This window comes from Pelodiscus sinensis, chromosome 3, assembly GCF_052426305.1.
Source record: "Pelodiscus sinensis isolate ZL-2025 chromosome 3, ASM5242630v1, whole genome shotgun sequence".
In the NCBI taxonomy this organism is placed as follows: domain Eukaryota; kingdom Metazoa; phylum Chordata; order Testudines; family Trionychidae; genus Pelodiscus; species Pelodiscus sinensis.
The window spans coordinates 148,527,501-148,598,705 of record NC_143054.1 but is presented as its reverse complement, the minus strand read 5'-3'; the positions used below and the strand labels follow the sequence as shown (position 1 = coordinate 148,598,705).

Genomic DNA, 71,205 nt, shown 5'->3' with positions numbered 1-71,205 from the left:
CCCGGATGTGCAGACCCCTGATAAGCCTTTTGGATGGCAGTGGTGCACATCTGCTTGAAGACCCTAGCCAGCTGCTCGGCCTCTGTCCCCCACCCTGTCAGGAACATCTCCCCTTTGTTTTCACAAAGGTTGTGCAGGAAACAGCAGGCTGCTACCACTTGGGGGATGTTCCATTCTCTGAGGTCTAGATGGGTGAGGGGACACAAGAACCGCCCCTTCAAATGGCTTAAGGTGCCCTCCACGACAATACGGCACCTGCTCAGGCTGGCATTGAACTTCTACATGCAGAAGTTCTAGAGCCACTGCTAGTGGTCCCACTACTCCATGATGATCCGGTGGTGCATGGTGTGCAGGGGAAGGTGGGAGGGGCTGTCCTGCATGAGAAGCTGCATGAGAAGCGCTAGAAGTGGTGTGAGGATGTGCCCCAGGGTGAGCTGCTAGTCCTGGTCTTGCAGTGCCACGAGGACAGCCTTCATTAACTGCACCAGCAGCTGTAGCAGGAGGTCTAAGAGCCGGTGACTGCTATACAGCAGATCTGACTCCATGGCAGAAGTGCTGTGGTGTCTGCAAGGGCAAGACTTTCCTCTCCCTCAAGGAGGTAGACAATGGAGAGGAGTCAGACACACGGCTGTAGAGGGGAGCCCCTTTAAGCACCAGCCTCAGATAGCCTCAGGCAGCAACTACAGGAAGTGGCTGCTGTCCTGATGCCCTACCTGAAGTGCTTCCAGGTGGCTTTAAATGTGATTCAGGCTCCAGTCAGTGTGGACACACTATTTTGACATAATTCTGCACTATTTCAATGGACATTTGTAGTGTGGAAGCTCTATTTCAAAATAGTTATTTCAGGAGTTATTATTCGAAATAATGGCAAGCTGGAGGACCTCTCACTCCAATTCCTGTAACCCTCATTCAATGAGGAGTAAGGGAAGTCAAAGGAAGAGTGTTCTTCCTTTGACTTCCTACTGTGTAGACAGTGCAAAAAGCTGAATTAAACTATTTCAACTTAAGCTATGCACTTGACGTAGCTCAAGTTGCGTAGCTTAATTCGACTTTTGCCCTGCTGTGTAGACATGCCCTTAGTATCCAATCAGGAGTAAAGGTTCCAGGGATAGGTCCTTTACTCAGCACAGTTTGTCTTATAAAGTATATACATCTGCTGAATCTTTCCAAGAAAAGGGTGGTTTAAGAAGACACTTTGCCTACAATGGGATCTGCAGAGTAACTATGATGCTTTTCGCAGACAAGCAGGGAAGTGACATTCTTTTTGACATATGGCAATAAGAGACACTGGAACACTGAACAGAATTGAAGGAAATAATTTAAGAGGATTGTATTTGTACACTTTGAACAGCTACATCTCTGCTCAGAACAAGAGCATTTTAGAAAGTTGCCAAGCAACACAAAAGCCATACTTATAAGCATTGTATAACAGACGCTTGTGTCTTAAAAAAAAAAAATCCTGGGCAAACCTGGAAAAAATAACTCTTTTGTGAGCCTATGTTATAGGTTCCGCTCTCCCACTTTCCCCATTCCCACTTTCATTTCCTGAGTTAAATATACAGAAAATCATTATTCAAAGAAGAGCGGCAAAGAGAATGGGATGGACAATGTGCAAGCAATACTATTATATAGCAGCTTGATAATAAGGAAATTTCAACAACGTTAGCTGCTGGTAATCTAGTATGGCTACATCTACACTGGCAGCTACTTGTGCAAGAACTATTTTGCGGAAGAGTTCTTGAGCAAAAAGTCTTCCACAAGAGCACATCTACACTGGCATGTGCTTTTGCAAAAGAGATGTGCTTTTGTGCAAGAGCATCTATGACAGTGTGGACGCTCTCTTGTGCAAGAAAGCTCTGATGGCCATTTTAGCCATAGGGGTTTCTTGAGCAAGAAGTTCATGTGGCCTGCCTACACTGGCCTCTTGTGGAAGAGCTCTTATGCAAGAGGGCTTATTCCTCGTGGGGAGAGGAATAACTCTTCCAGAAGAAGCCCTGTTTTCCGATGCTGTTCTGTAAATTTACTTGTGCAAGAACGCACATGCAGTGTAGACACCCAGAAAGTTTTTGCGCAAGAACAGTGTAGATGAAGCCTGTGTTTCTAAATAAGTCTTAATATGTACCCAGTGAATGAATTTCTCCCCTTTTCAGAGGGACTACACAGGGCCCACATGCCATTTATGTCCCCCCGAGCCAAGGAGGAGCTAAGGAGAATTGTAGCTATCAGAGATGGGCATTACTGGAGTTGATGAGGGGAGCACCATACTATGGGGGCATGACAGGAGGATATTGTGGGATGCGGCAAGGAGTATACTGTAGTCTGAGCATGCATGTTACAACTGGATTGCCAGCTGAGGAAATACAGTTCAGGAGCATTTCCCAGAGGTATGGGAACATGACTAGAGGGGAATTAATGGGGAGGGAGGAGTCTAAGGAGGACATTGCTGAAAGTGGGTGTTTAGTGCTGCCTTTGCATCTCCTGCTGCTTCTGGTCCTACTTAGTTGGTTGAATGGGGGCACTATCAAAGATGACAGTTGCCAGAACCACACATTCAATTGAGGCTTTACTCCTACAAACTCTAACTTCAATAAGGGTATTTCGACATAATGGTATAGGATAATGTCCTTTATCCCAAAATAGCATTCTGCACTGTCTACACAAGAAGCCCGTTATTTCAAAATACATTTGAAATAATGAGCTTCTTATTACAGTTTACTGTAAACCTCATGCATGAGGATTAAGGAAGATGCCAGAATAGCAATTTATTTTGAAATTTAGCACTGTGTAGACAGCGCCAAATTTCTAAATAAGCTATTTCAAAATAAGCTATGCAATTTGCATAGCTCAAATTGTGTAGCTTATTTTGAGTTATGTGCTACTGTGTAGACATACCCTAAGTTATGTGGCCTACAAACAACTGAGGTACTTTTGCATGTGGACACAAGGTGAATTTCAATCTGTCAGAGGCCATTATAATTGATTGCTCTCTCTGAGGTAGCCAAGGCATACTTCAAATGAATAAACACAGTGTAAGTACATCCAAGAAGTGCTGGAAATGTGGAAGGGGGGATTCAGGCTCATCCTCTGCCTCTAAAATCCTTTATGAAAGAAAGTGTCAGAGAACTCAAATAGAGGCTAGATACCAGTTCCTATATATTATGACACAGTGGTTCTCAATCTTTCCTGGATACTGTACCCCTTTCAGGAACCTGATTTGTCTTGTGTACCCCCAAGTTTCACCTCATTTAAAAACTATAGTACTTGCTTACAAAATCAGAAGTAAAAATACACTAGTGCCATAGAACACTGGTATGGAACAATTGCTGACTTTCTCATTTTTAACCACATAATTATAAAATCAATAAACTGGACTATAATTATTGTACTGACATTTCTGTGTGATACTTGAGCCTGTTTTTCACTTGTGAGTCTTGTCTGAAACCCACCTGGGGCTGAAGCATATAAATTAGCTTTTTGTGACCCCCCAAGGCACTGCCTTGCTTGCCACTTGCTAATGCCCACCCTGCACTTGCAGCCTCCCTAAATTTGTCCCATGGCACTCCTCCTCAGGGGCTATAACTCCCAGGTTGTGAAACAATGATCTAGATGAGTTGAGTTCTTCCTGGAAGATCTCTGAGTACCCTAAGGGCTGCACATACCTCTGGTTAAGAACAACGGGTATAACCTATCCAGAAGAGATTGCAGAGGGCAGTGGTGTAAAGTATGCTGGACAGTTCATTACTGGAGAGTACTTCAGCTTTTCTCACATCTTCTGTCACTAGGTTACCTCCCTCGTCCAGCAAGGGCCCCACATCCTCTATGATCACCCTCTTCTTGCTAACATGCCTGTAGAAACTTTTCTTGTTATCTTTCACATCCCTTGCTAGCTGCAATTCCAATTGTGCTTTCGCCTTCCTGATCACTCCCCTGCATTCTCGAGCAATAGATTTATACTCCTCCCTAGTCATCTGTCCAAGTTTCCACTTCTTATAACTTCCATTTTGTGTTTAAGCTCACCAAGGATGTCCCCGGTAAGCCAGTCTGGTCGCCTACCATATTGGCTTTTCTTGCTGTGCATCAGGATGGTTTCTTCCTGTGCCTTTAATAAGGCTTCTTTAGCTGTGAAGTGCCCACTTTAAAGCAAACATTTGGCCTTGCATGGAACACATATCCTTAGTCTTTACAGAGCCCTTCGGTGTAGGCTAAGAGATTAGGGTTGGGTTTAACACAATGTATCAGCTGTAAAGTCTGCCTTTGTAACTTTTCTTTGCACTGGTGACAGCAGGCAGGTTGGTGCATTCTCCTCCTCTTTCAGCATCTGTCCGTCTGAGTCAGATCTGCAGGCAAAAACACATGAAAGAGAACATGTGAGCAGATGGACTGCTTGCTCTCCCTTGCGGTGGAGCTCCAGGCAAAATGCCTGGACTGATTCACAAAGTGGCAGGAGAGGAGAGCAGCCAGGGAGCAGCTGGTGAGACAGCATGAGACCATGCTTGCCTCCCTGACTGATGTTATGGAGTATATGGCATCATGTTGCCAAAGGGCCTCCTCCCAGAACCCTGTCCTTCCTCCTGATGACACCTCTGGTCCCTTCTCCACCAACCCTGTGTCTTCCATTCCTCAGGGGCCACCAGGGCCCAGAACATGGCAGAGGTGGGGACTCAAGGGGAGCCATACCCTCCAGGAGCTCAGCAGGCAGAAGGCAGTCCCACTCACATGGCTGAGCCCCCCTTCCTCTTTGGTTTTCCCTCTTCTTTCTTTTCCCTGCTGTTTTCTCCTAATAAACACTAATGTTCTTTAGACAATGGCCTCTTTATTGCTTGAACTTCAGGGGTGAGGTGGGGGATTAAAGGGAAACATGGGAATGTAGGGGCAACTTTTGGAGAGCCACATGGCAGAGTCTCAAAACTGACCATGCATAAAACTGTCCTTCAAGGCCTCTCTAATGAGCACGACCCCTTGCTTTGCTCTCATGATCATGCTGGTGTCCAGCTGCTCATACTCTCTGGCTAGGTGCTCTGCCTCATCCCCTCACCCCACCCTAAGTTTCCCCTTTGTTCTTGCACTGACTTTGAAGTAACACACAACAGGCTGCTACTACAAAGAGAATGTTGTGTTCACTAAGGTCCTACCAGGTCCTCCTGAACCTCTTCTTTAAATGTCCAAAGGAACATTCCACAATCATTCTGCACTTTCTCAGCCTATGGTTGAACTCCTCCTTTCTGGGGTCCAGGCTGCCCATATAGGGTTTCATGAGCCATGGGAACAAGGAGTAGACTGGGTTGCCAAGGCTCACAATAGGCGTTTTCACTTCTCTGATTCTGATTTCCACTCTGTATCTTTCAGAAGAGGTGGGAGTTCTGAAAGATGCATGTGTCATTGTATCATGCACCTTTCCTGACCATCCCATGTTGATGTCGATGAAACGGCCCTTGTGATCTACCAGCACCTGCAGCACCATGCAGAAGTACCCCTTGTGGGTGATGTGCTCCATGGAAAGGTGGTCAGGGGCCAAGTTGGGGATGTGTGTTCCATCTATGGCACCATCACAGTTAGGGAACCCCATTGCAGCAAAGTGATCCACTATGGGCTCCACATTTCCTAGAGTCACAGACCTCCATAGCAGAATGTTATTGATGGCACTGGCTACTTGTATGACAATAGCCCTCACTGTAGATTTCCTCACTTTGAACTGATTCCCAACTGACTGGTATCTGTCTGGCATGGCAAGCTTCCATAAGGCTATTGCCACATGCTTCTCTAGCAGAAGCAGGTCTCAGTTGGGTATTCTGGTGCCTCAGGGCAAGGGAAAGCCATTTGCACAGTTCCAAGAACATGGCCTTGTGTATTCAGAAGTTTCGCAGCCACTGCTGATCATCCCATCTTTGCATCACAATGAGGCCTCACGAGTCTGAGGTTGTCTCATAGTGCCAGATCTGACATTGCAGTGTGTCAAGAGGATTGACTGGTGGGTGCACTAGTATGAGTGCAAGACCTTTCCTGAACAGCACCTCCATGCCATGCTGAGCTTTGTACTCATCCTCTTCCTGGCAGAGCAACATGTTCACACTCGGTGGGTACATCTAGACTACACTGTATTTTCGAAAGATCTCACTTTCGAAAGTGGGTCTTTTGAAAATGAAAATAGTCTGGACACAGTTTTTTTTTAATCCCCCCTTTTTCGAAAAACAGCATAAACCCTAATTTTTTAAGGAAGTGCAGTTTTTTGAAAAAGGGGGAGGGGGAGATTCCAAAATAAATGTGTCCAGACTACTTTCACTTTTGAAAGACCCACTTTCAAAAGTGAGATTGGAAGAAGAATTTGCCAATCCTCTTTCGAAACTATAGTGTAGTCTAGACATAGCCTCAAAGTACAGTGTCATCAGTACAACACACATGAGCATGACAATGCTTTCATGCCAACTGTGCTCCATGCTCACACTGCTATAGTGTTCACATGGGCAACTAGGGCACACACAAGCAGACTGCCTCTCGCTGATGTCACACAAGGAAGGAGGGACTTGACTAGAGCCTTCTGGGATGATGGTGACATGAGCTCCTAACCACCCACTACAAAGTTTTGGACCCACAGAGCACCATGAGTATAGCCCAGAATGCAAAGCTGCCCATGGTGCCTCACTCTCTGAGTTGATGGTAGGCTCCATAATGGAGATGTGTTACTTTGGACTTCATTTGATTCTTCTCTGCAGTGAGGACATGAACTTTTGACTTTGCAAAATCAGGTGGTAAGAAATTGACCATATTAGATTAGACCTTATCTCGTAGTGTAGACATGCCCTCATATATTACATTACACTGGATTTACAAGTCAGAGCAGAATTTGGACCATTGCAGGGTTTTTTGGGCTAAGTTACTAATGGGTGCACTGCTTAGTCCCTGCTAAGGGAAGAATTAGGACTGGGACAACATTACTCTTTTCAAAGTTCAAAGCTCTATGGCTGCGAAAGATGCAAGATCCAGAGCTGTGTTTTTGTTGCATTTATTTCATTCACATGCAAGCATTTCTTCCTGTTAAGAGGTTCAAATCAAGTCAGTCTGCCCAAACAAAAATACATGATCAGAAAAAAGAAAAAAATCCATTCATTTTAGATGATGCAGTAAAATATCAGCTTAGAAAGGAGTCACTGTTTCATATCAGTGAGTACCACAAAAGAAGTTTTCATGGGACTTCACAGTCTGGCAGAGTTGGATGAAGGACTGAAGAAAAACCTGTTAAACAGAAAGGTGGGGGACCTGTTAACAGAAGAGTTCTACCCACTATGGAATTTTTGTCTTTAAATAACCAAATTATTTTGTCCTTGAAAGAGGAGCTCTCTGAAATGGGTGAATTGCCATCTTTCTACTACCCTTTCAGTTGTCAGAGTAAGCTATAGACATGTTATTATGTCCTGGTATGCATAAGTTATGCCTTTCCTGTCTATTCTTCCATCATTTGCCTTCTCTTGGGAGAAAACAATAAATCTTTGGCTAACCAAACAAGGAAGCTCTTGAAAACCCAACTACTTTTTCTCCCATTTTCAGCAGCGTCTATATGACTTATTCTAGATCCAAGTTAGAATGAGTGGATTCTATGCTGGATCCACAGAAAACAAGAGCCTGAAATGCTGAAATATCAAGGCTGGAGAGGGACTATGTAGCATCATACAAAGCTATAATTCAGAGTAACACAATGAAATTAAAGAAAGGAAAATGTAGGCAGATATCAGGATAAGATTTTGGACAATAATGTTTTCATGATTGGGGAGAAGTTTCCTAGCATGAAAGTCCCATTCATGGAGGTCCTGACTAAACACTAGAAAAATGTCTGATGGAGAAGAGATTGGATGACTTAACTGGAGTTTTGGCTCTTTAATTTCTGTGTTTCTAGGAATGAAAAATGCATATGGCAGATTCTTATCTGTGTTCATTGTCTGCTGAGCACAGCTAGTGCCAGCTACACACTGACCTTGGCATACTTTAGAGCAGCATGAGCATAGCTGGTGTGTGGGGTAGAGGGTAGGCTATACATTGATCCTGCTATACTTTGGGGGCAGTCTGGGACTGCTCTAATGCATGCTCGTTATCCATAGCCTCAAAGAGCCAGTATGCCTGAGGAGAATAGCCAGAGCACAGGGCATGTCCTTCCTGCCCTGAATTATCATCTGTCCTGAGGGCTGTGTAGGAGTAAGTGAAATCTTCAGCTAGGAACTTCTGTGGCTTTCTGTGGCTTCTGTGGCATGTCTAAAGCTCCATAAAAGGGCTATATCTTCATCAGATAATCTGGTGTGCAATTTTAGAAGTATCAGTGTTTCTTTTCCACATTTCTGTTGACTGTTGTAAAGTCATTCAATGGGATTTTAATGTCTGTTGACTGCAGAAATAATTCTGTTTAGTTGATTGTTGGTACTTAATAATCATCTTAACCAAGCAACTGTTGGTTCCATGTTTTTTTGTCAGCATCAGTGAAAATGGTGAAATGTCATGAAATATTCAGCAACAACACAGATGTAGAAACACAAACAGAGTAGCAAGTATTGGTGCTTGATATTGATGGTGATTGATAAATTAATTAACAACACTAGGCTGCAGGGTGGGGAGAGGCAAAAAGTTGCAATGGAGGCTAAATGTACAAAGATGTCAAAAATAACCAAGATTATGTATTTCATTGTGTTCTCTATGATTGCATGAATCCAGATTTTCTAATATAAGCTCTTTTAAAAAATCTCTCAAGGACCTTCCAGATTCTTGATTTTGAAAGTAAACCAACCTCTCAACTCATAATGTCAGCTTAATGGGGAGGTAATAATTTCACTAGTACAACATGTTAGACATTCTCATTCTTTCCTTCAGCACACTTGCAAGCCTTTTTCTGCCTCTTACTCAGATATGCATTTCCCTACATAATTGAGTCTGCACTTACAGACCCTGATCAAAATATTAGTGACACCAATGCTCACACTCCCATTGATTTCAGTGGACTTTGGATGATTCTTACAGGGTTGATTCCCATTGACTTCCATAGAGCCAGGATTTTGCCCCATTAGATCCAAAGCCTGCTGAAATCAAACAGTAAACTCCCATAGACTTCAGTCAACTTTGGATCTGGCCCTTAAAGATGGTGGGGATAGGACATAAAACAAAATGAAAAGGCACTTTACAAGGAAAAGAATGTAATATGCTGTAGTTTCTGTTTATACAAATGCAAAAGTATATGGGGAATATAATTGCTGCTGCACTTGGAGAATGCAATCGAATCATATCTCTGAAACTGATAGAGAGACTGACAGGAAGCAAAGGTACTTACGAAAGCGATGAGATGGGATATGAGACTGGATATGAGACTGGTACTTATGAAAGCAGTGAGAGTGCTCAAAACCCTGGATACCCTCAGGAAGTATCACTTTCCCATTGACAGTCACTGCATATATATAAAGGGTTCTGAAACTCCAATGTCCGGATGCACAGAAAAGAGTCTACTTTGAGTCTGATTCTGAATGGTGCTCAGCAGCCCTTCAGATCAAGCCCTTTGGGATACCTTTTATACCACCAGTGGAAGAGCATGCTTTGGGCTTTTCAAGCTGCTCAAAGTTAAAAGTGGGGACCTTGCTGCACTGTAAGTTTCAAGGAACAAATTTTCCCCTCTGTTAAAACAATTACTTTGCAAAGGGAATGTAATGCTAGAACCCTATATTCTGGTACTTCTACCTACAAGAAGCTGTTGTATCATGCAAGCAAGGTACTAACAAACTTCAACAGGCCTTTATTTAACAAAGGTGAAACCTCTTTACAAAGCTGCTGCTGCTCCCCTCTGTAGCTCTCACTCAGGCCTGGCCTATCTCCTCCCCGCTCCTTCCTGTTTCCTGTGCTTCCAGATTCCCAACAGCCAGTGCTCCCAGTTCTAATAAATACAAGCAGCATCTAAAACACCACAGAAGCCTGTGTTAGGCAAACAGGAAAGATCCTTGTCTAAAAGCCATTTTCACTCTATTTTCTGTACCACCAGGATTTTGTATCTTGCCAGAGTCAGCAGGAACTAATCAAAAGACTAGATGAGGCCCAGATGCTTAAAAGTATTTAGGTGTCAAACGTCCATTAAAATCAATTGGAAGTTAGGCATTTTAATACCTTTGAGGATCTGGGCCTGAAACCTTAGTTACCAGTCTTAAGTTTAGACTTCAACTTGACTTCTCATCTTGCTATTTAGATGTCTATCCTAGTGGAAATTCCAGGTGGTGATTTGTGACTGATTCTGATTGTTCAGCTAGGTTTTGGTAACATAGCAACAGAGCTATTGATCTACTAGTTTCCAGAACTGCAGTTCCTTCAGTTGAAACACACACTGATGGAGTACAGTGGAATTTCTACTATGGTAAGTACTTGGTTTGCAGGCATAAATCAATTACTCATGCCATATTAATTACATGTACCAATTTATGCAGCCACAGAAAGGGAGGTCCTATTTAAAACTCTGATTCTCAAAATTCTGAGATTTATTCTAAAGATAGAACTTGTGATTTTAGCTGGTTTCTAAATTAGGTTAAACCATTTCTTCACCTTCTGAAACTTCTCCCATGCACTCCTGTGTACCCACACCCCAACAGTCCGGTGAAGAATCATTGACTGCCCCCAAAAGGGTTGCATTGGTGAAGTAGTTAAACACAATTCTTCAGAAGTGACATCCCCTTCTAGTTTCATAAGCAGACAATGATTTATGGAAGCAGATGCCTATGACTAACTGTGTTCCTTGCAGCAGGCTTTGGGTGCAATCATTCATTTATTCTGAAGCTTTACATGCAGGCATGGTTGGGGCATCAAATTGTATCATTACTCATTGCACTAGTGGAATGTAAAATTATACACATGCAGTGTGAAGGCTGAAAATGGAAGTAGAATATGTAACAGCTGTTGATCAGCAACTATCAAAGCTATATTTGGGATAATTCAGGATCTGCCTAGTCGAGATCTTCTAATGCATTAAATATTTTGTAGTTCATATGCCATATTACACTTTATTCTATATAACTAGCCAATTATCCCATCATAAGATGGGATTTTCAGGTCTCTCCTCCATGTTGGTCTTCTCTCCTGAGCCTCTTGGTCTCTTGCTCCATTTCTCTCTCTCTCTCCTACTCCTACTACCTCGCCCTCTCTCTCAGCTCTCCTCCACCTTCTGCCTCTCACTCTCTCTCTGTTCTCCTCTGTCTCCATCGGGGATGCATGCTCATCTAGGCCCCGCCCCCTGGCCGTGTACATCACCGCCCCGCCCCCCTTCGCCTCCCGCCGTGGCACTCGGCTGACTTCTGCGCCGCTCAGCCGGCTGCTTACTCTGCTTGCTCCGCTGACTCTCAGACACTGGGCTACTATATATATGATACTAGCAGATTTACCTGACACTGTTCAGGTCCTTAAATCAATTAAGCATTTTTAAATAAAAGGAAAATGTACATGCTTTATTTAAATGTATTTTTCAAAATTGCAGTGTTAATTGTAATAAGTTAATATTTATTTTGGATTTCTTTAAATAAGAAATTATTAATTCTTTTCCATTTAATTTTAGTATTTTTTTAAAAATGGGAATTCCATCAAGTGTGTTTTTTACTTCATCCCTATAAACTCTTATAATTTGTTATGTGTAACAAAAAAGAGCTATAGTCAATTTGTTTTCCAGTAATATTTTCTTCTAGTTTTGAACCCCTAAGCATTGATTTAGCTGTTCCAAAACAGAGCATTATTCCAAATTTCTCCATTTTATCTCTTTTCTGTATGGTTTATTGAGAAGCAATCCTATTCCAAGTTCATTCTATTTTTCTGTTTTATTTTGGTTCAGTCTCTTTCAACATTTGCTGAGTTATGTCAACTTTGAAGACTGTATTTCATTTGGTGATTCCATCTCTTTTCTGTTTTATCAGAAGCATTCTAGACACAACCCATTTTCCTGACACATACAAACCCTTACCTTGATTTAAATTATGATAAGAGGAAGCTGTGTACCAAATTTGGATGGTCCCAGACAAACAGACAAACTTTCTCAAATATATGGTAGATAACCCTTCAATCTGATGAGGAAATATTTACATTGAACAATTTGACAGATAACTGCCCATTTTCTATTGGCACTGTATTGTAGTAATTTTCTGAAATGTGTTGCTCTTTTAAATGATTAAACAAGGTACATACCAGTAACAGTAATCGGCTGTTCTGTAATATGGTTAGGACTGAGGCATGCAGCTAAATTAGAGCATTGCTTAAGCTCTAATCTCAGGAGAAATCAGTGATTACCCGCAGAAGCCAACTGGCAAGCTGTTTACAGTATAATCAGAAGATGACTTGTGAGCTGTTCAAAGTGTATTTGTCCAAAGATTACCCATTTTTACCAATTTAATGACTCTTCAACTTTCTTCTTCTGGCACTTCATTTGATATACAGTAATCAAAATTTGCCAAAACCTGAGGGCTGTGTCTACACTGGCATGAATTTCCGGAAATGCTTAAAACAGAATACCGTATTTTCCGGCGTATAGGGCGACTGGGCGTATAAGACGACCCCCTATCTTTTTAATTAAAAGATAGGGTTTCATCTTATACCCCAGCGCCCCTCCGCCTCCTTTGCTCCCGGTGTCCCTGGTCTGCTGGAGATGGTCCCCAGCAGACCAGAGGCACCGGGAGCAAAGCCGCCAGGAGCGCCTGGGCTCCCCCCCCCCCGCCGGAGCCCCTCCGCGGCTTTAAAAGCCTCGGGGGAAGCCGGCGGGGGGGCATCCCAGGCGCGCATGGGCTGCCCCCCCGCCGGAGCCCCTCCGCGGCTTTGAAAGCCTCGGGGGAAGCCGGCGGGGGGGCATCCCAGGCGCGCATGGGCTGCCCCCCCTCCGGAGCCCCTCTGCGGCGGCGCGGAGGGTCTCCGGCGGGGGGGCAGCCCATGCGCGCCTGGGATGCCCCGCCGCCGGCTTCCCCCGAGGCTTTCAAAGCCGCGGAGGGGCTCCGGGGGGGCGGGGGCGGCAGCCCATGCGCGCCTGGGATGCCCCCCCGCCGGCTTCCCCCGAGGCTTTCAAAGCCACGGAGGGGATCCGGCGGTGGGGCATCCGGCGTACAAGACGGCCCCCGATTTTTGGGGGATGTTTTTTAACTTCAGGGGTCGTCTTGTACGCCGGAATATATGGTAGTTTTCCTTATAAGTATTTCCGGAAAAAGAGCGTCTACATTGGCAGGCTGCTTTTCCGGAAAAGCCCTTTTTCCGGAAAAGCATCTGTGGCCAATGTAGACGTGCGAAAATGACGATCGGGGCTCTTTTCCGGAAAAGACTACTGGGCTGTCTACACTGGCCCTTTTCCGGAACAGTGTTCCGGAATAAGGACTTATGCCCAAGCGGGAGCAGAATAGTTTTTCCAGAATAGTGGCTGATTTTGTACAGTAGAGCATCGTTGCTTTTCCGGAAATTCAAGGGCCAGTGTAGACAGCTCGCAGCTTATTCCGGAAAAGCGGCTGATTTTCCGGAATAAGTGGCCCAGTGTAGACGTGTGCGAGAGGAAAAGTGGCAGATGGTAGCTTGAAATCCTTCTACTAGTGTATGCAGTGTTGTTATAGGTGGGTGAAGTAACATCTTTTATTGGACTGACTTCTGTTGATGAGAGAGACAAGCTTTACACAGAGCTCAAAAGCTCAGTGGCTTGAAGAAGAGTTCTGTGTAGCTCAAAAGCTTGTCTTTCACCTACAGAAACTGAACTAGTAAAAGATATTGCCTCACCCCCCGCCACCTTGTCTGTCTAATAGAATAGTGAACAGTTGTTCTCATGGAGCTCAAGCAGCAGGGAGACTTTGTTTCAGTCTGTTCAATCCCTGCTGATCCCGTTAGCTTGGTTCAGCGTGGTTGAATCCTTTGTTTTACTGACTGAAATGGCAGCTTCAAGAATTATCATAGAATCATAGAATCCTGGGGCTGGAAGAGACTTCAGGAGTCATTGAGTCCTGTCTCTCTTCCTGATTCAAAGGTAACCATCAACAAAAAACTGGGTATTACACAGCCCCTCTAAAAATGAAGTGCAAGAGAAGAGTAACAGCTCCTCATCCCAAGAGCTCCCTTCCTTCCTTGCTCAGGAAATCCCTTCTGCTCTCACCTCCTTGCTTAACATGCTTTTTTGAAAGTAAAGTCATTCCATTATGGTGAACTGACAGGTAAGCAACTACATCTCCCTTACCTCATGTTCTCTTTTGCCATACCCAGTAGAATTACTACCACCGCTCTCGCTCTCACTCTCATTCCTCTTTTTCTGCCCCAGTTTTTTTTTTCATTCTCAACTTATCTTTCTTTTTTTCTGGTTGCCCCTTCTCTTGATAGCTGTCCTGACTATCTCACCTTCCCTATCACTGGTGGCTCTATCCCATTCACTAACACATCATCAGATGACTACATGTTGCTTTGGGGTGTGGTGGTCACAGGGCCAATGACAAGAAAAGAGATGTTTGAACCCACAGACCATTGCCTCTATAGTCCTGTAGTTGTGCTCAATTGATGGTTGTTATGCAAACATGGAGGAAAGGCTTGAAAGGAGCTATCTGGCACTTTTACCTAGGAGTACATATGGTATGTGTGTAGTAGGGGAGAAAAGGGTTGATCTACAGTCATTATCTAGCATGTCCCTCTCCTGCTGATCCTCCCTTGATGGATCTCCATAAAATAACTCTTTTCCCAAAGCAAACAAACACCATCTAAAGTTCTCTTACATCTCAACTGATAGTAACTGACAACTGAGAGCTTCCCATTCTTTTGCTGGAAGTTACAAGCTGTCACACACGCTGGCTGTGTCTACACTGGGCCACTTATTCCGGAAAAGCAGCCGCTTTTCCGGAATAAACTGCGAGCTGTCTACACTGGCCGCTTGCTTTTCCGGAAAAGCAATGACGATCTACTGTAAAATTGTCAGTGTTTTTCTGGAAAAACTATGCTGCTCCCGTTCGGGCAAAAGTCCTTTTCCGGAAAAACTGTTCCGGAATAGGGCCAGTGTAGACAGCACAGTAGTCTTTTCCACAAAAAAGCCCCGATCTTTTCCGGAAAAGCATCCTGCCAATGTAGATGTAGCCACTGTTTTCTTTGCTTCTGTCTTCACGGACAAGGTCAGTTCCCAGAAAAATGCACTAGGCAGTGCAGTTTGGGAATGAGGTGGACAACCCTTGGTGGGGAAAGAACAAGTTAGGAACTATTTAGAAAAGCTAAACATACACAAATCCATGGGCCCTGATTTAATGCATCCAAGGGTACTGAGGAAGTTGGCAAGTGTCATTGCGGAGTCTTTGGCCATTATCTTTGAAAACTCATGGAGATCAGGAGAGATCCCAAAAGATTGGAAAAAGGCAAATGTAGTGTCCATCTTTTAAAAAGGGAAGAAGGACAATCCAGGAAACTAAAGACCAGTCAGCCTTACTTCAGTCCCTGGAAAAATCATGGAGTGGATCCTCAAGGAATCCATTTTGAAGCACTTCGAAGAGGGAAAAGTGATCAGGAATAGTCAACATGGATTCACGAAGGGCAAGTCATGCCTGACCGATCTGATTAGCTTCTATGATGATTAGCTTCTCCGAGGATAAGGGAAAGTCAGTGGCTGTGATATACCTTGACTTTAGCAAAGCTTTTGATACGGTCTCCCACAATATTCTTGCCAGCAAGTGAGGGGAATATGGATTGGATAAATGGACAGAAAGCTGGCTAAACTGGCGGGTCCAACGGGTAGTGGTCAACGGCTCAATGTCAAGTTGGTGGTCAGTTTCTAGCGGAGTGCCCCAAGGATCTGTTCTTGGATCAGTTTTGTTCAACATCTTTCTTAATGACCTGGATGAGGGGATGGATTGCACCCTTAGCAAGTTCGCAGATGATACTAAGTTAGGGGGAGAGGTAAATATGCTGGAGGGTAGGGATAAGGTCCAGAATGACCTGGACAGATTAGAGGATTGGGCCAAAAGAAATCTGATGAGGTTCAACAAGGACAAGTGTAGAGTCCTGCACTTGGGACAGAAGAATCCCAAGCATTGTTGGTGAGGACTGAATGGCTAAGTAGCAGTTCTGCAGAAAAAGACCTGGGGATTACAGTGGATGAGAAGCTGGATATGAGTCAACAGTGTGTCCTTGTAGCCAAGAAGGCTAATGGCATATTGGGGTGCATTAGGAGGAGCATTGCCAGCAGGTCTAGAGATGTGATTATTCCCCTTTATTCGGCTATGGTGAGGCCACATCTAGAATACTGTGTCCAGTTCTGGGCCCCCCATTATAGAAAGGATGTGGACACATTGGAGAGGGTCCAGCAGAGGGTGACCAAAATGATTAGGGGGCTGGAGCGCATGACCTATGAGGAGAGACTGAGGGATTTGGGTTTGTTTAGTCTGCAGAAGAGAAGGGGGGGGGGGGGATTTGATAGCAGCCTTCAACTTCCAGAAGGGAGGTTCCAAAGAAGATGGAGAAAGGCTGTTCTCAGTAGTGATGGATGGTAGAATAAGGAGCAATAGTCTCAAGTTACAGTGGGGGAGGTTTAGGTTGGATATTAGGAAAAACTATTTCCCAACGAGGGTGGTGAAGCACTGGGATGGGTAACCTAGAGAGGTGGTGGTGTCTCCATCCCTAGAGGTGTTTAAGTCTTGGCTTGACAAAGCCCTGGCTGGGATGATTTAGTTGGGATTGGTCCTGACTTGGGCAGGGGGCTGGACTTGATGACCTTCTGAGGTCTCTTCCAGCCCTATGATTCTATGATTCTCAGTCCAGAGGTAAGGAGCCATCCAGGACAGGAGCCTGTGGTGGGGAGGGGAGGAGAGGAGGGGAGAGAGGGTGGCTTCCTGCTGTGCTTGGCACATTCCAGGTCCAGCACACGTGGCTTCCCGAGTTAATGCTACCTTCCCAGCCACAGCAGCAGCCTGCAGGCAAGGGGGGGAAGGGGCCGTGGTGGCAGAATGTAGGTTCCTGCTGTGTCCAGCAAATGCTGGGTCTGGCACACGTGGCTTCCGAGGGAGAGTGCTAATAAGTTCCCCTCCTCCTTCCTGTAGGTTGCCATGCGAGATCAGTCTTCTCCAAATCACACAGAGTGATCTGCAGCAGATGCTGACTGAATGTGGCCAGAAACCTGGGCCTTATACTGAAATGCTTTGTGGTTCAGTGATGCCAGATGACTTACTGGTGGTTTGGTGTGGGGAGCTGTTCTGCCATGGAGGACAGAATAAGGCTGGCCTGCCCAAAAACCTTGTGAGGTGGATAAGAGAGTTTTTACATGAGAGCTTCATGGAGCTGTGCAGGGAGGACTTGTGCTCCATCTGCAGACATGTTAACAAGCTGCTCCAGGGCCCCCTGTACTCTATAAGCACAGAGTGCACTGCTCCTCACACCTCATTGCCTTAACCCACTTGTAGTTAGAAAAAGTTTGTGAACTCACGGAAAGTGCTCTCCCTCTAGTCAGTACCGGACAAGGAGACCTCTTGGGGGGGTGGGTGGAAAGGGATTAGCTCCATCATCATGACCAGCTCCTGACTCTTGGGGCTCACCAACTGGTTAGTCTCCTCTTCCTCCTCCCCCTGCACCACCATGCTCTCCTCCAGACTAATGCCAGGTGTGTCTTGGCCAAACTTCATGACCATGCTGGGGAAGCTGGCCGCTCCCTATACCCAAAATCACGTCCAACTGGTTGTAGAAACAGCACATGGAAGGTGCTGTACCAGATCATCTGCTCTCCTCCTTTGCCCTATGGTAGGACTGGCACAGCTCCTTGATTTTCACTCCACAAAGGTGTGGTTGTACAGAATTTGGTTCACTTCTAAACAAACCAATAAAAACAACTCTATGTGTATATTACTCTAATTAACATTATATTAACAACAGTACAGTGAAAATACTTGCTCAAGATGCTGCTTCTTGCCTCAACCTATTTTCAAAAAATGTACTGAATACAATTGTGCCTCATCTGTATTAAAACGAAGCACATTTCTATTAAGCAAATGATTGCTGTTTCTCTAGAATGATTGTTTAAGAGAGTTCAATGTAATCTGAAAATAGCTACTCTTAGATTTCACCTGCTGCAGTACGCAGTGATGAGCAACCTGTGGCCCATGGACCGTATATGGCCCACTGGGACACAACCTGTAACATGCAGCCCCCCTGTCTGCCTTCCTTCCCGACAAACGTCTCACTCACTGGGGAACCAGAACCCCACGATTCCTACTCCTCTCCCTCTCCCTTGCAGCACTTTTGGAGCACTGCAAATCTACTGATTTATGCTCCATTCTCCTTCCCCCCCCCCCTTCCCTTCCAGAGCTGGAATGCTGCAAATCAGCTCTTTGTGGCTATTCAAGCTCTAGGAGGGAGGGGAGGAGTGGGAGCATGAATCAGATGATTTGCTCCAAAAATGCTGGGTAGGAAGTGGGGAGGAGTAGGAAGTGTGAGGCTCCAGTGCCCCAGCGTGCGAGAGATGTGTGTGGGAGAAGGACAGACCAAGGAGGCCACAGGTGGAACCCCAGTGAACTGCGGGGTTGCTGCAGCTCACTGAGGTAAAGGTGGGCCGCCTGTGCCCACTCTCTATTTTTGGTTTCTCATCACTGGTATAAGGTATTTGAGTGCTTTTTTCTATTATGATGCCCCGTATATTCTCAAAGTCATAAAAATGTTCTTCAAGTATAAATGATTTGTGCTTCATTGCAGAGCATTCCTGGGAATATAGCACATTCAAAGTATAGCAACTCATTCACTAGGCACTTAGAAATCCCTAGCTAGGGTTTGAACTGCAGTAGATATGCAGTGACTTTTGAAAGAGATTTTTGTGGATGTAAGCCTGAAGGACTTTTGTCATCTATGTGCAGGATGGAGCATATGCTGAATGTTGTTATAACATATGCATACCGGGGAGTTTGCTGAATTGGAGTTGAGGTTGAGGACAGATACATAATCCTCCCTGATTAATGAGAGCAGAAGATTCTGCTAATCTCTGTTAGTCTGGTTGTGGTATTCAATCTAATAATAAACAGCACTTAATTTTTAAAAAATCATGTTTTTTTTTATTTCTCTTGTAATATACATTGTTACATGTCTCAAATAAGGGACTGCCTAGCTTGTCTGCTCTGAACTTAGGCCATCCAATCTCTTTCTTATGCTTTGTTGATATCCCCAGAACCTGTTGTGATGTAAACATTGTGTCAAATCTTCACTGAGCACTTTGTCTGAGTAAGTACTTACCAAATAGGATTCAGGAAAGAACTTGAGCATGTGGTTAAATCCATCCCTGTTCAAGATAGCACGTAAGCACATGCTGAAAGTCAAGAATATGTTCGAGTCCTACCTATGCTTTCCTTGGTTCAAGGTCACTGTTCAACCTAGTTTGGCTTCCTCTGAAGTCAGTGGATGTTTGGCTACTGACTTCAGCGGGAGGAAGAATGGCTTCTTAATGAGTTTTCAGTCTGCTGTGTGATTCCATAAATAGTCTATGTGGCACAGAGAAGGTGAGAGCTAAGTTAGGGAACGTCTACACTACCACCCAAGTTCGAACTAGGGTGGTAATGTAGACAACCGGAGTTGCAAATGAAGCCCGAGATTTGAATTTCCCGGGCTTCATTTGCATCTCGCCAGGCGCCGCCATTTTTAAATGTCCGCTAGTGCGGACTCCGTGCCGCGCGGCTACACACGGCACGGACTAGGTAGTTTGGACTAGGCTTCCTATTCCGTTTCACGAGGAGTAACGGTAGTTCGGAATAGGAAGCCTAGTCCAAACTACCTAGTCCGTGCCGCGTGTAGCCACGCGGCACAGAGTCCGCACTAGCAGCCATTTAAAAATGGCGGCGCCCGGCAAGATGCAAATGAAGCCCGGGAAATTCAAATCCCGGGCTTCATTTGCAACTCCGGTTGCCTACATTACCACTCTAGTTCGCACTAGGGTGGTAGTGTAGACATACCCTTACATGGGATGGTGACAAGCCATATTCTCCTCCCTTTGTTTTACATATACTTATGGCAGGGTTTCCCAAACTTTTTCAGCCATAGAACCCCTACAGGGACTTGAAAATTTGGTGGAGTCCTTAAAATATCATGATTTTTAATACAATAGATACCCAAATAATAATAGACAATGTTTTGGAATTCTATTTTATTCTTATATATTACTTATAATTCATTTTCAATAAAACTATTAGAAAACTAGCCAATAGCCCATCATAAGATGGGATTTTTGGGTCTCTCCTCCATGTCCGGCTCTCTCTCTCTCTCTCTCCTCCTCCTACTGCCTCCCCCTCTCTCTCTCAACTCTCCTCCACGTCCTGCCTCTCTCTCCATCTCTCTCTTTCTCTTCTCCTCCCCCTCCTGCCTCTCATTTGGGGGACCACGGAGCCCAAATGACCATTTGGGTTCTGTGCTCTCCGTGCAGGAGCAAGCGGCCGTTTGGGCACCGCGCTCCCCGTGCTGCGTGTGCCTCTTGTTCCTGCACGGCGACCCGGTTGAGCAGCACAGAAGTCAGCCGAGCACCATGGTGGGAAGCAAAGGGGGGTGAGGCGGTGACGTTCACAGCCAGGGGGCGGGGCCTGGAGCCACTGTCACGCTGCAGGTTACCGCCCCCCCCTTCATCTCCTGCCGTGGCACTCAGCTTACTTCTACGCTGCTCAGCCAGGACGCTGCTGGGGAGCAAGCACTGGAAGTGGCTGTTTGGGCTCCCCTGCGGTGGCCTGGCTGAATGGTGCAGCTGAGCACCATGGCGGGTGGCAACAGCGCCGCCCAGAGGGAACAGCCAGCATTTCAGCGTTACAAAGTCACAGACATTGGGCTACTATATTAGTAATAAAATGACAGGGTCATACAAGTGTCATTAATATTTTCTAGTGAAGCCCCTGGACTCATTACATGGAATTCCAGTGCTCCACAGAGCACACTTTGGAAAACCCTAACCTATGGTTTCAAGGTGTTTGAGGATGACTAATAGACCCCTGTTTTCATCTGATTTCTCTGAGAACACCACTCTTCTTCTTGTCTGCTAGGTAACCTTAGTGTCATCTTTGACATTTCCTTTAGGAGTTCCTTAATTCACACATCACTTACTCTCCTCCAGTGCTCTCCCTCCTTGTCTATACTTCCAGATCATCTCTCATCTTGATTACTGCCTCACTCTCATTCCCACCCAGGGCCATCTTTAGCCATAGGCAGAATAGGCAGTTGCCTCGGGCACCAGTATTTCTGGGGCACCACTCTGCCGGGATAGACGGAAAGCAGTGAAGCATGTGTAAGCAGGGGCAGAACTACTGCTAGCTATCAGCCAGCTAAAAGGAGGGAGCTGCTCTGGGGGTGGGTGTGCTCACTCCAATTGTTTAGCTCTGCAAGATAATTAACTGTTAACTGTGGATATGTAAATACAGCTCATGCCAGGAAGGGGAAGGAATCCGAGGTGTGGTTATGTAAATCCAATTCAGCCAGGGCTGATGAAGGTTCAATGTTGGAATGGAATGTGGTGTATTGTAACTAATTTGGGGCTGTTGTTGAGGTCACAAATCATGCTACCCCTAAATGTGGGAACTGTAAAATATGACACCAGTGCCTGCAGGAGAGACACCATCATTGTAAGAGGTCTCAGAGGAACAAGCATCCCCCCTGCCAGAGTTGAGTGAACTGAGTGGGGGTGGGAGGGTGGAGAGAAAGGGCTTGAGGGCTGAGTCAGCCCACTTCGTGCTGCCAGGTGTGAGCTGTAAGACTGGTTCAACCTGCCCCTTTCCCCCTGGTTTTAAGGACAAACCTAAAGCAGACTCCATGAGGAGTCTTTTTGCTAGTCTAGTGGAAGCTGGAATCTTTTGCCAGCCTAGGTGGTGGCTAAAGAGTTGAAATCACTGAGGCTACATCTACACTGGCGCGTTCTCACATAAAAACTCTTTTGTGGAAGAGTTCTTCTGCAAAACTCTTCGGCTGTGTCTAGACTGGCCAGTTTTTCTGGAAAAACTTGCCAGCTGTCTACACTGACCGCTTGAATTTCCGCAAAAGCACTGACTTCCTACTGTAAGAAATCAGTGCTTCTTGCGGAAATACTATTCTGCTCTCGTTCAGGCAAAAGTCCCTTTTGAGCAAAGCTTTTGCGGAAAAGGGCCAGTGTAAACAGCTGAGATTTGTTTTGCGCAAAAAAGCCCCGATCGCGAAAATGGCAATTGGGGCTTTTTTGCGCAAAAGTCCCTTTTGCGGAAAAGCATCCGTGACAATCTAGACTCTCTTTTCCGAAAATGCTTTTAACGGAAAACTTTTCCGTTAAAAGCATTTCCGGAAAATCATGCCAGTCTAGACGTAGCCTTCCAGTGTACGTCTACACTAGCCCCCTAGATTGATCTAGGGAGGCTAATAAGGGCGCCCAAAATTGCAAATCAAGCCCAGGATTTAAATATCCTGTGCTTGATTTACATCTTCCTGGCCAGTCGCCATTTTAGAAATTGACTAGCCCGAAGTAACTGCCCGCGTCTACATGCGGCAGTGAAACGGGATTCCAATTTAAAGCCCTAACTTGAATTAGCTGGTATTCCTCCTGCAATGAGGTTACACATGTAACAGCAGGGCTGGGTCCTAGAGAGGGCCACTGCCTGCAGCACAGTCTGAGGGAGGGGATTGGCTGCTGGGGTCTCTGGGAAGGAGAGGGTGTAGGAGTGGAAGAGCAAGTCAGGCATAGGGGCATGAGTTTAATAATCCCGCCTAGGGCACCATAAATCCTAAGGACAGCCCTGTCCCCACTACTGTCTAAATCACCTTTCCTCTCTTCCCATTCCGACCATATTTCCACTCCAAGAAACCCTCCCCTGGTTTCCCATCTCCAACCACATCAAATCCCAGCTAGTAGGTCCTGCTCAGCTAATAGATCATATGTAATCTTTCCCCCATTCTCATCACTGCTGTGTTTCCTCCACTTCCCTTCCCACTCCCTGCTTTCTTCCAACCTTCTTGCCTTCTTCCTCTCCATTTCCCACTCCCTCCTTCTGTATCATGCTGCCCCGCTGCCAGGAACAGCCTCACCACTTTCACCTGCCAGGCACCTTTAATCCCTCCTTGTACACTTCTCTCTTCAAGAAACGGCCTCCATTTCATCAGTTACCTGAAATCCTTCCTGTTCTGAACTGTTGCTCTATCTCTTGCCTGTGTTTTTCATAGACTGTATTTTTGGGATATGGAAATGTTTATTTCTATGGGCCAGATTCAACCAGGTTCTAGGGTGTGTGTAATTAAGCAGAAAGGACACAAAGATCGCTCCCCACCCTGAGTAAATGTGCAGTGATACAGAAATGTTTTATGCTAATCACAATTTAGATTTAATTGTCCGTTTCCCTTCTCCTTTTCATACACATTCATCATCCAAGTCCCTCTCAATCTCTGTGTCTCACTGCATCTCATTCAACCAGGCCAGCCCCTCTTCCTTCTCAGTCCCCAATAAAAGATCTGCCTAACCCCTGGCAGTGCTATATTTTTCACAGCGACAGCTATTTGCTATTAAACACCCTGGATTACAAATTCCCTCAATTGAATCTGAACAATTCCAGACTGCAGGTCCTATTGCTTATCACAGTGTATTGAAGCTACAGCTGCGGGGCCTGGACTCTTTAAGGCTGGCACTGGAGATGAAGACGTCCTTAGAAATCACCTGGCTGAACATAAGAGCATCATCGCTTCCTCCCATTAGAGATGGGCTCAAACCTGTCCCGGGCTCTGAGCAGTTCCGAGCCTTTGCAGGGTTGAGATGCTGTCCCGAACCCAGGTACCAACTTCACAGATTGTCAGAACCCGCACCCCTGAACTTCGCCTCCAGCGCAGAGCTGCGGTATGAGGGGAAAAGCGCAGCAGGAGCCTTGCGAGGCGATTGACGCCGCTCTCCGGGTCACGCGGCACCTGGAACTCAGCTGCCGGAGGGTCCCACGTGGAGCAGCGCAGTCCCCACCTTGACACCCAATGGCGCAGGTGGCCCCGCTGCGACACCGGCCGCGAGCCCGCCCCGCCCCCAGCCCTCCTGCTGGCCAGGAGGCTTAGTTTGGTCTCTATAGCAACCACATCTTAAGCGTGGGTGAGGAGGGGCGCTGGGAGGAGGCTGCGCCTGTCTGCAGCGGCTCCGCGGGCAGGCGGGAGCTGGGGAGAGGCCGGCAGCGCCTCCCACCTGCTCCTGCAGCGCCTGCCACTTCGGAGCCTGCCACCGGGCGCCGCACACCGCCCGAGGCCACCGGGTTCCTGCCGAGCGCCTCGGGTAAGCAGGGCAGCGGGGCCCGTGTCCCTCCGGCAGAGCTGCGCGGCGGCCGGGCTGCCTGCTCAGCTCCGGGCGGGGGCTCTGGGGCAGTCCGCCGGGCCCGGGAGTTACAAGGACGGGCAGCTAGGGGCGGCGGGGCGGGGCGGTCAGCTCCCGGTGCCAACGCTGGAGAGGCGTGTCCCGCCCGCGGGCGCTTGGTCCCTGCATCTACACCCCAGCCGGCGAAACAGCGTCGGAGCAGATCACTTGCCAGGGCTGCCCCTCGCCTGCCCCCAGCTCGCCGCTAGGAGCTACCAAATGAGCGGTCGGTCTTTACCTCCGATTTGGCTTAGAAAGTACCCGGAGTAGTTGGGGGATATTGCTTTGCCCGCCTTCCAAAGGAATAACAAGCTCAGAACGGGGAATCATCGCTCCTGCAGGCTCTAAAGCAAGAGAAGTTACATTTAAGGGAGGCGATTCTACCAGGACAATGATTTAGGATGCCATGGACAGCCTCTGTTACACACCATTCACTGACTGTTGCGACAGTCATTACAAGCGGTCATGCATTCACTTTAAATTACACCTTGCAGCCACTGTGCTTGTTTTGGTCTTTTCCCTGGATGCTGTCCTTGTTTAAAACACAGTTTAAAAGTGAGGATCTGGTTCCCTTCCCAGTACCTCCAGTTTTACGTAGGCATAACTTCACTAGACTCAATGGCACCGACTGCACTTGTAAAACTGGAGAGACATGAAAAATCAGATCCTTAAAATATGTAGTGCTGTCGTTCCTGGGATGAGGATAGTAAAATGTCATATACTTTTATGCTTTTTTTAAAGTAACCCTCAGCTGTTTTTAAAACTATGATTTATATGAACTTCAACATAGAATCTGTCAGCCTTCTAATTTAATTTAAAAAACAGAGCTCTCAATCCATAAAAATGATAAATCAGATCTAACGCCCTTGGAATTAATGGGAGTCATTCCACTAATTTTAATTAGCATTGGATCGGCTCTGTGATCTGGTGTTTTCGAGAGAAAATCAATTAAAAACTCAGGTGTTATAATTTAACTTAATTTAAATAGTGTTCACTGATACTGGTTTTAAGCATGGACTAACAAGTTACATATAAAGAAAAGGAACAAAAGAGAAAAGCAGTGTTAGTTTTTAATAAATATTGTTCAAGTCAAGATGTTTGCATAGAGCTATTAAGCAGCTGGTATTTTTTACACACTCCAGTCCAAATCTGCTCTCAATTACCCTGTATAAATCCAGAATAATTCTATTGAAATAAGTTGTGGTATTCTGGATTTATACCAGTATAATGGGGGGACATGTGCTCTCAGTTTTGCAGTGCTAAATTCCAATTCTATTTCAGCTCAAGTTGGAAATGATCAAGAGCAGTTACCCCCTGGAAGTCTGCTCAGTGAGCTGGATATTGATGTCCCAATGGGCATTAGGGATAGTCTGCTCTGCAGAGAAGCCCAAGGCTATGTCTAGACTGGCCACAAATTCCGGAAAAGGGATGCAAATCAGGTAAGTCAGCATAGGGAAATCCGCGGGGGATTTAAATATCCCCCGTGGATTTAAATAAACATGTCCGCCGCTTTTTTTCTGGCTTGGGGAAAAGCCGGAAAAAAAGCGTCTAGACTGATCTCTTATTTCAAGTAGGAATAAGAGATCCTCCGGAAAAGGGCTTTATTCCGGAGGATCACGCCAGTCTAGACGCTTTTTTCCGGCTTTTCCCCAAGCTGGAAAAAAAGCGGCAGACATGTTTATTTAAATCCTGCGGGGGATATTTAAATCCCCCGCGGATTTCCCTATTCTGAAGTTGGAAATTAACATGCCTCTTCCGGAGAAGGGTTTAAATATCCCCCACGGATTTCCCTATGCTGACTTACCTGATTTGCATCCCTTTTCCGGAATTTGTGGCCAGTCTAGTTGTAGCCCAGGAGTAAAGGGCTTTCTAAAGTAAGGGAAGCTTGCATGCTTTTTGTCTATGCTGTATTTGTTCTGTGAAGAGGGGAGTCCAGTTTTCACTACTGGAAAACTAGCATTGTTGTCATAAGCAGTAATTTTGTATCAATATATATTTTTAATGGCTACTGTGTTAAGTTTGAGACTTAGCCAGTATGCTGGAATACTTACATAGGCAAAATTCCCATTAAGGTTAATAGGAGTTTTTGCCTGAGTGGAAAAGAGTAAAATCTTCAGGATTTAGCCCATGGTAAATATTTTCAGTAGGAATTGTATTAGTTTCTTTATGGTAGCACTGTACCATTCACAGATACACATGCTCATGTGAATATGCATTCATTCTATGTGCTGTTATGGTATCTGTTGTGAATAAAATATCCCTTCAAAATTTTCTAGCTGATGGATCAGCAATAGAGAGCACACCATCCCATCTGCATATTCAGAGCATATAGTCTACTATGTGCTGGGAATCATATATATATAGTAGCCCAATGCCTGTGACTCTGTAACGCTGAAATGCTGGCTGTTCCCTCTGGGCGGCGCTGTTGCCTCCCACTGTGGTGCTCTGCTGACTTCTGTGCTGCTCAGCTGGGCCACCGCAGGGGAGCCCAAACAGCCACTTCCACTGCTTGCTCCCCAGCCAGGGGGCGGAGCCTGGACAAGCATGCGTCTCTGATGTCAGGAAAGGGTGCCGGATTCAAAAGGAGGAAAGCGGAGCAGACACAGAGGAGACAGAGAGGAGAACGGAGGAGGTGGAGGACAGTGAGAGAGAGTGAGAGAGATGCAGCAGGAGGAGAAGAGAAACAGAGTGAGAGGCGAGAGGGGGAGAAGAGCTGAAAGAGAGAGCAGGCGAGGCAGAAGGAGGAGAAGAGAGAGAGGGGCTGTTTGCCCCTGCGTGGTAGCCCGGCTGAGTGGTGCAAAAGTCAGCTGAGCACCACGGCAGGAGACGAAAGGGGGTGGGGTGGTGACCATAGGCGTGCGCATGAGGTGTGCTGGGTGTGCCCAGGCGCACCCTAATGTTTCAAAGGGGGCGTGAGTGAAGGAGTGCCACTTCAATGCTCTGGGGAACAGACACCGTGCCGGGTTTCCTGCATATGCACGGCTAAAACTGGCGGGTCTTAGGACCCCACGGAAAGAGGTGGCAGGGACACAACAACGTCACCCGGCCACCCCATTAAGCGAGGTGAGTTTAAACCCTGGGCAGGAAGGTGGGGGGGGTGCCCTGGGCAGGGGATCAGGTGCAGCACGGCTGGCCTCGGGGAGGGGAGAGGGCCAGGGTCGGGGTTGGGGGCAGCGCAGCTGGCCTCAGGGAGGGGAGGGGGGTGGAGGCAGCATGGCTGGTCTCGAGGAGGGGAGATGAGGGGGGAGGGGGCAGCGTGGCTGGCCTCAGGGACGGGAGGGGGTTGGGGGCAGAGCGGCTGGACTTGGGGAGGGATGGAGAGGGGGCTGGGGTTGGGGCAGCGCGGCTGGTCTCGGGGAGGGCTGGGGTTGGGGAGGGAGGGGCAGGAGTTGGAGGCAGCGCGGCTGGCCCTGGGGGGGCAGGGGTTGGGGACAGCATGGCTGGCCCCAGGGAAGGGGGGCAGGGGTCGGGGGCAGCGCAGCTGGCCCCTGGGAGGGAGCAGGGGGCCAGGGTTGGAGGCAGCACAGCTGGCCCCAGCTCCGCCCCCCAGAGCAACTTCCTATCCCCTCTTCTTCCTGGCCCCTCCCTTCCCCCCGGCCAGTCCCTCTTCCTCCCCCCCAACCCAAGATCAAAGTGTGTCTGGTTTTTTTGGGGAGGGTCTACCTGGCAACCCTACGAGTCAGACCCGGTGCAGGCACCAAGTGATGGGGACTGCTGGAACTTTTGGAACCAGAGACTGCAGAATGGGGGTTTGTGACCCAAAAGGCGGCTGAGAAACCTAAGAAAGACAGCGTAGGGGGAGCACCAGAAGGGTGACAGTCAAGGCCATCCTAGAACTCTGTTACAGACCAGTTGGCGGCTGCTGGAAGAGGAGGGAAAAATAGGGGGTAAGGGTCAGAGAGGAAGGGGCTTGTGTTGAGGAGAGGGGGGCAGGTCAGGAGAAGAAAGGGAAAGGCACCAAGGGAAAAAGTGGAGGAGAGAGACAAATGCCAGAGGGCCAAGTGCAGACAATGAGGAAAAGGGCAGGAGGGGCGGTATCGGGGGGGGGGGGAGGATGATGCTAGGAGAGGAGAGAGGAAGGGCTTTGGGGGCCAGAGGAGAGAAGGGGAGGTGCTGGGAGAAGGCTTGAAAGGCGGGGTGGGCATGAGGAAGGTGGGGATGGAGCAAGGCACGTGTGAGGGCACAGAGGGGCATGAGGGGAACAGGGGCAGAGGGTGGTGAGGGGGTGGGCATCTGGGAAAAAGAAGGCAAAGGGGGCAGGGGCAGTGAGGGAAGGGGGAGGCACCAAGAGGGTGCAGGGGTAAGAGAAGGTGCAAGTGCCAGGTGATTCTGGGGGTGAAGCAGAAGGGCAGACACCTGCAGAGGAGGGACCAGCACCAGAAAAGAGAGGCAGGGTAGGTGTGTAGAGGGAGGTGTTAGGATAGGGGATGAGGAAGGGTAGCTCACATGATCAGAGTGGGGCTACTGGAGGAGTGGGCACAGGGGGCAGAGAAGGGCTGGTGGAGGGGGGCAGGTCTCAGGAAGGCTGAGGGCAGTGAGAAGGGCAGGAGTCAGGACATCAGAGGAGGGTGAGGAGTTGGGGGCAGCAGGCATCAAGGAAGCTGATGGAGCAAGCGGAGGAAACAGAGCAGCAGAGGGGAAAGGCAGAGGTTCATAAGATATTTATTAATAACTTGGGTGCCACAGTGACACATCCAAACAAGCCACAAACTCAGTACTGGAGCACAACACAAAATTTATTGTGCTCATGGGAGGAAACTTGTAGAGGGAACACTTCCCCAGCCTCTCCACCCCCCAAGTTAATGTCACACGCATTGGGTTAATGCAATTGCAGGATAGTTGCATGTGGGGGGTTTGGTGAGGGCCAAACTAATCCCTATTGGTAAGAGGATGGTGGGAAAAGTCTTTGGGAGGGGTCACATGACACCTTTTATTTCTGGTCATGTGTCCATATTGTCCCGAAAGTGTTACCTCCAGAGGCATGGCTAATGGGGGTCAAAGAGTACAATTAAAAAAAATTCTTTGAGTGCACACCCTAATGAAATGTGCTGGGCACGCCTATGGTGGTGATGTACATACCCAGAGGGCGGGCCCTGGATGAGCATGCATCCCCAACGGAGACAGAGGAGAGCGGAGAGAGAGTGAGAGGCAGGAGGGGGAGGAGAGACAGAGAGAGAGGCAGAAGGCGGAAGAGAGGTGAGAGAGAGGGGGGGAGGCAGTAGGAGGAGGAGCGAGAGAGAGAAAGAGACATGGAGCGAGAGACCGGAGGCTCAGGAGAGAAGACGGACATGGAGGAGAGACCTGAAAATCCTGCTAATTGGCTAGTATAGGAAGAATGCAGGAAATGGTTAACTTTAACAGGTTCATTGGTGTGGTAAGAATTTGGAGTTTTAGGCCACAGCACATGAGCAATAAATACCTCTTTCCATTTAACATGAAGATAGGTCAAAGCACAACGTATTATATTTAAATAAGCATGTGGTGTAAACCATAATGCAAAGGATTCCTGAGCTGAAGTTACATCCTTGACTCACCCTTTTGTGGTGAAGGAATACTGATACAATAACAGGATTATCAAAGGTGAGTCAGGGATGTATATTAGTTTTAGTTCTGAAATCCTTTTGTATTGTGGATTTATGCCAGAACCTTAACATCATTTGAACATAATTTTGCAGTTAGATAAGACACAAAATTATAGGAAAGACATGTTGATCATGCTATGTGTTCTGGTAGGAGTACTTCCTACCACTTATTTACCTAGTAGGGAAGAATAATTCTGTCCATTGCAGACATAACTGGGTGCAATATGATAGTCTGTGTTATGCAAGAAGACAGACTACATGACCTTTTCTGGACTTCAGATGCGTGAATCTAAGGATTACCTTCTCCATCAGAGACATGCAGCCACTTCTGGAGTAAAATTTGGCAGTCCTTAAACAGCAAACATCATTATTACCCAACCATTGGCCCAGTAGGCTGAATTAAGAAAACAGTGTGTGTCTTAATTCTGACCTTCATAGTTTACTAATTCTTTTTGTATTATTTTTTTGCTTAGAAGATGTTTAATGCTTGAAGCCTGTTAGGGAAATTGGCATGAAAATGGTTCTGAGTCTTGGCAAATGAACCTGATTTACCCTTGATAGATCAGGGCTCCCAGGCTTTGTCTACACTGCAGGGTTTTTGTGCAAGAAGCCTTTTGCGGAAGAGTTCTTGCGCAAAAGTGCATCCAGACCTCAAAGTGCATCGCAAAAGTGATGTGCTTTTGCACAAGAGAGCATCCACACTGCATGGACACTCTTGTGCAAAAAAGCTCTGATGGCCATTCACAGAATGGCCATCAGAGCACTTGTGTTTTTTCCAGTAGGGGTTTCTTGCGCAAACCCCCTAGAGTGTCCACACCTGCCTTTTTGCACAAGAGCTGTAGCGCTGAAAGGAGTTATTCCTCATGGGGAATATAACTACTATAACTACTACTCTCTAGGAATAAAACATTTAAAACCTATACAAATTGGAAAGATCATTTGCTTTCAGTTTTAAAGAAAGGTTCCTTATATAATATTGTGATTGCTATTAAATGTAGAAGATGTACAGTTGCAGTATGCTTAATACAAGAACATAAGAATTGCCATACCTGGTCAGACCAAAGATCTATCTAGCCCAGCATCCTGTCTGCCGACAGTGGTCAATGCCAGATGCCCTAGAGGGAGTGGACAGAACAGGTAATCATCAAGTGATTCCCTCCCCTGTCATCCATTTCTAGCCTCTGACAAACCATTCCCACCCATCCTGGCTAATAGCCATTGATGGCCCTAACCTCCATGAATTGAACTAGTTCTTTCTTGATCCCTGTTAAAGTCCTAGTCCTCACTGCATCCTCTGGCAAGGAATTCCACAGCTTGACTGTGAGCTGAGTGAAGAGAAACTTCCTTTTGTTTTAAACCTGCAACCTATTAATTTAATCTGATGACCCCTACTTCTTATGTAATGGGAACAAGTAAACAATTTTTCCTTATTCACTTTCTCCATACCTGTAATGATTTTATAGACCTCTGTCATATCCCCCTTTAGTCTCCCCTTTTCTAAGCTGAAAAGACCCAGTCTTTTTAATCCCTCTTCATATGGCACCTGTTTCAAACCCCTAATCATTTTAATTGCCCTTTTCTGAATCTTTTCCAATGCCAAGATATCTTTTTTGAGATGAGGTAACCAAATCTATTTGCAGTATTCAAGATGTGGGCATACCATGGATTTATACAGAAGCAATAGGATATTCTCTGTCTCATTCTCTATCCCCTTTTTAATGATCCTGATTACTTTTTTAATGCCACTGCACATTGACTGGATGTTTTCAGAGAACTATCCCACAATGACTCCAAGATCTCTCTCTTGAGTGGGTATAACTAAATTAGCCCCCATAATTTTGTATGCATAGTTGGGCTTATTTTTTCCAATGTGCATTACTTTGTATTTATCAACATTAAATTATTTTGCCATTTTGTTACCTAATTAGCTAGTTTTGAGTGGTCTTTTTGCAGCTCTTCACAGTCTGTTTTACTCTTAACTAACTTGACAGGTTAATTTTGTCTTCAAATTTGGCTGCCTCACTGTTTACCCCTTTCTCCACATAATTTATAAATATGTAGAATAGGATTGGTCCCAGTATGGACTCTTAGGTGACACCTCTCTCCATTCTGAAAATTGTCTATTTATTCCTACTCTTTGTTTCCCATTTTTTAACCAGTTATCAATCCATGAGAGGATTTGCCCTCTTATTCCATGACAACTTACTTTACTTATGCGCCTTTAGTGATGAACCTTGTCAAATGCTTCCTGGAAATCTAAGTACAATATGTCCACTGGATGCCTCTTGTCCTCATGCTTGTTGATCCCCTCAAAGAACTCTAGTAGATTAGTAAGGCGTGATTTCCCTTTACAGAATTAATGTTGCCTTTTCCCCAACAAATTATGTTCATGTTTGGGTCTGACAATTCTATTCTTTACTATCATTTCAACTAATTTGCATAGTACGGACATTAGACTTACCGGTCTATAATTGCCGGGATCACTTCTAGAGCCCCTTTTAAATATTGGCATCGCATTAGCTATCTTCCAGTCATTAGGTATGGAAGCTGATTTAAAGGATAGGTTACAAACCACAGTTAATAGTTTCGCAATTTCACATTTGAGTTCTTTCAGAACTCTTGGGTGAATGCCATCTAGTCCCGGTGACTTGTTACTGTTAAGTTTATCAATTTGTTCCAAAAACTCCTCTAATGGTACCTCAATCTGGAACAATTCCTCAGATTTGTCACCTAAAAAGAATGACGTGTGTTTGGGAATCTCCCTGACATTCTCAGTCATGAAGACCAAAACAAAGAATTCATTTAGTTTCTCCGCAATGACCTTATTGTCTGTGAGTGTTCCTTTAGTCCAGTGGCCCCACAGGTTGTTTAGCAGGCTTCCTGCTTCTGGGGTACTTTAAAAACATCTTATTACTTTTTGAGATTTTGGCTAGCTGTTCTTCAGACTCCTTTTCAGCTTTTCGTATTACATTTTTACACTTAATTTGTCAGAATTTATTCTTTCTATTTTCCTGACCAGGATTTAACTTCCATTTTTTAAACTATGCCTTTTTATCTCTTGCTGCTTCTTGTACTTGCTGAAGCCATGGTGGCATTTTTTTTGGTTCTCTTACTGTGTTTTTTAATTTGGGGTATACATTTAAGTTGGGCTTCTATTATGGTGTCTTTGAAAAGTTTCCATGCAGCTTGCAGGGCTTTTACTTTTGGCTCTGTACCTTTTAATTTCTGTTTAACTAACCTCATTTTTTGTAGTTCCCCTTTCTGGAATTAAATGCCACAGTGTTGGGCTGCTGAGATGTTTCTTCCCACCACACAGATGTTAAATTTTATTACATTATGGTCATGATTTCCAAGCAGTCCAATTATATTTTTCCTCTTGGACCAGATCCTGAACTTCACTTAGGAGTGAATCAAGAATTGCCTCTCCTCTTGTTGGTTCCAGAATCAACTGCTCCAAGAAGCACTCATTTAAGGCAAGGGTGGGGAACTCAGCCCCAAGGGCTAGATGTGGCCCCCAGCTTGCCTGGATCCAGCCCCCAAGGCTCAGGGCCCTCCTCCCCGCTGTATTGGGGAGCCTGTGCTGGTACTCCAGCCCCCTGGTGCCCCGCCACGGGACTGGAGCACACAAAATCAACTATGTGGGGGTCCCCTAGGCTCTGGTGTGTGATGGGAATATGGGGAATGTCTTTCTCCTTCTCATTTGGGCACCACATCAGTGAGAGGTTTTTGTGTGTGGCCTTCGACTGATTTTTCTGTGGGTCAATGGCCCAGACCCAAAAAAGGTTCCCCACCCCTGATTTAGGGTGTCAAGAAACTTTATCCCTGTATCCCATCCTGAGGTGACATGTGCCCAGTCAATATGGGGGATAACTGAAATCCCCCACTATTACTGAGATTTTTATTTTTTATGCCTTCTCTAATATCCCTTAGCATTTCATAGTCACTATCACTATCATGGTCAGGTGATATGGAACATTTTGGTTCATTTAAGATTTTTACTTCATTTGATTTTATATTTTCTTTCATGTATAGTGCCACACCCCTGCCAGCATAACCTGTTCTGTCCTCCTGATATTTTTTGTACCCTGATATGACTGTGTCCCATTGATTGTCCACATTTCACCATGTTTCTGTGATACCTATTATGTCAATATTCTCCTTTAATACGAGGCACTCTAGTTCACACTTTTTATTATTTAGACTTCTAGTGTGTGTGTATAAGCACTTCAAAAATGTGTTACTTTTTAGCTGTTTGCCATTTCCTGATGTGTTTGAATGGCACACTTTTTTATTTGACTTTTTCTCATCTGTTACCCATATTTTATAATCTTCCATCCTCTCCTCCTTACTAGAACATAGAGAATCTCTATTAATAGACTCTCCACTAAGATATGTCTCTGTCTGATCCATGTGCTCCTCCACCCTTGTCAACTTTCCCCCATCCCTTTAAAAAGTATTCTACAACCTTTTTAATGTTAATGCCAGCAATCTGGTTCCATTTAGGTTTCTGTGGAGCTCGTCCTTCCTGTATAGGCTGTCACTTTCCCCAAAATTTCCCTAGTTCCTAATAAATCTAAGCCCCTCCTCCCTAAATCATCATCTCATCCACATATTGAGATCCTGAAGTTCTGCCTGCCTACCTGGCCCTGAACATGGAACTGAAAACACTTCAGAGAATGCTACCTGGATTTCAATCTCTTTTTTTTCCTCCAAACATTTCTTTCCCTTGGAAGAAATTATGGTGTGTTTATATTCCCTGTTTTGTGTTTAGCTTTTCATCTCACAGCACATTGTGTAACATTTTCTTGTTCTCCCTTAAATTACTTGTTAAGTGGGCCAACATACATTGGATCAGATCCTCTGTTCAATATATGCACATCTACTCCATAATATAACCGAAAAATTATATATTTTACTTGGAGCTAAAAATGTACTCATCACATGCCTTTGAATGCTACTGTCAGCCATGTGACATCTCTATCAAAAGCAACCTGTTACAATGTATGGGCCCAATCCTGATATTGACTTGCTCCATTGATGTTACTGACTACTCAAGTCAGTAAACACTACTCATTTAAGAAAAGGATAGGAAGATAGCATTCCAAACTGTAATCTTCTAATTAGCTTATCAATAGAAATCATGTCAGACTATTTACAGTCCTGCAAAGCCTGTATCCAGAAAGACTGACAATAAATACATTTCACTTAGACATGATCTGAACTTGTCCTAGCTACATCATATGTGAAAAATCCTCACATTTGAATGGCATACTAATGCAAGTATAGTGATAGAAATGTAGCCGTGTTAGTCTGGTGTAGCTGAAACAAAATACAGGACTATGTAGCACTTTAAAGACTAACAAGATGGTTTATTAGATGATGAGCTTTTGTGGGCCAGACCCACTTCCTCAGATCAAATAGTGGAAGAAAATAGTCACAGCCATATATACCAAAGGATACAATTTAAAAAAAATGAACACATATGAAAAGGACAAATCACATTTCAGAACAGAAGGGGGATGCGGGGGGGGGGGGGAGGAAGGTGAATGCCAGTGAGTTAATGATATTAGAGGTGGGGAAGGGTAGATGTCTGTGAGTTAATAGTATTAGAGGTGATAATTGGGGAAGCTATCTTTGTAATGGGTAAGATAGCTGGAGTCTTTGTTAAATCCCCTGCGGAGAGTGTCGAATTTTAGCATGAATGCCAGTTCAGAGGATTCCCTTTCAAGTGCAGATTTGAATGTCTTCTGAAGTAGGATGCAGGTTAGCAGGTCATTGAGACAGTGTCCTTTCTGGTTGAAATGACAAGCAACTGTTTTTTTCTTTGTGATCCTGTTTAATGTCTGTTTTGTGGGCATTGATTCTTTGGCAAAGTGTCTGAGACGTTTGTCCAATGTACATAGCAGACGGACACTTTCGGCACATGATAGCATAGATTATATTTCTGGAGGCGCAGGAATATGTATTCTTGATCTTATAACTCACTTGGTTAGGCCCAATAATGGTGTCAGCAGAGTGAATATGTGGACAAAGCTGGCAGCGGGGTTTGTTGCAAGGGAAAGTACCAGGATTGGTATTAGTGTGGTATGTCCTGTGGTTGTTGGTAAGAATCATCTTGAGGTTAGGTGGTTGTCTATAGGAGACTATGGGTCTGTCTCCCAGAGCTTCTTGGAGTTTAGTGTCCTGTTCCAGTATAGGTTGTAATCTATTGATAATGTGTTGGACAGGTTTAAGTTGGGAGCTGTAGGTGATGACAAGTGGTGTTCTATTGTTGGTTTTCTTGGATCTGTCTTGTAGTAGATGGTTTCGTTTGGCTCTTTCAATTTGCTTTTTTATTTCTCCGGGTGGGTAGTTGAGGTTTATAAATGCTTGGTATTGATCCTGAAGTTTCTGGTCTCTGTCTGTGGGATTAGAGCAGATGCGGTTGTATCGAAGGGCTTGGCTATAAATGATGGATCGTATGGTGTGTGCTGGATGGGAGCTGGAAGCATGTAGGTAACTGTATGAGTCAGTGGGTTTTCTGTAGAGGGTGGTGTCTAATTTTCCATTGTTGATTTGTACTGTGGTGTCCAGGAAATGGATCTCTCGTGTGGAATGGTCCAGGCTGAGGTTAATGGTGGGGTGTAGGTTGTTGAAATCTCTGTGGAATGTCTCCAGTGTTTCTTGGCCATGCGTCCAGATCATAAAGATGTCATCGATGTAGCGTAAGTAGAGAAGGGGCAAAAGGGGACGGGAGTTGAGGAAACATTGTTCTAGGTCAGCCATAAAGATCTTAGCATACTGTGGGGCCATGCGTGTACCTATGGCTGTGCCGCTGATCTGGAGGTATAAGTTGTTCTCAAACTGGAAATAATTGTGGGTGAGAACGAAGTTACATAGGTCTGCTACCAGGTTGCATTACCAGTTTCTAATGCAAGTATAGATACTGCTTAATCCCAGTATAGATACTGCTAGGTCAAAGGAAGAATTCTTGATGGAAAAAACACCCTTTCACCAATGAAGGAAACATATGCAGTACAGACCTACAGAGGCACAGCTCCAGCACTACAACTGTGTGATATCCTTAGTGTAGACATAGCCTTACAGTGTTAAACACTTACAAGCACCTCAGTTATCCAAACCTCCCTGGAAATTAAAACAAGGCCATGTCCTTTGACACCCGTTATTTACAGTGACAATTCTTTTTGTATCCTGTATCTTGTGTCCTCCAAAACATTTAGGCTGTGTCTGCACTGGCACGATCTTGCGCAAAAGCGGCCACTCTTGCACAAAAACTTGCTGCCTGTCTACACTGGCCGTGTGTTCTTGCTCAAGTAAACTGACGTTCTAATGTATAAAATCAGGGTTCTTGCATGAGAACTCTGATGCTCCTGCTCAGGAATAAGCCCTCTTGCACAAGAGCTCTTCCAGAAGAGGCCAGTGTAGACAGGCAACATGAATTTCTTGCACAAGAAAGCCCTATGGTTAAAATGGCCATCAGAGCTTTCTTGCGCAAGAGAGCATCTGCACTGGCATGGATGCTCTTGCACAAAAGCACATCTCTTACGCAAAAGCACATGCCAGTGTAGACGCTCTCTTCTGGAAGAGTTTTTGCAGAGTCTTCCGCAAAAGAGTTTTTGCGTGAGAATGCATCAGTGTAGACATAGCCTTAGGTAATCCAGCTTGCAAAGCAAAACAAAGAGTATTTTATCCACTGTGGTACAAAATAGACTAACTGAACTGTGCAAGAATTGTCTTTTAATTCCACTTGTCAGAAACCAGAAAGATGTTGCATAAATTGTTACATTTGTATTGCTATTAACTTTGTACATAAGAAGGTTAGTGTGCTTCATGGCACTAATGAATTAAGCTTCACAACATCCTTGTGGGATAGATATGTGATTATGCCCATTTTACCAAGGAGGAAAAAGAGAGGTTAAGCAGGTAGTCCAAAGTCACACACAGGAAATCTGTGGCACAAGCAGGAATATAACCCAGGTTTCCTGACGTCCACTCTTGCCTCTTGAGTACCCGACTTTCCTTCCATTTTTATTGTTTATTACATAGATTGGAGTTCTCAAAGTGGGGTCATTACCTCCAATGACGTTGCAATAGATATCAGAATATCACAATCACTCAGCCCTTCCCATATTGCTAAGTATAAAGATGAGACGGACTTAGCAAAATCCTGCCTAAATGGGAAGATGGCAGAGATCCTGGGGGTTGTGGTATGGAAAAAGGTCAACATATGAAAAAGGTGGTGAACTACTGATGTACTTCATTCTACTGAAAACTATGTCAGGAAGAAAGCAGATATTTTTATTGCAATGATATGGTGTGTTATATAATTAAAATTACAGAGGCGTCAGTAGCAACTTCATAGTTAGCTGAGCTTTTCACTTAAAGCAGAATTAAAACACTCATTTCAGATGTCAGTGATTGAATATAGTCTCCAGATTTAACACTGTTCAGCGGACGACTGGATTAATGATGGGTATTTGGATAAGGTAGTTATTAACTTTCCCTCTCCCAGTTTCACTTTATTGCCTCCCTGCGACCCATAATCCCTCCAAACTCCCTCCACACATTTGCTCACAGATAATAATTATATCTCTGATGCTAGGCTGGTCACATTTGTAAAATGTATCTCCACTATTTAACATTTTTTTTCGCATACTCTAAGCCCAAAGGTGTGCCATCACCCAGTTGTCTACTTTCTGACTGACCAGCTCCATTCCTCAGTTCCTCGCCTCTCCCAACATTCTTGAAGCTGGTGAACTAGAGAGCCAAGGTGGGCAGCAGGGAGCATCGTGGCTTCCCATACCATTAGTAAGCCGGGGCTGCATTTTTCTGGGCTAACAGGTTGATCATATAGGACCAGATCTGTAGCCAAATAGTCAGTGGGAGTCTTTCCTCTGGGTTTTGAATTAGCTTCAGAGGCAGTCATCCAAACTCTTACCAGTAGAGTTCTTCCTCCCCGCACCCTCTCCTTTACATTCCCCCAAGGCTCCAGCAGACCAATAGACTTTGCTGGTAGCATGGCTGTACTGATAGGCCTCTAAGATCCAGGACCAGCCTTTCAACCATATTTGTCTACCAGGGTGTGTCTAGACTACATGCCTCCTTCGACGGAGGCATGTAGATTAGCCAGATCGGAAGAGGGAAATGAAGCCGCGATTAAAATAATCGCGGCTTCATTTAAATTTAAATGGCTGCCCCGATCTGCCGATCAGCTGTTTGTCGGCAGATCGGGGCAGTCTGGACGCGATGCCCCGACAAAGAAGCCTTTCTTCATCGACACAGGTAAGCCTGGTTTCACGAGGCTTACCTGTGTCGATGAAGAAAGGCTTCTTTGTCGGGGCATCGCGTCCAGACTCCCCCGATCTGCCGACAAACAGCTGATCGGCAGATCGGGGCAGCCATTTAAATTTAAATGAAGCCGCGATTATTTTAATCGCGGCTTCATTTCCCTCTTCCGATCTGGCTAATCTACATGCCTCCGTCGAAGGAGGCATGTAGTCTAGACACACCCCCAGTCTCAGCCTCTTCCCTCCATTTTGTTTTTGGTGTCTTCCTCTTAGCATATGTGCAACGTGCCTCAGAGGGCAGGTGACCAGGATTTATCACCTAATGCAGGGGTGGCCAACCTGCGACTCCTGAGAGAACTGGGACGGAACCTGGAACCACTCAGGTCAGCTGCTCTCACGGCTGGGCCGCTGTGAGCCGCTTGCCTGCTCATGGCCCATGCCATTCCGCTTATGGCCCTCAGCACACTGCATCATATCCTGCACATGCAGGCCGGGTCACATATAGTGTCCCAGCCTCCACATGCTAGCAGCAAGCTGCTGAACGCAGGCAGCGGCAGCGGCGAGGGCTCTGGGTGTGGCGGTGGCAGTGTTAGCGGCGGCTCCGGGACTTGGGTATAAGATTAGTGGGTAGAGGGATTGGGTTAGAGCAGGGTGGTGTCTGGCTCTGGGGAGAGGAGGGGAATTGGGTTGGGGTGGGGTGTGCATGGCATGCCAGCCACTCAGCACGCTGGCCGCCCAGCAAATGTGCCCCAGTGCCTGGAGGGAGACATGCGGCTGTGGTTACTCCAGGGCCTGAGAATTGGGGGTGGAGGGGTGGGGTGCCTGGCTCTAGTATGGGGAAAGGGAGGGGAGGGAAAGAAAAGGGAGGGGGATTGGGTTTAGGGTGGGGAGGGGAGGGGGTGCACACGGCATCCCAGCCAGCATGTCTCAAGGCCAGCCACTCAGCACGCACACCCCAGCGCCTGGAGGGAGATGTGCATGGCTGTAATGGCAGCAGCTCTGCCTCCAAGACCTGAGAATTAGGTTAGAGCGGGGGAGGGAGGGAGATTGGTATGAGGGGGGCTGGTGCCTGGTTCTGGGAAGGGGGATTGGGTTAGGGGTGTGTGTGCCTGGCTCTGGAGAAGGGGAGGGGAAGAGCAGCCAGCACGCTTCCTGAGACCTAGGATCCCCAGGTACTGGCCCTAGCTTTCTGTCTCCTCCCCCTGGCCAGAACCCCCCACGAGTACCCTGCCCCAGCACCCACCAGCACCCTGCTCCAGCACCCTTGGGGCCACATTAGTGAGGCTTGGGGGGTTTTGGAGCGGTTGTTTTTTTGCATCTCATTTGTGTGGCCCCAACTGACTTTTCTGTGGGTCAGTGACTCCTGACTCAAAACTGGTTCCCCACCCCCCTCATAAACATTTTGTGTTTGACATAATATTTTATCTAAAAATGAAGCCTGGCCAACAAGCCCCCAATTGGGGCCAGGCCCCCATTTGGCTGCAGCATCATAACACTACCCCCTAGATCCCAAACCTGAGCCTATCATACACTGGAATCCCCTGTCCTGAGCCTCTCACATCCCCAAACTCCTGCACCCCCACATCTCCAGGCTTCTGCCACAACACTCCTGCACCATCCACACACTGCAAATCTGTGTCCTGAGCCCATCATACTCCCAGCCTCCCTGCCTGAGCCCCTCAAGCATCCCAGCCCAAACTCCTGCACCCTCACAGCCACAAGCCTGCGGCTTGCTCGGCACCCCAACCCTCCACCTGACCCCAGCACTCTCCAGCCTGGAGCCCCCTCCCTGAGCCAGCATCCTCTTCTCTACTTTCTCCTGCACCCAAATTCCCTCCCAGAGCTTGCACCTCTCACCCCTTCCCAGTGCTTTTTTTGTGATGGTATGCCCGAGGACGGTGTACCGGCACCTATTTTCCCTCCAGTATGTGCCTCTGTCCCTCCAGTATGTGGCTCTTCGCACTCTGTCCACCACTGTTTTGGATCTTTGTCTGCAATGGGTTGGCCACCCCTGACCTAATGAAATCCTCTAATTGGACCATTAGCTTCTCTGGATTGAGCCAAGTACTAACAGGAAGAGCCAGGTGAACGCTGACCCGTGCCCCCTTTTGTTGATATTATATGCTGGGAGAGTCAGTGGGTTAATGAGAAAGGGAGATACTTTGCTTGTTGAACTTCTCTTTCTGCCATGGAAGCATGTTCTTCATCTGATGTATCTCCTGTGATTCACTGCAGAGCAGACCACTTCTAACAAAACTTAGCAAGTCTGTCAGACGGAGACTCCCAGTAGCTGAGCCTAACTGATCTGCAGGAGCCTGAAGGGGATCAGGATCTGTCAGCATATATGAGCAGCCTGCAGTCATAATTATCCAGCAAACAAGCCAGAGAAATGTATACAGGCAGTCCCCGAGTTACGCGGCTCCGACTTATTTCGGATCCGCAGTTACGAACGGGGCCCTCTCCCTGGGCTCCAGCAGACCAGGGAGAGGAAGCAAAGCGGCGGAACACGCGGGCAGCGGACAGCCCAGATGCGTCTGGGCTGTCCGCTGCCCGCGTGCTCCGCGGCTTTGCTCTGCTTTGCTCCCCGTCCCCCTGGTCTACAGAGCAAAGCCGCGGAGCCCGAGGGCAGCAGAGCAAAGCCGAGCAGAGCAAAGCCGCGGAGCCCGAGGGCAGCAGGACAGCCACGGCGCGTCTGGGCTGTCCCGCTGCCCCCGTGCTCCACGGCTTTGCTCCGGATGCCTGTGGTACAGCAGCTGGGGCGCTGCCCATTGGTCCCGTAGCACCGCTCTGGGCGCTACTGGACCAACCCGGCAGCACCCCAGCTGCTCTGCCCCAGGCGTCCCCAAGTCAGCCGCTGCTGAAACTGACCAGTGGCTGACTACAGGAAGCCCCTGCCCCAGGAGACTTTGCTCGGGTCTCCCTGATCTGCTGGGGGGGGAGGGGGCGCAGCTAATGCGCCCCCCCCCCCAGCAGATCAGGCTTTTGTTGTGGGACGCCTTGGGTAGAGAAGCTGGGGTGCTGCCGGGTTGGTCCTGTGGGAACCTACCGAGCAGCGCCCCAGCTGTTCTGTCCCAGGCTCCAGATTCAGCAGCTGTTGAAACTGATCAGGCTGATTCCAGGAAGCTGGGGGCAGAGCAACTCTGCCTCCGGCTTCCTGTAGTCAGCCCCTGGTCAGTTTCAGTGGCAGCAGCTCAATCTGGAGCCAGTTCCGACTTACATACAAATTCAACTTAAGAACAAACCTATAGTCCCTATCTTGTACGTAACCCGGGGACTGCCTGTATACTATCTCGTGTCAAATGGGAGTAAATCGGGGGGCCCAGATAATCTTCATCCAAGAATATTAAAGGAACTGGCACATGAAATTGCAAGTCCATTAGCAAAAATTTTTAATAAATCTCTAAACTCAGGGGTTGTATCATTTGACTGGAGAATTGCTAATATAGTTCCTATTTTTAAGAAAGGGAAAAAAAGCGGCCCAGGTAACTATAGGCCTGTTAGTTTGACATCTGTAGTATGCAAGATCTTGGAAAAAATTTTGAAGGAGAAGGTAGTTAGAGACATTGAGGCTAATGGCAATTGGGACAAATTACAACATGGTTTTACAAAAGGTAGATCGTGCCAAACCAACCTGATCTCCTTTTTTGAGAAAGTAACAGATTTTTTAGATAAAGGAAACGCAGTGGATCTAATCTACCTCGACTTTAGTAAGGCATTTGATACAGTATCACCTGGGGAATTATTGGTTAAATTGGAACAGATAGGGATTAATATGAAAGTTGAGAGGTGGATAAGCAACTGGTTAAAGGGGAGACTAGAGCGGGTAATATTGAAAGGTGAACTGTCAGGTTGGAGGAAGGTTACTAGCGGAGTTCCTCAGGGATCAGTTTTGGGGCCAATTTTATTTAATCTTTTTATCGCTGACCTTGGCACCAAAGTGGAAGTGTCCTGATAAAATTTGCGGATGACACAAAGTTGGGAGCTATTGCCAATTCAGAAAAGGATCAGGATATCATACAGGAAGATCTGGATGATCTTGTAAATTGGAGTGATAGCAATAGGATGAAATTTAATAGTGAGAAGTGTAAGGTTATGCATTTAGGGATTAATAACAAGAATTTTAGTTATAAGCTGGGGACACATCAGTTGGAAGTAACGGAGGAGGAGAAGGACCTTGGAGTCCTGGTTGATTATAGGATGACTATGAGCCGCCATTGTGACATGGCCGTGAAAAAGGCTAATAGGGGCTTGGGATGTATTAGGCGAGGTATTTCCAGTAGGGATAAGGAGGTGTTAGTGCCATTATACAAGGCATTGGTGAGACCCCATTTGGAATACTGTGTGCAGTTCTGGTCTCCCATGTTTAAGGATGAATTCAAACTGGAACAGGTACAAAGGAGGGCCACTAGGATGATCCGAGGAATGGAAAACCTGTCTTATGAAAGGAGACTCAAGGAGCTTGGCTTGTTTACCTTAACCAAAAGAAGGCTGAGGGGGGACATGATTGCACTCTTTAAATATATTAGAGGGATAAATACCAGGGAGGGAGAGGAATTATTTAAGCTTAATACCAATGTGGACACAAGAACAAATGGATATAAGATGGCTAGTAGGAAGTTTAGACTTGAGATTAGACGAAGATTTCTAACCATTAGAGGAGTGAAGTTCTGGAACTGCCTTCCAATGGAAGTAGTGGGGGCAAAAGATCTATCTGGTTTCAAGATTAAACTAGATGGGTTTATGAAGGGGATGGTTTGACGAGATAACATGATCTTGGTAACTAATTGACCATTCATTATCGGTGGGAAATAGGTCAATGGAGGGATGATAGGAGTTACTATCGAGAACTTTCTGGGTGTCTGGCTGGTGAGTCTTGCCCACATGCTCAGGGTTTAGCTGATCGCCATATTTGGGGTCAGGAAGGAATTTTCCTCCAGGGTAGATTGGCAGAGGCCCTGGAAGTTTTTTGCCTTCCTCTGTAGCATGGGGTACAGATCACAGCTGGAGGATTCTCTGCATCTTGGGGTCTTCAAAGTATTTGAAGGCTTCAATATCTGAGATATAGGTGAGGGGATTATTTTAGGAGGGGTGGGTGAGATTCTGTGGCCTGCACTGTGCAGGGGGTCAGACTAGATGATCATAATGGTCCCTTCTGACCTTGAAGTCTATGAGTCAAATATGGTCAACTCTGAGGAGGAGGTGATATTTCAAAGGGAAATAAAGAGTTGAGTAAGCAAAATTCCTGAAACTCGACAGTACTGGAGTGGAGATTTTTATAAATGGTTTAATATTTTTAATTTATTAATATTTTACCAATTTATAAAATGACCATGGTCAAAGCCAGGTCTCTGAAACATGAATGGACTACTCTGAATACCAGCAAATATGACTTATTGTCCAATACAAGGATTTGTAACCAGATGCAGAACTATTTCTATTTAACACAGATGGCTGAGGTGTCTGTTAATCCTTTTCCCCAGAAGGGAGCCACACTGAGCTCTCTTGGTTGCCCACATCCTACAATCTGACTGCAAGTCCAATTCCTTTGTGTCCTTCCTGATAGAAAAGATATTTCATGTTACTTACTGATTAGTCCCAGTGTGAGCTTTAAATTGAAAACAGCATCTGCAATTAATGGAGCACAGTGTTCCTTCCACATGTTGCAAAGGGTCTGGGTGGCTTTCATTTCCATCAAGTGCCTATGGCTATTTTCCCACTGTAGAGAGAAAGATTATAGAAAAACAGCTTCATGCAATAAGGAATCACCTAGAGACAACCAGCATTGGCTATAGCTGTACATGAGATGCTTGGACTGGATTTTCCCTTTGTTAGAAAAAAAGCAATGTAAATTACAAGTGATCTCCCTGCTCTACATCCCTCCTATTGGGGTGTGAAATTTTTCAAAAGAACATTGGGGTCTACAAGCCCTATTGAAAGCATATGGAATGTGTGCTACAAAATTGGATAAATCATGCTGTAGTCCTTGCTCAAGCAAGCTCCCATTGATGCCAATATGTCTGAACCTTTGGCATAAAGGAGGTGGTGGTAGAGTACAAGGGATCCCTAAAATAGAGGAGAATGGGAGGGTAGCACATGAAGAGCTTTTGTGTGGGGAGTGGAGAGGTGCAGGGAGCCTCTGGTACCTCTATGAACTCATTTGACAGAAGCAGTGGAGTCTATTACACTCCCCCCCCCCCATTTTTATCAGGTCTCACAAAACTCCTATGCACACAAAGTTTAAGTGAGTTGCCGAAGACCAGGCTGCAACTCAGTATCCAAGCCAAGAAAACTCTGACAAGAGTCCTGGGTGCCAGCTGTTCGCCAGTCATTGGCTCATACTGCATTGCCATTGACTAGGAGGAATTCATCATGGACAGGACACTAAGATATGTCATCAGATACAATAATGTGCTGTGTTCATTAGCAGGAAGTAGCTGAATCTGCACCTCTACTAAGGGCCACAATGCGCTGAGAAGGGGGTGTGGCCAGAATGAGTGCAGGATATGCTGGTTCAGCATGCTGTATTAATCTGCTTGCAGGACTCGGGACCCTGGCTGCAAATTGGAGCAACCTCTGTGAGCTGAAATTCTAAGGAAAGGTATTGCTAACTCAACTTGTCCTCCTTTTGGTGCAAATTTCCCTTGAGGTGGAGACTTTTGCTAGAACAGGAAGGTATGACTGGTAGGAAGGACTCATAATAATGATTATGGTGTTAAAAACATGAGCGAGAGTCCCAGCATTGCCACCGACTTACTCTATGACCTTGGACATTTTGCCTTTCTGTGCCCCAGTTTCTCCATCTGGGAAATGGAAATGATCATATTATGTACCCACTTTTGCAAAGCACTTTCCTATCCTCAGGTCCTCGGCTGGCCAGATGTCAGCTATCATTGCAATTGACATCTTTTTCCATTGTCACCAGTGACGCTGTGCACCACTCTGTAACATTTCCTGAGAGCTCCATTTCTACTGGAAGATACCTGCAGGAACTTTCAAGGTCCACCTGTGGATTGGGTGTGGTGTGGAGCCATTCTATCCCATAGGGAGTTAGGGAAGGATTGTTCGGTAGGGCACAGTCCCTTTCTCAGCTCTCAAATATGCAGGAGTTTGGCAGTGGAAGCTCAGGCTTTGGTTCTGCCTCTGCTCCCTTTTGTGCAATAATCTTTCCAATGTTAAATGAATAGAGCAGGCAGGGGTGAGATGGGACAGTGGGACCATGTGATCTCCCCAGCTCAGGAAAGAGCCGGGACAGCCCAGGTGTTTGGTGGGGGCACATGCATACTTGTGCCCTCCTTCATGCATCACCCCTGAGATGAGAAGGTACTGTGTGTGCACTTCTAAGATCAGATACTGTCTATAGTAGGGTTTTTTTTTTTTTGTGGAAGAGGCAATGCGAATGAAGCACTCATTAGCATTTTCTCTTGCTTCATTTGCATAATCTCTGCCGATGCTTTTTGCTCGAGGTTTTTGTGCAAAAACTATCAGTGTAGATGGATCCATTTTGTGCAAAAAAATCCTTATGCACGAGATCTGTATACCTCCTTTATGAGGCATAAGGATCTTGCACAAAAGGGGTTTTTTTTGCACAAAACAGATCCACCTACACTGATAGTTTTTGCACAAAAACCTCGAGCAAAAAGCATTGGCAGAGATTATGCAAATGAAGCATGAGAAAATGCTAATGAATGTTTCATTTGTATTGCCTCTTCTGCAAAAAAAAAAAAAACACCCTAGTGTAGACATGAGTGTGACTGGCTGGCCTTCTAATGGGCATAGTGGAGGGGGCCATATGTCTCCTTGCACTTTCCTTCTCCTGCAAACCTTTATAGGCCAAGCACAGTCTGGCCCCTATTGGTGACATTTTCAAAAGTGCTCAGTACCACCCAGCAGCTCTTACAGGTCTGGGTGAGGAGCTGCTGGGTGCTGAGTTCTGGAAAATCCAAAGTGGAGAGGTGCAGCGTGTGCAGAGAAAGCAATAACAATAATGTATTTTTCTTTACAGGTAGAAAGATTGGGGAAACATGGCGCTGGCTTCCTGGTTCAGATGGAATGAGCCCCAGAACCAGATTTCCCGAAGGAATCCCTCAGAGATGGTGGTGGAAACGCTAATGATGGAACTAGGCTGGCAGATCAAGCAGGCAGACAAACAGCAACGAGAGAGAGAGAATGAGTATCGCAAAATAAAGACAGGTGTGGACTATGGCTGGCTGGTTAACTACCCAAAGCACAGCTATGACATCAGACCAGGAGAGCGGCTGCAGCTGGAGGACATGTGCACCAAAATACATCCCTCCTATTGTGGGCCTGTCATACTCAGGTACAATGGAGACAGTTATGTAGACACAGGGCTGCCGCATATCCCTCACAGGTAGATTTCCTAGTCGTTAGAGCACAGGACTGAGGGTTGGCATAACTGTGTTTGAATGCAGGCTATGACAGTCACTTGCTCTTATGACTACTGGCCAAATAAATATTGTGCCTCATTTTCTCCATAGGTAAAACAGATTTGCCTTGCAATGTTAGTATGAGAGTGGGTTAATATTTGGTGTTTTCAGATACTCAGTTGAAAGGTGCTACAGAAGCGTTAAGTATTTTGTATTATTATTAATTATCATGAGAACTTTGTTTTTTGAAAACTACATGCAGGATTGCCATGGTATTTGTCATTTATCACAACTGTTTATTTGAAATGGAAGCAGAATGGGACACTGTGGGAGATCAAAGAGTTGAGAGTAAAAGGTTATTATTACAGGAGTAAGACATGAAGGCATTTTCTGCTGCAAAGAAGAAGTGTAAAAAGCAACTTCCAGCTGAGACAGGCTTACTTGGTAGAGCTACTATGTGGGAGGCTACAAGGATCCCTGTTTGTGCCTGTGTGGGACAAACAGCTGGTCCAGACACTGACTGGGGGAAACAAGCTGACTCAACAGCATGGCAGTCACATTATGTGGATAATTTCAGATTGGCTTAAATAGATCTGAGTTTGTAATAGAGCATCCAGCTTAAGAAGAGATGGAATTATTTACCCTGGCTATTAAGCCTGGGGTCTGTTTCTTCATGCATTTACTGCAGTGCAGATCAGGAGTGACTCCACTGAAGTCCATGCAGTTGGCCTGAAGTAACTAGGGGTGACTCCATTGAGGGTAATGCATTTAATCTGAAGTAAAACTGATTCAAATGAGAGGAGAATAAGGCCTCTCTACTTTTGTTTTTTAAAAACTAGGCATGTAAAAGGTTAACTGGTAAGCATCAGGTGATGTTTACCAGTTCTGGTTAACCAGATGGGGGCAGCTACCTCAGGTGTCTGGACCAGTCCCTGTTTGTGGCGAGCTGGGGGGAGGAAAGGGCGCATGCAGGGGCTGGTCCAGCCAGGCTGAAGCAGCCTCTGCCTGTCGCAGGCGGTACCACCTCAGCTTGCCTGGAGTGGAGGGGTGCTCCAGCCCACTTGGGCTGGAGTGCCCCTATGATGTAATGTTGGTACCTTGCTGGTTGCTATGCTGGGTGGTGGGCTGTGGATGACCTCCGCTGACGGCTGTTTGTAGCACAGCCTAGCAGGATAGGGGATGAGTCATTATGCAAGGGGCTCCCAACCTGTCGGACCAGTTGCCTCCCAGGGAGAGAAACAAAGGAAGGAGGGGAGGCCAGCCCCTGGCTGGGGGGCAGGGCTGGAAGGGATTTTTTTTTAAGTTCTGTCTGGTATCATGAAGGAAGCAGCCTAAGCACCATGGCCTAGTCTCCCCTATCTCAAGGGGAGCTGAGGCATCCTAGGCCTCCCCTGTAACCAGATTACATCTATGCTGTGCTGTATCCTGGAGAAGCAATAAATTCCCTCTATTCTACTGGCTGGCAGAGTCTGTTTGTGCCACTATAGGGGTGCAGGTGACAGGGGAACCCCAATGCGCAGCCACAGTGGTGTCAGTAGTGGGATGCACTGCGCCCTGTGGATGTAGCTTCCAGCAGCGAGTGTCAAGACACAGTAGAAGGAAGGGGCTTAGAGCCAGGCGTGCTGGAGACAGAGCGAAGCAGTTCCTGAGAATCGTGGGGTGCTGCAGCACTAGACTGGTGAGTCTGCACCAAGGGGACCAGCAAGGAGATGGCCTACACCCAACTCCTGAAGGCAAAGCTGGTGAAGTTGTGCAGAGAGAGGGGCTTGCCTGTGCAGAACCCAGCCAAGGCCCAGCTGATTGCCTGGCTGGAAGAGAATGACCAGTCACAGGGCTGGGATCCTGTCCCAGTGGGGAACAGCCAGACCTCCCCTGGGAGCGTGTCAGGCTCCGAGGGGGGCGGAGCTCTGGATCCCACCAGAGAGGCGGGACAGCCTCCCAGGGGAACCCTGCAAACCATAGTCCGCCCAGGGGAGGGTCCAACCCAGCAGAGCTGTGGCGGCTGGAGATCCAGCTGCGGATGAAGGGATTGGAAGTAGAGGACCGAGAGAAGGAGCGCCAACATCAAGAGAGGGACCGCCAGGACCGAGAGAGGCAGCGACAGCTTCAGTTGGCCATGGCAGAGCAGAGAAGCGGTAGGGCCCTGGCTGCACTGAATGGGAAGGGGTCCCGGGGCTGCCAGACACTTGGAGAAGCTCGTGGTGGCCCAACTGAAGGACATGGGCATCATAGATGGGTTCCTCAGCTCCTTTGAGAGGGCCTGTGGACTGCAACAGGTCCCCCCAGCTGACAGGAGCTCATCCTCACCCTGAACCAGGAGGCTGCCGGAGTGCTCAATCAGCTGGAGGGCCTACAGCCACGGGATTACAATCGAGTCCAGGAGGCCCTGCTGCACAAGTTCGGGCTGACCCCTGAGATGTACAAGAAAAAGTTCCAGGGGGTGCAGAAGGGGCCACAGGAGACTTATGTGGATATAGCCTCCCGCCTGGCGCAATACTGCCGCAAGTGGGTATCTGGAATCGGAGCCCAGACTGCAGAGGAACTGCTCAAGCTGATCATGATGGAGCAGTTCTATGAAGCATGCACACCCAGCCTGAGGCTGTGGCTCAAAGACCGAAGTCTGGAGAACCCCTAGGAAGCGGGGAGGCTGGCGGACGAGTTCACAGAGAGCCGGTCTGGATGTGAACGGGAGTCCCGGAGAGAAAGGGAATCGGGCAGAGACTGGTTCTCGGCTGAGCGACAGAGAGAGGCACCTCCGAGGTGAGCCCCAGGGACCAGGACCAGTCATCGGTGCCCCAGAAAACCAGCCAGGGCCCGGGCAGAGCTGACCCAGAAGGGCCCGCAGAACCTAACTTGCCATCGCTGTGGGCAACGAGGCCACAAGAGGGCTCAATGCACCAGGCACAAGAACAGGTCCCATGACCTGGGACTTTCCAAGGTTAACTGGCTGGGGCTGGAGGAAGGGCAGGCTGCACCAGAGGCAGGGGCTGGCAGGCAAACCTCAGCTCAGAGTGGGGGGAAGGATGCTCAGTGCACCTCCCCTGGGAGATCTGACCCTCAGGAGGCAGATTTCTCTGTGTACTGGGTGGGGGCAGGGCAGCCCCTGTGGAGCGACTGCCTCATACCCCTGGAGGTGGATGGTAGGAAGGCGACAGGTTTCTGGGACACGGGGGTGGAGGTGACGCTGGCCCAACCCGACACAGTGGCCCCAGACCATATGCTACCCAACACACAGCTGACTCTGAGGGCCATAGACGGGACCCCATTTAAGGTACCCGTAGCCAGGGTGCATCTGAAATGGGAGTCCAGGGAGGGCCCCAAGGAAATGGGGGTGCACCCACACAGCATAGAGGTGCTGATGGGGGGTGACCGAGGAGTGGCCAGACGGACCCCACAGGACCCTAGTCACCACCCGTAGCCAGAGCCTGCGAGGGGCTGGCAGCCTAGAACTCGAGGAGATTCCCCAACAGGGGGCCCGGGGCCCTGTCACAGCAGACGGAGCCGGACCTAGGCAGTGGGGGGAAACATGCCCCTGTCCCAGCCCCAGCCGCTGAATTCCAGGCAGAGGTGTGGGCGGATCCCTCCTTGCAGGCCCTGAGGGACCGGGCCAACCTGGGCACAGCTCAGCCCCTAGGGGGAGATTGCCAGGAGAAGTTTTGGTGGGAGAGGGGATTTCTGTACTGGGAATGGCTTCCCCCCGGGATGGTAGGGGAGTGGGGGTTCCAGCGGTAGCTGGTGCTCCCCCAAAGGTATTGCCACAAGCTGCTTTACCTGGCCCATGACATCCCCTTCTCGGGACACCAGGGGATCCGGCGCACGCGGCTGAGGCTGCTCCAAAACTTCTACTGGCCGGGGATATTTGTGGCCATGCAGCGGTATTGCTGGTCCTGCGACTCCTGCTAACGGGTGGGGAAGGCCCAAGATAGGAAGAAAGCTGCGTTGAGACCTCTGCCCATCATAGAGGAGCCTTTCCAGAAGATGGCGATAGATATTGTGGGGCCTTTCAACAGAGCGACCTGGACAGGGAAGAAATACATTCTGGTGGTGGTGGACTTTGCCACCCGCTATCCCAAGGCCATGGCCCTACCCTCTATTGAGGCAGACACGGTAGCAGACGCACTGCTGACCATTTTCAGCAGGGTGGGGTTCCCCCAGGAGATTCTCATGGGCCAGGGATCCAACTTCATGTCGGCCCTGCTCCGATGCTTGTGGGAGAAATGTGGGGTCCAGCACACCTGGGCCTCAGCATATCACCCCCAGACCAACAGGTTGGTGGACAAGTTCAATGGGACTCTGAAGCAGATGCTAAGGACCTTTATGCACAAACACCTGCAGGACTGGAACAGGTACCTACATCACCTGCTGTTTGTGTACAGGGAGATACCCCAGGAGTCGACAGGGTTCTCACCGTTTGAGCTGTTATATGAGAGGTGAGTGAGGGGCCCCCTGGACTTACTGAGAGATGAGAGGGAGGGGAAGGCCCCCCCCCGGAGGGGGAGCCGGTCGTGGAATATGTCCTGAAGTTCCGGGAAAGAGTTGCTGAGCTCATGGGCCTGGCCAGAGAGAAACTGAGCAGGGCCCAGAGGAAGCAGGTGGTCTGGTACGACCGCAATGCATGGGCCTGTGCCTACACTGCCGGGGACCAGGTGATAGTCCTAATCCCCGTGCGGAAGAACAAGCTGCAAGCCGCCTGGGACGGTCCCTTCAAGGTTGTTAGCAGCTGAGTGACGTGAATTATGTGGTGGAGTTGACGGGCTGGACACGTGGCCAGCGGGTGTACCACGTGAACATGATGAAGCCGTACTGGGGCCAGGAGAACTTGGTGCTGGCTGTGTGAGCGCCCTGGGAGGAGCAGGGGTAGGATTCCCTGTAGACTTATTCCCTGTGACCAGAGAGGACTCTTCGCTGGAGTCAATTTCCCTCTCAGACCAGCTCGCCCAGGCCCAGCTGAGATCAGGGAGGTGCTGTGCTCCCGCCAGCAGCTGTTCTCCAATAAGCCTGGTCTCACCAACCTGGCTGTCCACCGGGTGGAGACGGGCACTCACCCCCCGGTGTGCTGCTCCCTGTTCAGGGTCATGGGGAAAACAGCCTAGGACCTGGAGAGAGGTGTCCAGGACATGTTGGCCCTGGAGGTGATCCAGCTGTCCTCCAGCCCCAGGGCCTCTCCTGTGGTGCTGGTTCCCAAGAAGGACGGGTCGATCTGGTTCTGCATGGACTACCGGAAGCTCAACGCCATCACGGTGTCCGACGCCTACCCGATGCCAAGGCCCGATGAGCTCCTGGACAAGCTGGTGGGAGCTCGCTACCTCACCACCCTGGACCTCACCAAGGGCTACTGGCAGGTGCTGCTAGACCAGGAGGCCAGACTAAAATCGGCTTTCATCACCCCGCTGGGGCTCCGAGTTCCTGGTTCTGCCCTTCGGCCTCAAAGGGGCGCCGGCCACCTTCCAGCATCTGGTGGACCAGCTGCTGCGGGGAATGGAGAACTGTACCCTAGCGTACATAGATGATATCTGTATTTTCAGCCAGTCCTGGGAGGACCACATGGCCCAGGTCAGCCAGGTACTGGATCGGCTGTGGGAGGCTGGGCTGACCGTAAAGGCTGGGAAGTGCAAGGTTGGAATGGCCGAAGTGTCCTACCTGGGCCATAAGGTGGGGAGTGGCTGCTTGAAGCCAGAGCCGGCCAAGGTGGAGGCCATCAGAGACTGGCCTGTGCCCCAGATCAAGCAGCAGGTCCAGGCTTTCATTGGGATGGCGGGGTACTACTGGAGGTTTGTGCCCAACTTCAGCTCCATCGCTGCCCCAATCACGGAACTGTGCAGGAAGGGGAGGCCAGACAGGGTGGTCTGGACAGATCAGTGCCAGAGAGCTCTCTGTGCACTGAAGGAAGCCCTGATCAAGGCCCCAGTGTTGGTAAACCCGGACTTTCACAAGCCCTGTGTCGTGTTTACCGATGCCTCAGACACCAGGCTGGGGGAAGTGCTGATGCAGATGGACGAGAAGAGGGAACAACACCCCGTCATGTACCTGAGCAGGAAGCTGCTGCCCCGGGAGCGGAGCTACGCGGCCGTAGAGAGGGAATGCCTAGCAATGGTGTGGGCCCTGCAAAAGCTGCAGCCATACCTGTTTGACCGGCGTTTCACGGTGTACAGCGACCACTGCCCCCTGACCTGGCTACAGATGAAGGGGACCAACGCCAAGCTACTGAGGTGGAGCCTGCTCTTGCAGGACTACGACATGGAAGTGATCCACACTAAGGGGAACGCCAACATCATCGCCGACGCGCTGTCCCGTAGCAAGGGGCCTGAACCTCCCCAGTGGCCCTGCTCAGTTCGCTCTTGGGGGCGGGGGGGACAGGTGCGATGTAGTGTTGGTACCTGGCTGGTTGCTATGCTGGGTGGTGGGCTATGGGTGACCTCCGCTGACGGCTGTTTGTAGCACGGTCCAGCAGGATAGGGGATGAGTCATTATGCAAGGGGCTCCCAACCTGTCAGACCAGTTGCCTCCCAGGGAGACAAAGGAAGGAAGGGAGGCCAGCCCCTGGCAGGGGGGCAGGGCTGGAAGGGATATTTTTTTAGTTCTGTCTGGAATCATGGAGGAAGCAGCCTAAGCAACAGCTGGGATTTAGGGACCCAGTCTCCCCCATCTCAAGGGGGACTGAGGCATTCTAGGCCTCTCCTGTAACCAGATTACATCTATGCTGTATCCTGGAGAAGCAATAAACTCCCTCTATTCTAGTGGCTGGTGGACTCTGTTTGTGCCACTACAGGGGTGCAGGAAGCGGGGGAACCCCGCCGCGCCACCACTGCCCCTCAATTGGTTGAGTGGTTGAACTTCACATTTAAATGGTTAACCAATTAAATGGGATTTTACATCCCTATTAAGGATACATTTTGCCATTGCTTTGATCAGGAAACAAAAGATTCTGGGGGGAGCATATATCCTTTTATAGCAGTGTAGTTAGGGCAGGAAAAGTCGGTGGGCCCAGCTTTCACATGAGCAGGCAGTGATGCGGGGTAGGCGATCGGGGTCAAAAAGGATCATATGTGCAGGAGGAAACTGGTGCCCTGTGGAGATGGGAGAGGGGCAGAAGGAATCCAGTGTCCTGGGGAAAGGGGCAGAAAGGGGAGGTGGTGGTGCAGGATGGATCTGGTGCCCTGGTAAGAGGGGTCAGAAGGGATGGGGGACATGCTTCCTCCTATCCCTCTTACTGCTCAGCAGGAACCCAGGGCAGACGGGCTCTGGGTTGCATGTGTGGGGAACAGACGGGCCCCACTGAAACTTAAGCTCCACCTACCCCTCCCAACCCAGCTTGGTGTCTGCCAGCCTGGCTGTAACACACTGGTTTGACCCCAACACTATCCCTGCCCAGACGAGGCCCTGGCCTTCCCCATTCGTGGTGCTGGGGCTGGAGATTGGGGATATGTCTACACTACCACCCTAGTTCAAACTAGGGTGGTAATGTAGGCAACCGGAGTTGCAAATGAAGCCCGGGATTTGAATTTCCCAGGCTTCATTTGCATAAAGCAAATGCATAATGCACTAGCGGACATTTAAAAATGGCAGCGCCCAGCTTTATGCAAATGAAGCCCGGGAAATTCAAATCCCGGGCTTCATTTACAACTCCGGTTGCCTATATTACCACCCTAGTTCGAACTAGGGTGGTAATGTAGACATACCCTGGGGTAGCAGTATGTGGTGATCACAGAGAGCCATGCAGCCAGGCTAACAGATACCCAGCTGGAGTCAGGGGTCCCAGCCTGTGGATTCAAAGGCTCTTGCCCCAATTTGAGTGGGCCTGGATGCTAAGAGGGTGGGCCATGGGTTCACTCAGACCCACCTGTAGCAATGCCCCAGCTTCACAGGCACTGAACATATGGCCAAAGGGGATCATTTCTCTCCTGTTTCCCTCTCTCCAGCCACCAGTGACAACAATGCAAGGAACTGAGCCACAGCTCACCCTGAGCCCTTCTTCTGCAGCCCAAAGGGGTCTCCTGCTCATGGATACTTTCTACAGTACAAGGAGACTGGAGAAAGCTCTTGCCTTCCCAGGGTGGAGAAGATGCTGGAGAGATTGTTAGACTTCTCTGTTCCCTTGCAGGGCTCCCAGGTGATGACAGAGTCAAGGATTTATGGATAGCTTAAACCAAAAATGGCCAGATTTGCCCGCTGCAGGGTTTTACAAGTAATACTCCTTTGAATGCAGAACTGTTCAGACCCAGAACCATGGGTGGTGGGGAGATTGCCCCTTCCACCTGAAGCCCTGTCCCTTCTGTGCCCACCAGCTCCAACATCCCCTATTGTAGCTGCTGGCTCCCAGTTCCTCATTTTGTGGCCGCTGCCCCCTGCTTCCTGGCCCCGAGTCTAGGGTTGCTGGGGAGCACACACACCCCCGACTCACCCCGAAGCATTGAACGAGCAGTATAGCCTAACCATCCCCATGGCCCAAAAGAGCTGAGTAAGCAGCTGCATCCTGTCCTAAAGAGCTACAATCTATATCAGGGATGGGCAATATTTTTTTTATGGGGAGGGCCACTCCATGATTTTGGAAAGTGGTCGAGGGCTGCACTCTTCCAAGATTTTAGAGAGGGGATGAAGGTTGGGTGCAGAACGGAGCTTGGGGTAAGAGATTAGGGTTCAGAAGGGAGTGTTGTGATCTGGGCACTGGACTGGGGTACAGGGGTTTGGGATGTGACCTAGAGCAGGAGGGGGTTGTGACATGGAGCAGGGGACTTGGGTGCAGGTTCTGGGAGGGTGTATGGGTGCAGTATAGGACAGAGGTTTGGGTTATAAGGGATAGGAGGTAGGAGTGGGGGGCAGAAGGATGGGGGAGGAAAGAGCTGGAGTGACTCCTGGCCAGCAGCTCAGCACATTTCTGAGGCAGCCTTCCTGTCGGCCCTGCCCTTGCACAGGCTGCAGGGGCCATGTGTGTCTATTAATAACTATGAGCTTGAGAGGAGGGGGAACGTGGTGCTCCCCAACCAATGGGATTGTGCTGAGTAGACTATGCAGGACTGAGCACGGAATTTGTAACTTTCTGTGCGGTCCCTCACATGACTGCCTTATAATTAATAAATTGTGTGTATGGTAGTGGTTTCCCACATCAGGTACTGTTTCTCAGATGTCACTGTCTGGAATGGGTAGGTGTTGATATGTGTGTGTGTGTGTGTGTGTGTGTGTGTCCTCAACCTCAGACTGTCCCATGCCCTACCCTCACTCCATCCCTTTTCCCAAGTCCCCACAATGCTTCTTCCCATACCCTCATTATCCCTTCCCCAGGCACTCATACCCATCTCTTCCCACTCTGTTCTGCTTCTTAGCCAAGCATGCCCACCCTCTCTCCTCCTCTCCAGTGCCTGCTGCATGTGGCAGAATAGTTGACTGTACTGAGCAGGAGGCACTGGGAGGATAAGGAGGGCACTGATTGGTGGGATCATCAGCTGGCAGGAGGCACTGGTGGGAGGGGAAGGAATTGATCAGGGAGGAGTTGTTCCAGTCAAGTCCCCAGCACTTATGGCAAGACTAATTATAGAGACCAGAAGTTCAAGCTGTGGCCCATGAACTACCAGTGGTTCATTAGCTCCATTCAGGTTGTCCATGGATTGTCCCCTCCAAAGTGTGCACCTGGATGGCTATACATGAGAATATGAAGGGACACCCACCTAATTAGTGGAGCTGCGCAGGCATGGCTCCACTAATTTGGTGTTGGACCCTTGAGAAGACGCACATATAATGAGAAGTGGTGTCTTCAGGGTTGAATGTGGTGAGGAATATAAAAGGTTTGTGGGGGATAGTGGGGTGAGAATAGAGTGTGGGAGGAAATTGAAACATGCAGGGCTGTGGCTGCCAGAGAAAGAGGCAAACTTTTCCCAGCTTCAGGGCTGCAGCTGCTGGGGAGAAACTACTGCTAGAACTTAATGGAAATCGCTTGTCCAGACATGTTTTTTATATAACCCTTTTATCTAAAGGGCTTTACAGTAGTTAGCTAACTGTTCAAACAACATTTGGAAAGATTATGAAGTGGTCCTACACTCCTACAGAGTTTTGCCTGAGTTCCAAGTTACCTTAATGTAAAAAAGCATAGAAAATAATTAACTTGTCCTAGGGAGCCAAAAAGCAACACAATTAAATTGGAGGTGAGGTGGAAAGAATCTGAGACTTGGAGGAGAGGGTTCTGTTAATTGAAACATACTCCTATTCAAATGCTATAGCCATTGATCATGAAAAGTCAGAAGTGAAAAGACTGTCCAAAAGACTGCTAGGATGGTGAATAGTTAGCCTGAGTCAGAAAATTATTTCAGTTTTACTAAGCTGAGGTGTGAGTACTAACACAGGAATGTAGCACTGAACTCATTCTTGTAAGGTGAAAGATCCCTTGAGGGCATTTTTCATGCCTGCTGAGATTTCATTGGTGTGGAAAGAACCTCATTTTTGGATAGTCCCATCTTTAGAAGTTTCTAACTATAATAGAGTGAATGAAGTAAAACCATTTGCTAATTGCACCTTGCAAATAGACAAGAACTCAGCCTGAGTGATACTTTCTCAGTAATTGGCTCTATCAATTAACAGCATTACACATTAATCTGTAAACATGACTCCTACCCCATTTGTTCAGTCTCTATATCTGAGTCAGTTCAGCCTATTATTCTAATTGGTAAAAGAATGTGCAGCTTATGTACATCCTAAATATTCATGTCTTTACGATTGGTGGAGTCAGACCCTCTCAGTCCAACTAAGAGTATGAATGGGTTCTTAGACCCTCCAATGGTCAAAGTTCTAAGGCCTTTATTATGTTAAGGAACTGCTCACTGAGGTCAATGGGAGATTTTCCATCAACTTTAATGGGCTTTGGATCAGACACTGAAGGCTCACTCTTGAAAGATTCACAGCATCTTCAACTCCTACTAGCTTTCATTGAAGTTGAATGCACTTAGCACCAGGTAGCACTGGACAGTGCTCATAGAATTGTCAGGGTAAAATGATTATTAAAACATATTCAGTGTCATTCACCATTGTCATACATTACAATGATATTCTTGCACAATAAATATCAAATAGCTGTAATTTGCATGTGGATTTACTTTATCCCACATGAAAAAGTCCTTTGGCATACAAGGAAATGATAATCTTTCTATAAAATTTTAAAGTCAGCTTATACAATTATATAGAAAAGATAATTCCCTGGTACATTTCATAGGATAGTTAAAAAAACCTATAGAAAGCACTCCATTCTTTATGTATTCAGGACAATTTCTGCAAAATCACATGTTATTTCCATAGAAGTCTATTGCTTTCACCACTATTAAATTATATAGAAGGATCTACAAATGCTTTAAGTTTTGATTATGAAATACATGCAGCTCTCAGAATTAAACATTTTATCTTTGTTGTTTATGGTGTAATTCGTTTGCATATATATTCTAATTAAATGCTATCAGTATGAGCCTGGTGAATGGAACTGCATGCTTCCCAAGTGCAGGTGGGAGCAGAGCCTAATGGTAAGATTTTGTTTACAAGTTAGTTCTGCCAAGATACGTCTACACTACAACGTTAATTCGAACTAACTTAGTTCGAATTAGCTTAGTTCGAATTAACTAACGGATCCAGACTAAAAAACTAGTTCGAATTAGCGTTTTGCTAATTCGAACTAGCATGTCCACATTAAGTGGACCCTGAACCAGGCTTAAGGATGGCCAGAAGCAGTGCCAGCAGGGCATCAGAGGAGGACTTAGAGCATGGAGATGCTGTCTCAGGCTAGCCGAGGGCTGCGCTTAAAGGATCCCGACACCCACCCCGGACAGACAGTTCTCAGGGGTGCCCCGCTTGCAAAGCAGTCCTGGCTTGGAGTGCCCAGAGTACCCACACTGGGCACATCACAGCACTCGGCCATCAGCCAGACTGCACTTGCCACAGGCTGCCATCTGGGGAGAGGGGGCAATCGGGGGGGCTGCAGGAGAGCTTCCACCCCAAAAGCCCGCAGAGCCAGCCCAGTCCTCCCCATCGAGGGCTCGTGCCCCATTCCTCCCTCACCTCCTTCCACTTACCCTTCCCTAGCCCCTCTTCTTGATGTACAAAATAAAGGACAATTGTGTTCAAAAACAGAATCTGTCTTTGTTGAACAAAACTGGGGGAGACTGGGAAAAGCAGGTGGGAGAGGGGAAGAGAGGGGCTGGGAGAGGGGAGGGCAACTAAAATGATCAGGGGTTGGGAACAGGTCCCATATGAAGAGAGGCTAAAGAGACTGGGACTTTTCAGCTTAGAAAAGAGGAGATGGAGGGGGGACAGGATAGAGGTCTCTAAAAGCAGGAGTTGGGTGGAGAGGGTGCATACAGAAAAGTTCTTCATTAGTTCCCATAAAGAAGGACTAGAGGACACCAGAGGAAAGGAATGGGTAGCAGGCTTCAAACTAGTAAGAGAAAGTTGTTCTTCACAAAGCAAAGAGTCAACCTGTGGAACTCCTTGCTGCAGGAGGCTGTGAAGGCTAGAACTAGAACAGAGTTTAAAGGGAAGTGAGATCAAGTCATGGAGGTTGGGTCCATGGAGTGGTATTAGCCAGGGGGTAGGAGTGGTGTCCCTGCCCAAGGTTTGTGGAACGCTGGAGACGGATGGCACAGGGGTCTCACTGGACCACTCTGATTTTCATGCACTCCTGCTCCTGGGTGTCCAGGCTGGCAGCTCTCCTGCCCTAGACGGCCACTTTCCTGTGCCTAGTGCAGAGATCGTGGACGAGGTCCACGATGTCCGCACTAGCCCAGGCAAGTGCCCGCCTCTTGTGGTCCCGGGCAAACTCCCAGGAGCCGCCAGCCTGGTCCCGGGAAGAGGGGGAGGGCTGGGGGGCATCGGGTGGATGGCTCGATCTGTGCCAGGTGCAGGGTCTGCTGGCTGGGTGCTGGCAGGCTTGCACCTGGCACGGGCACCGTAGCCAGCCCGTGCCCCTTTAAGGGGTCCGGTACCGGGATGGGGGCAATAGAGTTTCCCTGGTGTTGGCCAGAGTGGCCACCAGGGAAACCTGGGGAGGGCTAGCCTCCCACTAGTTCGAATAAGGGTCTACACAGCCCTTAATTCGAACTAGTAAATTCGAACTAGGCTTAATCCTCGTGGAATGAGGATTACCTAGTTCGAACTAAGCGCTCCGTTAGTTCGAATTTAATTCGAAGTAACAGAGCGCTCGTGTAGCGGCTATGAAAGTTAGTTCGAACTAACATCCGTTAGTTCGAACTAACTTTGTAGTGTAGACATGCCCCCACTGATTTACTGGTGGCCTTCAATAAATCACTCTGCTTCTCAGCATGCAAATGAAATAATACTTTTCATTCTCCAGTAATGTAATGAAGCTAAATTCATTAGTGTCTATAAACAACTTTGAGATCCTCCCTGAAAACATTTAGATACACCCTGATTTGCAGCACAGACCGGCATTGTACTAAATGTATCTGGACTAACAACTGTCTTATCATACATTGTGGGCTTATGAAATATCCCCAAGTTAAAGTGCCAAAAAGTGACCAAATCCATTCTCAATGGGAGTTGAATTTCTGTATCAAACAGTGGACTGATGCTCAGCTTTTTTAAAATTAAAGTTGTGCATTGATTGTACTTTCAGATTACGACAACTTATTGCTGAATATGAGCCAGAGGTACAAGAAGTTGCCCGTCTCTTCCGCTCTGTCCTGCAGGAAGCCACTGAGAAAATCAAAGAGGAAGAAGAGGCCAAGAAGCTTGCTAGGCAATGGAACACAAAGCACAAAACCAGCCTCTCTCTCATTACATTTAAATCCCGGGCCAGGATTTCCCCATTCAGCAGCAACATCAAGACCATTTCAGAGGATGTGGACCGAGACAGTGAACCAACCAGGCGAGTCTGGAGTATGCCGGAGTTTAGGAGTGCCAAGGATTACTGATTCTATTAATAACCAGAATGAGATTTGAGAGAGAGCTAGTTTGTTTTTTTAAAGAATGTTAGCCATCATCTAGCCATGTGTTATTTCACTTTCATCCCAGTATGCTCTGTGTGCCTCTGTCTCTCTTATATAGCTGTGGCTGTAGTGACAGATGCTGAGGCACTTAGTCTTGTTTCACTTACCATGTTAGCTTTGACCATAATTTAGTGATTTACAGTAAGTTGATGGTCAGTGGATAGTTCTTATTTCAGTTTTATTGTTTCTGCTTGTTGGAAAACAATTGTGCATAGTGCATTACCACCACCCTCCCATCTGGCGGTCTGCAAATGCAGTTCATCCAGTCCCATGATTGTTCACATGAGTAATCCCCATTTAACTCAGTGGGGCTACATCCATTAGTAGGACTTGGAGGATCTGACTCACCAAGTTAAGGTCTCTGTTTTAGATCTTTGAGACAGACATTAAACTCTTGTTCATCTCTGTGCTGTAGAACAGCCTCTTAAATCAACACTGATTCCAGCATATTTCCATCCATTTGATTGTAAAATAGTTTGTCCCAATGAAAAATAGATAACAAACCTCCTAGACATGGAGGCTATGTCTAGACTGGCATGATTTTCCACAAATGCTTTTAATGGAAAAGCACTTTTTGCGGAAAAGCGTCCGTGCCAATCTAGACACAGTTTTGTGCAAGAAAGCCCCGATTGCCATTTTCGCCATCGGGGCTCTTTCACACAAAACAATACTGTGTTGTCTACACTGGCCCTCTTGCGCAAAAGCATTTGTGCAAGAGGGCTTTTGCCCAAACAGGAGCAGCATAGCATTTCCACAAGAACACTGACAATCTTACATTAGATTGTCAGTGTTCTTGCAGAAATTCGAGCAGCCAGTGTAGACAGCTGGCAAGTTTCCGCAAAAGCAGAAAACTTGCCAGTCTAGACGTAGCCGGAGAGTCACATTTTCCATAGCAGTCAATTTTTACATAGAATTGGGGATGCTCTTTTTTTGCATTCACACTTTTTTTGCGCAAGCAGACCAGTCATATGTCTAACTACCAGCTTTTCAGACACATGCTGTCTGTGTGCATAAACATGGGCTCTGGCACATGTAGATACTGCATACCTATGAAGCTATGGCACGTATGAGGTGCCATTAAAAGACTGAGTCCCCTTTAATTTTCATTTTTGTTGAAAGAAGATACCTGTGTTTATAATCTTATATTAAAACTCAGCTGGATCAAAACTGTCTCATATTGAGACTCCCAGGCAATTCCAGTAAGTGCTGCAGCTCATATTCCATTTAATAAGTAAATGCATTGAAATGACTGGCAAGGCAAAATCTGAAAGCAGATTACTGGAGTGTATAACCAGGGAGGAAGGGTGAAGGGAAGAAGTGTTCACAGGTAAGGATACGTTAGAGGTCGTTCCAGCAAATTGCTGATGTGATTTATTTCTGCTGTGGGGAAAGAATGTAGATGCATTTCTAATCTTTTTGTTTGGGATATTAAGAAGAGAGCATTTCTGTGTGTCACGGGTTGATGTCCATTAAGGCACTAAATCTTTTCAAGGAGAAATAAAAATCTCACAAACTATAGCAAAACAGAGGTTCTAAAATAGGCTGATGGAAGATACAGGAAAATGCCAATGAAGATTTTTGGTGGACCCTAACCTGCCATCAATAGGGAGACCTCCTAATGGAATGACTTGCTCTGCTGTCTGAAAAGTCTCTGATGATGCATCATTCCAACTCTGACCACCTTGGGGGGGAGGGGGAGGGGGGAGTGTCTTCAGCCAGTGGGGAAACTCCTAGGGAAGGACATGAGAGACCCTGCAAGTTTTGCCTACAGCAGTTTGACCCATATCAGCATGCTGGAAGGAGGGTTTGTCCCATTCCCAGAACCTACTACGGTAAGACTCCATTAGTCCAGCATCAAATGCTCCGGGACTCCTGATGGTCCGGCACCATCAGGAACCCGGAAGTGCTGGGGCAGCCGGACAGGCTTCCCCCATTCAGCTGCTGCTGAAACTGACCAGCAGCTGAATCGGGGAAGCTGGGAGCAGAGCAGCTGGAGTGCTACCGGGTTGGTCCCGCAGCGCCGTCCTTTGGCACTGCGGGACCAACCCGGCAGCACTCCAGCTGCTCTGTCCCAAGCGTCCCCAAGAGCAGCTGGGGTGCTGCTGGGTCGGTGCCGTAGCACTGCCCCTTGGCGCTGCGGGACCAACCCGGCAGCACCCCAGCTGCTCTATTGCAGGCATCCCCGATTCAGCTGCTGCTGAAACTGACCAGCAGCGGCTGAATCAGGGACTCCTGGGGCAGAGCCTGACTATCGTAAGGGGGGGCTATGAGGGGTCTAGGGTGGCATCCCCTCCCACCCCACTCCAGACCCCTCGTAGCCCCCCCTTCTGATAGTCCGGCATATCTGATAATCCAGCACCCCCTGGGTCCTAAAGGTGCCAGATTATCGGAAGTTTACTGTAATCTGCAAATATTATCTGGAGGTGAAGGTTATATTCACACAAGGGCCCCGACTCTTGGTTTGCCTTCCATCCCATGCCTTGGCAGTGGGGTTTCCTGTACTGGCACACAGCTGCAGAACTCCTTCTCTGGAGTAGGCAGCACCTTGTGGGTGTCCTGGAGAAGGTAATACAGTTAAATCAGGGAGCTTTACCATTACAACACTCATGCTCCTTGCTCAACTTCTTCCTGTACAAATATAGAACCCTGGACTAGCTCTGAAGGCCCCCTGCATTACAGGACGGGGGGGGGGGGGGGGGGGGGGGGGGGGAACTGCTTCAGAAGCAGTGGATCCTACCACTTTGAAGGATGAGTGGAGTGGCCCTTACATAGAGGAGTCCTGGGGAAATAATCTACCCATTAGAAGGTTTACACTGAGCTATAAAGCATTTTAGCCATAGGCACAAACAGGCACAGCTTAAGCCAGGTTAATAGGGTCATGTGTGCATACAGCAAGGGCACGTGCAGCTCTTTTCACTGGCTTTAGTCAATCGTTGACAGGAACAAATGAAGCAGAAACCTGAATTTTTCTTAAGGAATATTTTGTACTCTGCTAACGTTAGTACCAGAATAACTTGTTTTGTTCATGGGGGGTGGTTTAAAGTGCAGCTTTCCTGTTGAAGCTGCCCCCCACACTAGGAGACCTTTGCTGGCATAGTAGACTGGTATTTCTATACCAATAAAGTGCTTCTAGTGTGGACATAGCCTAAGATGTGGGTCGAGCAGTTAGCATGTGTGGATATTATTAAAAGTAGCTCTTACTAGCTGTAGAGTAAGTTTCACAGGCTGTTTTTTAGCTATTCAGGGGCTGGAATGGCCCAGGGTGGAGAACTGTGCTATGCTAGGTCTGACTGCTAGGGCATAGAATTAGGTTAGTGCTGTGGCGCGCGCGCACACACACACACACACACACACACACACACACACACCCACACCCCCCCCCCCCTTCCCTCATGTCAGGAAACTCTTGTGCTCTGCCAAAGTTCTGGCTCTAACCTTGCCATGCTGTCTGTTGAGAAGGGGCAACTTATCTGAAACCTACACTGGTCACAGAGACTGTTTTCTCTCATGGGCCCAGATGGTGAGGAGGAAGTCGAGGAGGCAGAGGAGAAGCACCTCAGCCAACCAGCAACAGTCCAGGGCAGAATGGGCAGCCTTTGGACAATGGCTATCTTCCTGACTGCTCTGCACAAATAGGGTCTGGTCTGTCAAACCCATGCCCAGAGTCAGTCAAGTTGCTTGGTGCATGCAGCAGACAAATGGAGGCTCCAGGAGCCTCCATTTGTCTGCTCTGCCTACACCAGCAAGCTGCATGCCAAAGCTTTGCCCAAAGTGTAAATGTAACATTCCAAAGCATGGGCTAAAAGCAGAGGGCAACAGAAACCAAGGCCATGGACCAAATCTTCAGCAGCTGCCCAAATGCATATTGGAACAACACCAGCATCAGCTGTGCATGAACTGTCCTGGAATGAGTACTGTGGCTAGATGCCCACTTTTGCATAATGCTGGAAATTCTAGTATCCAGTTAGGCATGTGGCCGAGAGACAGAGAGAGAAACAGAGAGAGACAGAGAGAGAACACACTAAGGCTCTGGTTGTGTTAAACTCAGAGCTTCCAAACATGAGATCTAGCTTGAGCTGGGCTACTTCCACTCAGGGTCAGAGAGACAGAGCTGAAAATCTGACAATCAGAGCAACTTGGTACTCTGAGTAATCACATGTGATGGTGTGTGTTCTGTCATCAAAATGTAAAGCTTAAAAAAAAAAGCCAGAATTAGCTTGGTCTTAGCTCTCTTATATGTGTAGAATGTGAGCAAGAATACCCAGGAGAATAGCACTAATCCAAACACTTAAAAAAAAATATGATTAACTTTACTATGTATTAGCAAAACCACTTACTGTATTAAATACTCTTGGATCACATCCTCTGGCACTGTAGTCATTTTGTAGACACTTGCATATTCTGTACTGGCATCTTCAGTCCTGGGTGTATCAATGCAATATGTGATGGATTTGTGAGAAAGAAGGCAGAGGCGTAGCGAGGATGTTATGCGCCCGGAGGCAAAGGAAAAATTTGCGCCCCCTCGCCGCCATGTGGCACGGCCCCGAACCTGGTACACAGCTGAAGGGAACTTTACTGCATCTTCCCCCACCCCCTACAGTTTGGGGCCAGGCTCCTGCATGCACTAACCCTCCAATGGAGATGGAGGAGGGTCGGGCTCAGAGCAGGGAGGCAGGGAAGGGACTCCAGCTGCAGGTGGCAGGCGGAGTAGGAGCACAAGCTGAAGGGATAACGGGGGGAGCAGAATGGGATTAAGTTGGAGCCTCCCTAGTGTGGTGCCCAGGGGCAACTGACCCCTCTGGCCCCCTCGCTACGCCACTGCCCCCCCCCCCCCAGATCTATCATCTTATGCATGTGCAAGATCTGAGAGAGCCGTCCCATGAATCTGCAGTTAGTGTCTGTGGCGCCTGCTTCTGGGTGGTGTCTCAATGCTGCCATATTCACCTCCAAAGAGGGGGCTTCCCAAAGCAGGCCCTTGCTGCTGACCCCCAAAGCATCCACAGGTCCATTTCTCCTTTCAATGGGCCCACTTCCCAGGTCTCATTGATCTTGGATCTGGCTTCCATCCCCTCTCCAACCTGGGCAGTTGCAAAGAGGTGCTCACCTTATCCATTCCCACCTCATTCACCCCACAGGGACAGTCTCTGCCTCACTTGTCCTAAGAACTATACTACTAAGACTGAATACAAAGTTTCCATGTAAAAGGACTCACTACAAAGCTAAAAACCTCAATGAGAGAATGATTAATACAGAGACATGTCTACATCTGCTGCAGGCAGACACCTCTCTGCCTCCACCCCTCTCCCCCCAGAGTCTACAGCCCCATTGCAAAGCAGGGGAGGGGAAGAAAAGAGGCTGAGGCCCATCCAATGGGACTGAAGCCGTCATGAGCAAGCCATGCCCAGGAGCCATTCTCCTGTCCATTGCTGGTGCTGTATTGCTTCAGGCACACTGAAATGCAGTCACCTCTAGGATGGGCTGGACAGCTGTTTAACACCTGCACAAGGTTTCAGGCAGGGGGCAGTGCGGGCTGCCTTCCTGCAGAGCCCCCATCCGAACTACTGTGCACTCCTGGCTTAGGAAAAGAATAAACAGGAGGATTGAAGTTAACCCGCCCAGTCTCACGTCCCAGCTAGAGTATCATGTTCAGTTCTGGGCGCCACATTTCAGGAAACATGGAGAAAGTCCAGAGAAGATCAACACAAATGATGAAAGTTCTAGAGAACATGAGATATGAGGCAAGGCTGAAGGAATTGGCCTTGTTTACCTTGGAAAAGAGAAGACCGAAAAGGAACATGAGAGCACCTTTCAAGTATCTAAAAGAGTATCATAAAGAGGAGGAAGAAAAATTGTTCTCCTTGTCCTCTGAGGTTAGGATGAGAAGCAATGGCCTTAAATTATAGCAAGGGAGTTTAGTTTGGACATTAGGAAAAACTTCCTGCCTGTCACGGTGGTTAAAGACTGGAATAAATTGCCTAGGGAGATAAATATCTCCAGTGATGGAGATTCTGCAAAGACCAGGTTAGATCGACACCTGTCAGGGATAAGCTAGGGCAACTCAACTTTGGAGGCCCCAGGGGCCACACTGATACTTACAGAACATGCTGAGGGCCTCAACTTAAGTGTGGTTGCATATGCAAGCAAATATATACAAATAGCTTCTCTCACACTGACAGGCATGAATACAAAGATTAAAGCAAGACTATGCAACACACAGGCCCCATTTAAGTCAGTTCTGCTGATATTAATAAAATGCAATATTTACCCGATTTCTACCCATGTGACAGCACTTTTCATGAGCAATGACAGTCCAAGAATTTAACTACTAAAATGCATATCAGAAGAAGATCATTACACTGACTACTTTTTTGTTTTAGCTCCCATTTGCCAGACACGTGTTGATCCCCATATAAACCCAAACCACACAGCAGGTCACAAACAAACTGGCTGTGGGCAACATGCCAAGTTACTAAATATTTTTAAACCTTTCCCTTTACTCTCTGCTGCCATGTCTCCTCTCCTTGTTCCATCATCTCCCCTGGTGCCTGCTGCCCCCCAAATTCCTCACCCTTCTCTGCTATTCTGACTTCTGCCCTTCTCACTGCCCTCAGCCTTCCTGACCTCACCCCCTCCAGCAGCCCTTCTCTCCCTCCTGTGCCCACTTCTCCAGTAGCCCCACTCTGATTAGGTGAGTTACCTCTCCTCATCCCCTATCCTAACACCTCCCTCTACACACCTGCCCTGCCTCTCTCCTCTGGTGCTAGTCCCTCCCCTGCAGGGGTCTGCCCTTCTGCTTCACCCCCAGAATCACCTAGCACCTTCACCTTCTCTTGGCCCTGCACCCTCTTGGTGACTCCCCCTTCCCTTGCTGCCCCTGCCCCCTTTCTCCCTGATAATGCCCATTCCCTCACCACTCTCTGCCCCATTCCCTCCTGCCCCTCTGTGCCCTCACACACAACTTGCTCCATCCCCACCTTTCTCACATTCACCTTCTTTCAAGCCTTCTCCCAGCACCTCCCCTTCTCCCTCCTCTAGCCCCCAAAGCCCTTCCCCTCTCCTCTCACAACCTCACCCTGTCCGCCTCCCACTGACACCTCCCCTTCTGCCCTTTCCCTCATTGACTGCACTTGGGCCCCTGGCATTTGTCTCTTCCCTCTCCCTTCCACCTCACACAAGCGCCTCCCCTCCCCCCAAGCTCCTTCCTCTCCCACCCCTTCCACCTGGTTTCCTCCGTACCCTGACGTACGTTCTGCTTTCCGCTTGCGGGGCCGGAATCTGTGCTCAGTCCCCAAACTCCGAACCACAGCTAGGCCGGCACCGCACTTTTAAATTCCCGGGCCGTGACGTCACGTCACGCCCGGGCGTCTCCCCGGTCACCTGCAAACCCTGCGCAGCGTGCGCAGGCAAGGGGGAGCTGACCGAACGCTAGCATGGGCGGCGAGTTCCATGGCCGTCCCCAGCCCGGTCCTTCCCTGGCGTGTGCAGGCAAGGGGGAGCCGACTGAGCGCTGCACACGGCAGGGACGGGCCGGGGCCGGGAAGGGGACGGCCATAGAACTCGCTGCCCATGCCAGATGAGCCTGCTCAGCGTGCGCTCGCTCTCACCCCGGCCGAGCACCCCCCTAGCGTGGTGTTTGGGAGCGGTTGCCTCCCCACCACTCCTCTGCAAGAAGGAACAAAAAACAGGACTTTGTAGCACTTTAAAGACTAACAAGATGGTTTATTAGATGATGAGCTTTCGTGGGCCAGACCCACTTCCTCAGATCAAACAGTGGAAGAAAATTGTCACAACCATATATACCAAAGGATACAATTAAAAAAAAGTATATCCTTTGGTATATATCAGTGGTCCCCAACCTTTCAAGGTTGTCGGGCGCCAGGGGGCGTGGCCATTCGCCCGCCGGGCGCCAGGGGGCGGGGACACTTGCGCCCTGGGGGTAGCCCCCCCCATAGCTGCATGCCCGGGGGCGGCCCCCCCCATAGCTGCATGCCCGGGGGCGGCACTCCCCCCGCCCAGCGCCGGCTCTCCCCCCGCCCAGCGCCGCGGGCGCGGGGCCGGCGCTCCCCCTGCCAAGCGCCACGCGCCCGGGGCTAGCGCTCCCCCTGCCCTGCGCCCGGTGCCAGGCCAGCCCCAAGCACCTGGCGGGTGCATGGAAATGCCCCCGCGGGCGCCATGGCGCCCGCGGGCACCGTGTTGGGGACCACGGGTATATATGGTTGTGACAATTTTCTTCCACTATTTGATCTGAGGAAGTGGGTCTGGCCCAAGCTCATCACCTATTAAACCATCTTGTTAGTCTTTAAAGTGCTACACAATCCTGTTTTTTGTTTCAGCTGCACCAGGCTAACACAGCTACATTTCTACCACTATTCTGCAAGAAGGGACATTAGATAAAATGATACACAGCTGTTATTACAACACAGGTTCTTCTTCGAGTGGTCCTCGTGGGTGCTCCACTCCAGGTGTCGGGTCCCGTCCCGGCGCCGCTGGTCGGAAAGTTTTCAGAGCCATAGCCGGGCTGGACCGCGCATGCGCGAGCGCAGCGCACGGCGTTCGCGCCTTTGCAACGGTCCGGCCCCCCGTCGTCAGTTCCTCTCAGCCGCCCGTCGTTGCTGGCGGAACGCCACTTGTCTCCTCAGACAGGAACCGTCCTTAAAAAAAAAAAAAAAAAAAAAAGAAGAGAGATAGCTAGTCGAATTGGATAATAATAGTTAGTTTAAAAAAAAAAAAAGAAGAAGAAGAAAGAAAAATTATGTCTGGGTCACCAGGTTTTAAGCGGTGTGTTCACTGCAAGGAAGCCATGCCGGCATCTGATGGGCATGAAGCCTGTGTAAGATGTTTGGGAGAAGCGCATGTGCCACAAAAATGCACTCATTGCGCAAAATTAACTCCCAGGGCGCGCAGAGAAAGGGATATGCGTTTAAAGCTGCTTCTCTGCGATAAGGCATTACAGCCTTCTGAGCAGCAGGTCTCAGAATCTCCCGGAGAGCGAGGGAAAAGATCAAGCTCTCCAGCGGCAATGGGAACAAAAAAGAAAAGAGCTTCCCCTACGCGCTCCCTCCCGCCTCCTTCACTGTCCCGTGTTCCTCAGGGACATAAACAGGGTGCCTCCGGGGCCGCAAGACAGCCAGAGAGGTCGCATAAGCCGCAGGCGGCAACATCAAGCCGCACGTCATCGGCACCGGCTCTGCGCCCCGCTGAGAGCGCGACTGACTCACAGCAGTCGGCACCGCTACAAGGGCTGGAGCCGCGGCAGTCTGCCCAGCCGCAAACTCGAGCGGCACCGCAAACGGCTGCTCTAAGCCAGGACAAGCCGGCACCGGGTCCGGCACCGGATACAGCTTTGACAGACGGCACCGGAGAGCATAGCAAATGGGGCTGGCAGAGCGCCCCCCACCGTGCCGAGTCGGCACCGGCGGATCATATTACTATCGCAGCCGTACCGGAGGAGCAGCTGCCTACGGTGCCGGGCAGGGCAGCAAGACAACATGATGATGCTGTCCTAATTATTCCCTTCCCCCCCCCCCGCCAATTCTTCTTTATCAGTGCAAGGGAGGGAAGCTCCTCCTGCCTCTGCAGTCCCCACTAAGGCTGCTAGGAAGTCAGTACCGAGACATTCAATTTCACCATCACTGGAGCCTTCAATTTCTCCCTCTCATTCACCGAGGGTCAGTCATCTCGCGTCTTCTCAGAACCAAACAATGT

General features: G+C 48.1%; 1 protein-coding gene and 1 long non-coding RNA gene across 4 annotated transcripts; one reads left to right on the top strand and one right to left on the bottom strand.

The window, feature by feature from the left end:
- The first annotated feature begins 24,013 nt into the window (after window positions 1-24,013).
- On the top strand, window positions 24,014-63,535 carry RD3 (RD3 regulator of GUCY2D). 2 transcript variants are annotated; one of them, XM_075925135.2, is made up of 4 exons: window positions 24,014-24,193; window positions 45,680-45,738; window positions 47,143-47,457; window positions 61,128-63,534. In XM_075925135.2, exons 3-4 carry the CDS (start codon window positions 47,162-47,164, stop codon window positions 61,423-61,425), a joined length of 594 nt encoding a protein of 197 aa, XP_075781250.2. In that variant the 5' UTR covers window positions 24,014-24,193; window positions 45,680-45,738; window positions 47,143-47,161; the 3' UTR covers window positions 61,426-63,534. The 2 variants fall into 2 exon arrangements, with proteins under 2 accessions (XP_075781250.2, XP_075781252.2); XM_075925137.2 differs by lacking the exons at window positions 24,014-24,193; window positions 45,680-45,738 and having other exon boundaries at window positions 47,147-47,457; window positions 61,128-63,535.
- On the bottom strand, window positions 42,329-69,086 carry LOC102458787 (uncharacterized). 2 transcript variants are annotated; one of them, XR_012902902.2, is made up of 3 exons: window positions 68,737-69,086; window positions 65,838-65,921; window positions 42,329-44,856 (listed from the first exon to the last, which is right to left on the bottom strand). It is a non-coding gene; the product is annotated as an uncharacterized LOC102458787 (long non-coding RNA). The 2 variants fall into 2 exon arrangements; XR_012902903.2 differs by having other exon boundaries at window positions 68,747-69,084.
- Between the last annotated feature and the right edge of the window lie 2,119 nt (window positions 69,087-71,205).

Excerpts from the sequence above, each read along its gene's own strand:
- RD3 (XM_075925137.2), top strand. The coding sequence starts at position 47,162 with ATGGCGCTGGCTTCCTGGTTCAGATGGAATGAGCCCCAGAACCAGATT. Across the intron at positions 47,458-61,127 it reads TGTGGGCCTGTCATACTCAG|ATTACGACAACTTATTGCTG; the intron begins GTACAATGGAGA and ends TTGTACTTTCAG.